The 71,506-nt window shown below is 40.5% G+C and overlaps 3 protein-coding genes across 4 annotated transcripts; 1 reads left to right on the forward strand and 2 right to left on the reverse strand.

Annotated features, from left to right (window-relative positions):
• Positions 1-12,626: 12,626 nt before the first annotated feature.
• On the reverse strand, positions 12,627-53,668 carry dhrs7c.L (dehydrogenase/reductase (SDR family) member 7C L homeolog). Of its 2 annotated transcripts, none has more exons than XM_018235398.2 (7): positions 53,523-53,668; positions 30,206-30,364; positions 29,612-29,724; positions 27,451-27,661; positions 24,580-24,672; positions 18,564-18,719; positions 12,627-12,856 (listed from the first exon to the last, which is right to left on the reverse strand). In XM_018235398.2, the coding sequence occupies exons 2-7, from the start codon at positions 30,357-30,359 to the stop codon at positions 12,648-12,650; spliced, it is 936 nt and encodes a 311-aa protein (XP_018090887.1). In that variant the 5' UTR covers positions 30,360-30,364; positions 53,523-53,668; the 3' UTR covers positions 12,627-12,647. The 2 variants fall into 2 exon arrangements, with proteins under 2 accessions (XP_018090887.1, XP_018090886.1); XM_018235397.2 differs by lacking the exon at positions 53,523-53,668 and adding an exon at positions 32,717-32,859.
• Positions 13,854-18,554, reverse strand: LOC121397937. Its single transcript, XM_041576232.1, has 2 exons — positions 16,494-18,554; positions 13,854-16,415 (listed from the first exon to the last, which is right to left on the reverse strand). Exons 1-2 carry the CDS (start codon positions 16,529-16,531, stop codon positions 15,086-15,088), a joined length of 1,368 nt encoding a protein of 455 aa, XP_041432166.1. The 5' UTR covers positions 16,532-18,554; the 3' UTR covers positions 13,854-15,085.
• Positions 46,429-58,767, forward strand: bsk146.L (brain specific kinase 146 L homeolog). Its single transcript, NM_001091752.1, is given in 4 exon segments — positions 46,429-46,542; positions 55,075-55,313; positions 57,352-57,554; positions 57,974-58,767. Coding segments are annotated over 3 exon segments (1,095 nt in total). The 5' UTR covers positions 46,429-46,542; positions 55,075-55,174; the 3' UTR covers positions 58,727-58,767.
• The last annotated feature ends 12,739 nt before the right edge of the window (positions 58,768-71,506 follow it).

A 71,506-nucleotide genomic window follows, 5' to 3' on the forward strand; every position in this document is an offset into this window, starting at 1 on the left:
TGGTGGTTGTGAGCAAATTGCCACTTTGGAGGCTCAAGTTAGAGCACTACAGCAACAAATTGCAACATTGCGGTCGATTGACAATCTTGAAAGGAGTCTTTTGCTCACTGAGCAGGACCTAGCGGGGTCAGATAGTTTGGGGGGAACAGAACAGCAGCAGGATTTTGAGGCAGCTAGCTGGGTGACAGTTAGAAAATCTAAGGTGGGCAAAAGGAAAATGGGGGCTGATCCGGAGCTTATACATCTCAACAAATTTGCCAGATTGTGTGAAGATGATGGGAGTATGAACTCTGGATTGGCAATTATAGATGGGGCTGATCGCTCTAACAGCCGGAGACCAGTTTCTCTAGTAGTGGTGGGGAGGAGAGTAGAGTCAGGCCTAAGCAGATTGTGGTTGTAGGGGACTCAATTATTAGGAAAGTGGATAGGGTAATTTGTCGTCCGGATCGATACAACCGAACAGTTTTCTGTCTACCTGGTGCCAGGGTTCAGCATGTGGTTGATTGGATAGACAAATTATTGGGTGGGGCTGGGCATGACCCAGCTGTCTTGTGTATATCGGTACTAATGACAAAATAAATGGTAGATGGAAGACCTTAAAGCAGGGATCCCCAACCTTTTGAACCCGTGAGCAACATTCAGAACTAAAAGGAGTTGGGGAGCAACACTAGCAAATGTTCTTGAGGTGCCAAGTAAGTGCTGTGATTGGCCATTTGGTAGCCCTTATGTGGATTGTCAACCTACATTGAGGCTCTGGTTGGCAGTGCCACTGTTTTTTATGCACCAAAACTTACCTCCAAGCCTGGAATTCAAAAATAAGAAGCTGCTTTGAGCCCACTGGGAGCAACATCCAAGGGGTTGGGGAGCAACATGTTGCTCACGAGCTACTGGTTGGGGATCACTGCCTTAAAGAGTGATTTCAGGGATCTAGGCTCTAAGATCAAGGAAAGGTCTTCCAATGTCATCTTTTCTGAAATTTTGCCCGTGCCACGTGCAAGTTTAGGAAAACAGCGGGAGTTTAGGGAGCTAAATGCGTGGCTCAAGTCTTGGTGCAGGAAGGAAGGGTTTGGGTTCCTAGAGCACTGGGCTGATTTTTCCTTGGGGTACAACCTATACAGTCGTGATGGTTTGCACCTCAATGGAAGGGGGTCCACGGTGCTAGTGGAAAGAATGGCTAAGAGGTTGGAGGAGTGTTTAAACTAGGCAAGGGGGGGGTTGGGTGAGATAAAGAATTATGGGGAAGCTAGGGTAGATGGGGCAGTGGGTTAGGAAGGGGTCATGGGGGAGGAGTGAGGGGGGCATACAGTTTACCAGCTAAGGAGGTCCCTCTGTAACAAGGAAAACAGAATAATACTAACTTAACATATAATTCTCCACTAAGTAATGCAAATGTCAAAACTAAAAGTAGTAACCTCCGCTGTATGCTGGCAAATGCACAGAGTTTGTCAGGTGAAATGGGAGACCTAGAATTAATTGCATGCTCTAAAAATTATGATATAATTGGTATCACTGAGACCTGGTGGGATGAAACATGTGACTGGATTGTGAATTTAAATGGTTACACCCTTTTTAGGAGGGACAGAGGGATTAAAAAGGGTGGAGGAGTGTGTTTGTATGTAAAGCCTGAATTAAAGCCATGCGCTAAAGAAATAACCATAGCTGGCACTGGTGAGGGTGTAGAATCATTCTGGGTAGATATTTTAACTGGACAAAAGGTAACAAAAAGAATTATTGTTGTATGTTATAAACCACCTCGTATAAGTGTCGAGTATGAAGCCCAGCTACTCTTGCAGATACAAGCGGCTTCACAGCTGGGTCAAGTTGTTGCTATGTTGCTCAATTATCCAGACATTGATTGGGATAATGGGGTTGCTAAGACAGAAAAAGCTAGTAGGTTTGTAAATATGCTGAATGACAACTTTTTATTCCAGCTCGTTCAAGAACCTACTAGGAATCAGGTCCAGACTGAGAATTAAAATAGGCCCTGGCATTTCAGGTACACAGAGGCCCAATCAGCCCCCACCAGCCCACTAAATAGTGACTTTCTATGGCACCTTATAGCAGCCCCTCTGGCATTTGCTAGAACCCACAGATTGCCAGTCCGGGCCTGTTAGGAATAACTCTCTTTTGGACCTTGTAACAACTAATAATACTGAACTCATCTCTAACATTTGTGTGGGTGAGCATTTAGGGAATAGTGATCATAACATGGTCTCCTTTGAGATTCTGTTGCAGAAGCAATTCTATAAGGGAGTAACTAAAACACTAAATTTCAGACGTGCAAACTTTGACAGTATAAGGGCATCTCTGCAACATATTAAGTGGGAAATGCTTTTCACAGGGTTAAACACAGAACAAAATGGGAAGTCTTTAAAATTCTGCTTAATAAATATACATGTCATTATATTCCCCTTGTAAGCAAGGAACGTTGTTGCAAAGCAAAACCATTTTGGATCAATAGAAGCGTTGGTGTTGAGGTGGGTAAGAAAAGACCAATAAATCATGCAAAGAAGCTATAAGGCAAGCTAAAATTGATATAGAAAAGGATATTGCAGCAAGCAGTAAAAAAAAATCCAAAATTATTTTTTAAACATGTTAATAGTAAAAGAATGAAGCAGATAGGGGTGGGACCTTTAGTATCAGAGGGGAGTCAGCTGGTTGATGAAATCAAAATAAAAGCGCAGATTCTGAACTTATATTTTTCATCTGTCTACACAAATGAGGAACCAGTAAGTGAAGGTTTCCTTCTTAATAGTCCCAATTCTAGTAATACAACTAATGATGCATGGTTCGCACATGAGGAAATTCAAAAGAGACTAGAACATGTTAAGATAAACAAAGGTCTGGGGCCAGATGGTATTCAGCCCAGGGTACTTAGCGAGCTTAGCTCTGTGATTGCCAAACCTCTTTACTTAATTTTTCAGGATTCATTGAGATCTGGCTTAGTGCTGAGAGACTGGCGGATTGCTAATGTGGTGCCTCTATTCAAAAAAGGATCCCGTTCTCAGCCTCAAAACTATAGGCCAGTTAGTCTGACGTCAGTGGTAGGAAAGCTTTTTGAAGGGTTAATAAAGGATAAGATACTGGACTTCATAGCAAATCAAAATACTAACGGGCACATTTACTTAGCTTGAGTGAAGGAATAGAAGAAAAAATACTTCGAATTTCGAATGTTTTTTTTGGCTACTTCGACCATCGAATTGGCTACTTCGACCATCGAATTGGCTACTTCGACCTTTGACTTCGAATCGAAACATTCGAAGGTCCCCATAGGCTTTCTAATAAATTTTTGATCGAAGGAAAATCGTTCGATCGATAGATTAAAATCCTTCGAATCGACCCATAGTAAATGTGCCCCTATGAATTTGTGCCAGCATGGTTTTATGCATAATAGATCTTGCCAGACTAACTTAATTTCTTTTTATGAGAAGGTAAGTAGAGACCTCGATTCTGGGATGGCAGTGGATGTGATTTACTTAGACTTTGCTAAAGCATTTGATTCAGTGCCACACAGAAGGTTACTGGTTAAATTAAGGAATGTTGGCCTGGAACATAGTATTTGTACCTGGATAGAGAACACGCTAAAAGATAGACTACAAAGAGTGGTGGTAAATGGAACATTTTCTAATCGGACCAGTGTTGTTAGTGGAGTACCGCAAGGCTCTGTACTAGGTCCCTTGCTTTTCAACTTGTTTATTAATGACCTGGAGGTGAGCATTGAAAGTACAGTTTCTATTTTTGCAGATGATACTAAATTGTGCAGAACTATAGGTTCCATGCAGGATGCTGCCACTTTGCAGAGTGATTTGTCTAAATTGGAAAACTGGGCAGCAAACTGGAAAATGAGTTTCAATGCTGATAAATGCAAGGTTATGCACTTTGGCAAAAATAATATAAATGCAAGTTATACACTAAGGGGCAGATTCATTAAGGGTCGAATTTCGAAGTTAAAAATACTTCGAAATTCGACCCTCGAATTGAAATCCTTCGACTTCGAATATCGAAGTCGAAGGATTTAGCGCTAATCCTGCGATCGATCGAAGGATTTTTCGTTCGATCGAACGATTAAATCCTTCGAATCGAGCGATTCGAAGGATTTTAATCCAACGATCGAAGGAAAATCCTTCGATCAAAAAATCACAGGCAAGCCTATGGGGACCTTCCCCATAGGCTAACATTGACTTCGGTAGGTTTTACCTGCCGAAGTAGGGGGTCAAAGTTTTTTTTAAAGGGAAAGTACTTCGACTATCGAATGGTCGAATAGTCGAACGATTTTTCGTTCGATTCGTTCGATTTCGTTCGAATTCGAACGAATTTAACCAATTCGATGGTCGAAGTACCCAAAAAAAACTTCGAAATTCGAATTTTTTTCATTCGAATCCTTCACTCGAGCTTAGTGAATCGGCCCCTAAATGACAGTGTGTTGGGAGTTTCCTTAAATAAGAAGGATCTAGGGGTTTTTGTAGATAACAAGTTGTCTAATTCTGGGCAGTGTCATTCTGTGGCTGCTAAAGCAAATAAAGTTCTGTCTTGCATAAAAAAGGGCATTAACTCAAGGGATGAAAACATAATTATGTCTCTTTATAGGTCCCTGGTGAGGCCTCATCTGGAGTATGCAGTGCAGTTTTGGACTCCAGTCCTTAAGAGGGATATAAATGAGCTGGAGAGAGTGCAGAGACTAAGTGCAACTAAATTGGTTAGAGGGACGGAAGACTTAAATTATGAGGGTAGACTGTCAAGGTTGGGGTTGTTTTCTCTGGAAAAAAGGCGCTTGCGAGGGGACATGATTACACTTTACAAGTACATTAGAGGACATTATAGACAAATGGCAGGGGACCTTTTTACCCATAAAGTGGATCACCGTACCAGAGGCCCCCCCTTTAGACTAGAAGAAAAAAACTTTCATTTGAAGCAACGTAGGGGGTTCTTCACAGTCAGGACAGTGAGGTTGTGGAATGCACTGCCGGGTGATGTTGTGATGGCTGATTCAGTTAATGCCTTTAAGAATGGCTTGGATGATTTTTTTGGACAGACATAATATCAAAGGCTATTGTGATACTAAGCTCTATAGTTAGTATAGGTATGGGTATATAGAATTTAATTAAAAGTAGGGAGGGGTGTGTGTATGGATGCTGGGTTTTCATTTGGAGGGGTTGAACTTGATGGACTTTGTCTTTTTTCAACCCAATTTAACTATGTAACTATGTAACTACTTATGTGACCTTGCGGGGCAATGTTTCTAGAAGCAGGTTGCAGTAGAATAGGTGGGATAGGACAGGGGCATGGAGTGAGTGAGGGGGTAATTGTACAGTACAATCAGGGTCAGACTGAAGCAATGGGGACCAGTTGGGACTTCCACATGAAGGGCCCTCCAGGCAGTCATGGGGGACCCCCTCCTGGCTAACCTCAGCACGCCTGCGTGAACGCCTGTGCATAGCACGGGCGTGAGCTGGTGCAGTGCGCCTGCACGAATGCCATCATGCCGCACGCCTGTGTTGAGGCGCAGCGGGACAAGTTTTTTAACCTGTCCCCCCCAAACGGGGGACAGGTCTGGGCCGGTGGGGCCCAAGAGGACTGGGCCCATCGGGTTTTTTCCCGGTGTCCCGCCGGCCCAGTCCGACACCGAGTACAATACACTATTCTATATCAGATATGCCAAAAATAAATGTTGGGTTCCTTGTACTACAGTGCCAACAATTTGCTGTCATGCCACACACTTGTGGTGAGAGCGTGAGCCAGTTTTAAAGAGCAAAGTGCACCAGGGCAGAGTACACCAATGAAAGACTAGCTTCTTTATATCCCCTCCATGTGCAAGTTTTTACTAGTGGCTACATAAACCGAGTTTCCTGTTTTGATGCATTTAACATACTCTGTTTTAATGTGGGTTTTTGCAATAGTTATTTCAGTTTTAAAAAGAAATGTCAAAACCCCAGGTGGGTTTAGATAGCATGGAGCCTGACAGAGGTGCTTTCGTTTAATGTCACCTGTTCGGTTATGTTGTACAGGAAGTGGATAAAGGTTAACAAACTAATGCAAGTATTTCCCTGTTCTTACTGGTCAAAGCCAATAATAATAATAGGATTATGAGCGAAGTCCTGCTATATCTAATCAAGGGCCGCTTACAGCCCACGGGGCTTGACAAAATACCAGTAAATGTACATAGGTTCATATTAACTGAAAAAGCTCATTTTACTGTTGCTATATAAAAACACATAGAAAGGTTACTTGGGGACTCATCTTTGTCACAGTGAGTGTCAATAGCTTGTGTATTAAAATGTAACTGCTTTCTGCATTTAGCTTGTGGTTTTGCCTTCTGTGACATTGGTTTTACTGGGATTCACACTTTCCCTGATGCATTGAGTGATATTTTCAGGTCTATGACCTCTATTTTTTTCCTGCTTGTTGACTATGACTCCCTTGTGCCATCAATGCTACAAAACACAGAATATTTTTCTGTTTCTACCGCTGCATATTTTAATGTAAGTCAACAATAGGTCAATAAAGAAAATGACGTACCCAAGCTTCATTCCTGACCTTGAGATTGTCTCTTGCAATCCCGAATATGATCCTGATCCACAGTTTGCACAGGGTTGCTGTAGGGTTAGCGAAATGCCAGGATTAAAAGGATGTATGCAGTAGGGATGCAACGAATCCAGGATTCAGTTTGGCCTTTTTCAGCAGGATTTGACCAAATCCAACTGCCTGGCCGAACCGAATCCAAATCCAAAATATCACACAAACAAGGTCAAAATTTTCTTAGCCATGTAATGTGCATGCAGTTCTCTTTCCACCCTTGTTTCCCTAATTTACATATACAAATTAGGCTTCAGATTCGGCCGAATCCTAAAATAGTGCATCCCTAGTGTGCAGGCAGGATTGTTGGCGAGCGTAGTAAATTCCAGGTTCACGGGAAGCAGTGAAGGAAGGCCTAATATGTGTGAATGTCATTAGGCTTGTTTGTATTACGGAAGCTTATTATTGAAGCTTAATACTAATGAAATAGAAACTGACAATATGTCTAGCCCCATGTCAAAATTAAATATAAAAAAACTGTTTGCTCTTTTGAGAAATGGATTTCAGTGCAGAATTCTGCTGGAGCAACACTATTAACAGATGCGTTTTGAAAAAAACATTTTTCCCATGACAGTATTCTTTTAATGATACCTCGGGGCCGATTCACTAGGGGGCCGTTTCACTAATTTCGAGTGAAGGATTTGAAGGTAAAAAACTTCGAATTTCGAAGTTTTTTTTGGGCTACTTCGACCATCGAATGGGCTACTTCGACCATCGAATGGGCTACTTCGACCTTCGACTTCGAACCGAAGTATTCGAAGTAAAAATCGTTCGACTATTCGACCATTCGATAGTCGAAGTACTGTCTCTTTAAAAAAAACTTCGACCCCCTAGTTCGCCATCTAAAAGCTACCGAAGTCAATGTTAGCCTATGGGGAAGTTCCCCATAGGCTTACCTAACTTTTTTTGATCGAAGGATATTCCTTCGATTTTTGGATTACCCTCAATATTCGACTAGGAATTAAAATCCTTCGACTTCGAATATCGAAGTCGAAGGATTTAGCGCAGATAGTAATAATTCCTTCGATCGAACGATAAAATCCTTTGAATCGAAGGATTTTAATTCAACGATCGAAGGAATATCCTTCTATCAAAAAAAGTTAGCCAAGCCAAGGGGACCTTCCCTATAGGCTAACATTGACTTCGGTAGCTTTTAGATGGCGAACTAGGGGGTCGAAGTTTTTTTTAAAGAGACAGTACTTCGACTATCGAACGGTCGAATAGTCAAACGATTTTTACTACGAATCCTTCGATTCGAAGTCGTAGTCGTAGGTCGAAGTAGCCCATTCGATGGTCGAAGTAGCCCAAAAAAAACTTCGAAATTCAAAGTTTTTTACCTTCGAATCCTTCACTCGAAGTTAGTGAATCGGCCCCTTCATGTTTCTATCAGTGCTAAGCCAGGCCAGCCAAGCCCCCTAGACAACCTGGCAGGTCGCAGTGCCCAATAGGCACACGTATGCATCAAAAGGACACATGCTTGTACGAAAAGGACGCACACATGCGTAACAAGAACTCACAAGCTGGCGAGAAGGCTGGACTAGGGATCCCAGCTTTGCGCCCTAGGCCCTAATTTCGGCCCTATAATGCTCTGTTCTGAACCCAGTTTCCTAAACCCTACAGCACATCTTCATGCAGCGTCAGACTGGAGCATTGCGGGCCCACCATGGCTGTGACACAAAGGCCCCTCCTGGCAGCCCACTTCCACCACCGTGAATGCGTTCACTGCACACACTTAGAGGCTGCTTTATCAAATATGTGTAATTTTATAGATTTTTTCCTACTTTGAGCAGATTTATCAAAATGTGAGTTTAGAGGTTAATAAATAAAAACTCACCCACATTCCTATGTGATTTTTAGAACCGTATTTATCAAATTGTGAGCTCTAACTTTCACCCATTGATAAATACAGTTCTAGAAATCCTATAGGAATTAATGGAATGTGGGTGAGTTTTTATTTATTAACCTCTTAACTCACATTATGATAAATTCGCCCCTTAAAAACACTCACAAAAAAATTGGAATCTTTGCTTTTTTTATTAAAAAAAACTGTATACAAAATACTTGATAAAATAAAATTGTAGTAAAAAACTCTATAATTAGAAAACTCCAACTAACTCCCATTGACTTCGACATGAACTCGGCAGCTTTTAGATGCAAAATTTTTCAAGTTTTCTGTGCTTCACCTTAGTATGGGAGTGATATTCTGAGACAATTTGCAATTGGTTTTCATATTTTATTATTTGTGTTTTTAGAATTATTTAGCTTTTTATTCAGCAGCTCTACAGTTTGCAATTTCAGCCATCCGGTTGCTAGGGTGAAATTATCCTAGCATACATGCACTGATTTGAATAAGAGACTGTAATGAGTAATAAAAAGTAGCAATAACAAATACATTTGTAGCCTTACAGAGCATTTTTTTTTTAGATGGGGTCAGTGACCCTCATTTGAAAGCTGGAAAGAGTCAGAAGAAAAAGACAAATAATTCAAAAACAATAAAAAAGAAATAACGAAGACCAAGGGGCTGATTCACTATGGGTCGAATATCGAGGGTTAATTAACCCTCGATATTCGACTAGGAATTGAAATCCTTCGACTTCGAATATCGAAGTCGAAGGATTTAGCGCAAATGCTACAATCGTACGATCAAAGGATTATTCCTTCGATCGAACGATTAAATCCTTCGAATCGAAGGATTTAAATCCAACGATCGAAGGAATATCCTTCGATCAAAAAAACTTAGGAAAGCCTATGGGGACCTTCCCCATAGGCTAACATTGACTTCGGTAGCTTTTAGCTGCCGAAGTAGGGGGTCGAAGTTTTTTTTTAAAGAGACAGTACTTCGACTATCGAATGGTCGAATAGTCGAACGATTTTTACTTTGAATCTTTCGATTCGTAGTCGTAGTCGAAGGTCGAAGTAGCCCATTCGATGGTCGAAGTAGCCCAAAAAATACTTCGAAATTCGAAGTTTTTTTACTTCGAATCCTTCACTCGAATTTAGTGAATCGGCCCCCAATGAAAAGTTACTTAGAATTGGCCATTCTATAACATACTAAAAGTTAACTAAAAAGTGAACCACCCCTTTAACTCGACCCCCACACCATAAGCCAATGCCGATATGTGAATGCGCAGTTGAAGCAGATTCCTGACTTACGACGGCACGCTTTGTGGCGGCGAAGAGACCCAAAGATTACACGAAGCTCCGCAAGATGACGACTGGGAGCTTAGCTGCTGCTCTGCACTTAAAGGGATACTGTCATGGGAAAATTTGTTTTTTTTAAAAAAATGCATCAGTTAATAGTGCTGCTCCAGCAGAATTCTGCACTGAAATCCATTTATCAAAAGAGCAAACAGATTTTTTTTATATTGAATTTTGAAATCTGACATGGGGCTAGACATATTGTCAATTTCCCAGCTGCCCTTGGTCCAACAGCTTACCCAGACAAAACTGTTATGTTGTATTCTGTGTGAATAAATTGCCTGACTATTACTAAAGGTTTTCCTTTACTGAGTTTTGTCTTACACAAGGTCAAAAATGGTACTACTAAAAATACCATCAGGTGGCAATAGTTTCAGGGTAACCCAGCATCAATAATTTACAACAAGATGGATACAACAGCACTTAGACCCAACCCCATTCCTTGCACTTCCGCAGAGTTGTGCTAAGTACCTATAATCCATCTGCTGGAAGTGAATGAGCCCTGATATATTGTCCCTATATTAGAAATAACAGTTAACCTATGGAACATTGCTGAATGACTCTTAAACCTCCAGTAAGTATTTTATTCAATTTACACACGTGCCCTCTGGTGGAAGTAAAGAATATCACCCATTTAAAGGTTTCCTAATGACTGGTATTAGCTGCTACTATTTAATTAGCATCAATTCCATATAGTGTGTTTGATGGCACTAAGGGCCCTTACTCACGGGCGTTTGAAGCTGCGCTCCCCTGCGTTACAATTTTATGCGTTCAGCCACAGGGGAACGCAGGAGTAGACGCGATGAATTCTTTTCAGTGCGGCTGTACTCACACAGACGCATGTAAGCGCCGAAAGCAGGTTGGGATGCAGCATGTTGCATTTTTCCTGCGTTCAGCTCTTTCATGCGTCTGTGTGAGTTCAGCCGCACTGAAAAGAATTCATCGCGTCTACTCATGCGTTCCCCTGCGGCTGAACGCATAAAACCGTAAGCTTCAAACGCCCGTGACTAGGGGCCCTTAAAAATGCCAAACATTTGCACCTGTCCCTTCATGACAAACTGCCTCTTATGACTACTAATTGCGCACAACAGACACCACAGACCTTTCTTATAAAGCTTACTTAGTTTTAACCTTTCCTTCTCCTTTATATTAAGTGGAACATTTACATTTATTTTAGGATGACTGTCACTTGCACTTGATCCTTTATGTCTTCTTCTTTGTCCCAGTTCATTTTAGTACTGCCCAGAGACAATTTCTATTATGAACATGGTCACACCTTCATTTGGCACAGGGAATTCCTTGGAAAAACCATAAGCTGTGGTGCTTGCTCCCTGCCAGGATCTTGAGCTATATAACACTGTATGATTAAAGGGTTAAAAGCATACACCTTTTTTTTAACAGTTAACAGTTTTTAACATTAGTTTAATGATTAGAGTGTATCATATTTTTTGCAAATTATTTTAATTACTAAATGTGTATGGTTTTGGTTCTTTCTTACACTAAACAGGGCAAAATCTGAAATAGAAAATAAAGTCACATCCTACTTCCTGGTTTGTACAATCACAATAAATCACTAGTCCACTGAGAAGCCCTCTGTATGTATGTATGTATGTATGTATATATATATATATATATATATATATATATATATATATATATATATATATATATATATATATATATATATATATATATATATATATATATATATATATATTAGACTCCTTCATCTCTCCTTTTGCTTAATCTGTCCTTATTCTCTCTTGACTTCTCTTACTTCTTTCTAAATCTAGAACTTGTTTTCTGCCTATGTTGTATCTTTGTCCTATACTTACCTATTCTCTTTCTTACTTATCACCTTCTTTTCCCAGTGACTAAATGATGCCATAATAGAGACACGTGACTTTGCTTCTGTTTAACCACTGACCAAACAGACAAGTAAAGGTGGCTATACACAGGCTTTTAAAAGTTATTGACCTATATATGGGACCCTCTTCATGACCTGCTCTATTTTGCATGTTTGAAAACCACATCAGGAGAGGACCCCATCGATACACCCTTGCCTGGCAGGTCTCTGAATGTCTGCAGTATCACCTGATCATTGAACGGGGTCCAAACAATTGGATCAACCTTATTTAACCTAACAAGTGGGATACCAAATCGGACAAAGATCTGTAGATGTATAGGTGGCCATAGAAACACATTTTTATACAATATTCGGTGCATGTATGGTGGGAGACGAGCCGACCGATATCGGCAGAAGACTTGGATATCAGTCGGCTCATCTACCTGGCTGCCCGGAAAAGTTTGATCGGGTGCTTTGAAGGCACCCAAACATCGCCCATCATTAGTCCTAAATCGTCAGATACAAGTAAAATTCTATTGTTTCTATCTGTATATGTGACGATCAGCTCTACACGTGCGTATTGAAACAAACAATCTAGGAAATATCATAATTGTAACGTCTATGGCCACCTTAAAACCTGCTTATATTGCCTAACAGAGCTCTATGATGCAGCTAGCTCTTATTGCTGCACCACATAGGTATTATGGTGCTTCCTTTACTTGTCTCCCACAATTGCACATAGAATATTTTGCATTTACCCAGCAATAAGCAAGCCATTCTCTAACTGTCCCTGACTATCATATACTTGGAGTGAATACAAGCAAGCATCTGCCAAATGTATTGGTTTTTTTTTCTGCCTTTCTAATCTAGTCTCTCCATTGGTATGGACTAGTTTTCCTGCAGGTCTAAACTTTTTAAAGCCAATAATTACAAGTATGCTATGAACTGACCTCCCTGCACAAGTTCATATTCTGCTTCAAGCCAACTAAATATACATTTTCATTTGCCATTCGGAAAGATGTTGTTTATTTTATTTTTCTTCTTCCACAACGTGCTTTTCTTTCACCCCAGTAGCAACAACAGCAAAAAACAGTTCAGGCAGAAAGGTCCGGATGTAAACAGCAGCTCTGGGGATAGGATTTGCCATAAACACCTCTTGTTTCTTCCTGCTTACAGTACTTAGAACCTCTTCTGCTACTTCCACAGGGTGGACTCCATAGGACAGTTTCCTGAAAAAGACTTTAAAGTACATAGGTGTGTCAAAAATTCTGTTACTTATAATATATGTTCATAGTATATATCCAGAGCTTATTTGTTATTTATAACTTCCTTTTCAAAAGGTACAGTACAGCCATATAGCATTTTGTGTGCCCAGAACATTTCTTCTCTGTATATTTGTATTTATACATATGGGAGGAAGGTGCCATATTGTTTCCCTTAGACAGTACAGTATAAGGATATAGCTTATTGTGTTTCCCAGAGCATTCCTTCTCTGTATATTTGTGTTTATACATTTCATTATGGAAAAATTGTAAATAAAAATAATCACATTTATTCCTGGACGTCCAAAACAGCAAATAGGAAGGTTCCTGCTTGAACTATAAGAAAAAAAGCAACCAAACTCTAACATTTTAAAAGCAAATTAGAAAATAAATACTGTACAGGTATGGGACCTGTTATCCAGAATGCTTGGGGCCTGGGGTTTTCCGGATAACGGATCTTTCCGTAATTTGGGTCTTCATGCCTTAAGTCTACTAGAAATTAATTTAAACATTAAATAAACCCAAATAGGCTGGTTTTGCTTCCAATAAGGAATAACTATATCTTAGTTGGGATCAAGTACAAGCTACTGTTTTATTATTACAGAGAAAAAGGAAATCATTTTTAAAAATTTGGATTATTTGGTTAAAATGGAGTCTATGGGAGACAGCCATTCCGTAATTCGGAGCTTTCTGGATATCGGGTTTCCGGATAAGGGATCCTATACCTGTACAACAAAAATGGATCTGACCTCTAGATTGTAGTTTGCAAATACTGCCAAGAGAAATGTTTCCCAAGGGGTCATTAGCACCTGCTGCTTACAAAGTAGTCATTTAATTGGCGGGTAAACTCTGGCTAAAAACTGAGTGATCCACTTTCTAGGAGTAGACTTTTAGAATGATTTTCCTTTGAGCGGAGGAATTACTTGGTAGGTCCTGGCAGCACCAATTCATAGACATGAGACAGTGACACCAAGTAAAATTTCAAGCAGGTCTGCGCCTGTGTTTTATTTGTAACAAGACTTCACTGAGAAAAAGCAGTACTTATTCCATCCACAACCAGTACAGCAGAAAATCTGCTCAACCAAGCCAAAAACATATTAAGCTCATCAAATACTTAGCGTAATGAGCATTTGCCATTAGACAGGGCAAATCCAAAAAAGTAACAGGAGTTGCAACAGTCATCTCTGTATCTTTCGGCTCTTTTAGGCTAGTGACGCGCTGCATATTTTAGCTGAAGAGAAAGAATAATAGGCGTGAAATCAGCCTGTCAGTAAACACACGGTCGAAATTGGTGATAACATGTACACTTTCGTGTTTACACTGGTGGAGAAAATGTACGCATTACACAAGCCGTAAGCATCGCTCCTAGGTCTGAGAGTTTAAAGTCATCAAACACCCCTATTAAGAGGAGAGCCAGCTGAACTTAATGAACCCAGATAATAGCTAAGAAGCATAGTCTTGCCCAAGGAATTGTAAATAAGTTCTATTCCCAGTAAAACCAGCCCCGATTAAGAGTAAGAAGAAGACTTGAGTAGGATGTTACAGCCTTGGTCACTTTCTGTCCCAGTTTTAGAGAAGCAAATGTCAAGATCCTTTTTGGGGACTCTCCCCCAACTAAATATTTCTTGTGCCAAACCTATATTAGGCACCAATGTAGAGTCTTGTAACTTGACTTATTTTGTTAAAACTAGTCATCAGGCCTAGAGTTTTTCAAAATTTGAAACGTTCTTCTACATCAGATTCTTTCTTTTGTTGGTTATATATTCGATTCTTAACCAAGTATATCCAAAACTGTTGTTAGTTGGAATGACAGTGGTTGATCTTGTCCATGTGAAGAAGATTGCTGTGATTAGTGTCTTCAGAAATGAAATGAGCTGAGATCTATTTGAAGACCAAAAGATCTTCTAACTAGAGAAAGATCTGAATAGCCGGCAACACTCTCTCTGAAATGAGCATTATGTTCAATATCGTTATGTGAGTAGAGCAGCAGAAAAGGACAGAAATAAAAGATTATGGCATTAGTAGTAGCTGAGCATATATAAGACTGGATGCACTGACTTCTTATTGCTAAAGCTCATCACATTTTTTATCCTGGTCTGTTTAGGAATTCCAAATGGGAAACTGCTTGTAAGATTTATTGCCAAATGTTGTCCATGTACTATTCTTTGATAAACTTAAAAAGTAGTGCCACTCTCTAATATTGCAACTACATGCTGGGCTGGGCTCTTTTCGATGATTTAAAGCAAGAAAGTCTAGGCAAACCATCCTTTATCCCCTGTCTTCTTATGAAAATGCTCTGGCCTCCACGCCAGGAAGAAGGCCTCATAGAAAGCCTCCCGGGTTGATAGTAATGAAAATATCTGTCATATTTGTTTTCTCTGTTAATATTCTGGAGATATCCAAACCATTTTCTGTTTTTACCCATGAGGAAGAACCTCTCTCCTATTGAAGTCTTTTTAATGATCTCATCTAACTTTGCTCCAAAGAGAAGGCTACCTGTGAATGGCAGGTTGCATAAGTCTTCTATTAAAGCACCTTTAAATGAGCAAGCTCTAAGCCAAAGTCCTCTTCTAGCCACTACTGAGAGGACCATGTGCTGGGCAGTAAGCCTGACTAGGTCAAGTGAGGCTTCTGAGAGGAACTCTGTAGCCAGTTTTAGCTCATCCATTGCATCTAATATTCTTCTTTGCTTCGCACCAGTAACTACTGCATATTCAAGGTGTTTTAGCCATATTTTCATTGCCCTTGAAACAGAGGCCATGGCTGTAGCAGGTCTGAAATAAGCTAAACCTGCCTGATATGTTTTTTTCAAGGCTGAGTCCATCATGCGGTCCATAGTATTTTTAAAAGATATATTGCCTTCAACCAGAAGTACAGTTTTTATAACAATTTTCAGTATCGCTTCATCAACCTTGGGGACTTCCCAAGCCAGTATCTTCATTTTGTCAAAGGGATACATACGTGTGAATTTTGGAGAGATAAACATACTCTTTTCAGGCCTATTCCATTCTGTGAAGATCAAATCCTTTACAACTTGAGGAAAAGGAAATGCTTGAGCCTTTTGAAGCTTTTTACCAAACATCTTATATGCTTTTTCATTTGACAGCATTTGAGGGTTGAACTTTAAAGCTTTCCTTACTGCCTTTACCAAGAAATCAATAAGCTTTAAGTCAAAGCCTGGTGCCGGTGCTTGGTTCTCATTCAAGTCGTCTGAAACATTCCCAGTATCACCGATATCCTCCTCTTCAGGAGATGAGTATGATGGAAGTAGACATTTAAGAAGTACCTTAAGTTTGCAGGAGAAGGAAACCAATATTCTTGAGAGCACCTCTTTTATCCAAAATAAAAAGTCTTCTATATGGTCAATTGTTGTGGACTGTGCTTGGTTAGAAATAAGGACACTCTTCAAGCAATCCTTATTCATCTTCTTCTGTCCCATCCTCTGCTCTCCTAGCTTTTCACAAGCATGGCAAGACTTCCAAATTACATTAGCCTTCTCTTGCACATTACAAGTGGACTCTTCAAAAGCAGGGTTACTGAAAAGAGAGGTAAAAAGCCATAAGACACCAGGAGTGGTATCTCATGCTTTTTTTTATGTAACCATTTTAGCTCACCCTTGGCCTCTAGGTGCAACACATGCAGGGCTCACCATGGTCACACGATACCAAATCCCTGCAAGGACAAAAAAACATAGCCCTTATTATATAACCTAATTTACAGGTCCGATGGTGGAAAAAAAGTAAAGAAGTAAAAGGACAAGTTCTTGCATCCTTTTGCCATAGGACCAAGAAGCAAGTAAGCCAAAGAGAGACACCACCAGATTGAGAAGGATTAAATCAGCAAAGGCACATGCAACTCAATTCCCTGAACAACAAAAAAGCATGGCTCTCTTTTGTCCACATAGCTGAGATGAGGCTAAATTATTCTGCGGCCAAGAGACATAAAGCAAAAAACTTCTCTTGTCCAGGACCGGTTGAGCTAAAAAGAAGCCAGAACAGACAATATAAGGGTAACAATATAGGGTGTACTGGGTGGCAGCCTGTCCTTGAGTTGAGTTATGGAAAAAATCCAATGAAGTCTGCTGATCTCATGGTTAAAGAAAGTAGGATCATTCAGAACAATATCCTTAAGCTTTTTCTTTCAGAGTTGACACATCGCAGTTCCCTGCTCTCTTTATCACACATAGTTCTCAGGAACAAATAAAAATATTTCCTATTGATGAATGTATCCCTTAGATGTCTGTTTGTAGAAGGAAAGCAACGAGTGATTATCTTACCTAAACTTACTCTCATTTGAAAATATTTAGCCTAGAGTAAAGCCGTGGCTCTACAATTATTGATGAATAGTCATCACATGCTTTTGAGACAATGAAACCTCTTGCCTGAAAGGCACTTAGATATGTTTGACCCACAGTGCTTCAGGGACTCTGCAAAATGCAGTCTACCTACCTAGTGACCATACATGGTAGATGAACCTATAGATTAAAGTACCTCAGCTGCTCTCTACAACGCTACAGTCAAATATTCAATTGGATCCCATAATTATGTTATGAGGAGTAAAACTGCAAGGTTTCAGGAACCAAGCCCAGCAACTTGTTCAATATTTATGCACCGCAGCTTGGATTCTTATTGCTGCCAGATGGAAACTCTCTTAAGGACAAGAATACTTTTCTAAGAATAAGTGAGCAATTTAGATACCAGACAGAGGGCAATCTAATAATAAAACCTGAAATCTGTGCAAAGAGATTCAGTGTCTGAGTCATTTTAAATGAGCTCTTTGGTAATAGAGAAATCTAGAGATATAGTTATCGTATTTTCTTAATCCCTGTGCATGTGACTAATGCTTCCACCTAAAAATATATAGATGGGGCATGTGGGTGTATCATTTGAATTTCTTTATGTTTGGAGAATGAGAAAGGTTGTGTGGGAGATCTGGTTAGCAAAGCATTGGTGACTCAGACAAAAAGCATTCATTTAGCAAATACCTGTGAATTTATTGCATACTCAATAGCAACATGCTCTCATATGTATCACTAGGGAAAATACACACTGTTACAGCATGTGTTTGTGTTTTATTCACTTCCTTTATACAAACAGCAAAATATACAGTATATCAAATTTATAAAAAAAAAAACCATATCTGCCTTACATTATTTATCTGAACTGCCATATTGTTTACATCAATAGTACAGTATTAGGGTGTAGATTCCACTTAAATGCATCAATGCAGATTTACAGGCAGGGAGCAGTGATGGGCGAATTTGTCCCGCTTTGCCGAAAAATTTTTGAATTTCCAGTGAAATTCGTGAAACGGCATTCGAATAACGTTGACACGTAACAGTTTTGACGCAAGCGACTATTTCGACATGCGTCCAAATATTTTTCATGCTGGTGAATTTTTGGCACAGTTTCGCGTATTTATTCGCTGGCGGCGAAACGTGGAAACTCGATGCGAATTTGCGCCTGACAATGTAGCAGTTTCTGTTGATGTATAAACTCAAATAGGCAGATGGCATCTCTTTACACTTTCATCTATATGTATGAGTACAGTTATACAGAGAATTTATCTGTCCATACACAAATGGTTGTGAGAGCGGGCTTAGGAAGCCTTTCCAACTGCACCTAGAATTGTGAATGCCTCACTACATACACAGGTAAATACTGGAGAAAAGCATCTGTACTTACATTTCCAGATGGAGGCCTCCCAGTTTCCTGGTTGGGGCTGAACATGATAGGAGCGGATAAATGTAGGGCTAACTGTGCTCACAGAGACATCAAACTCTTCCACTTCAGCCCGGAGGCAATCAAAGAAACCCTGAATGGCATGCTTGGAGGCGGCATCTGTCAGAATAGAAATGCAAGAAAGCAGGCAATGTTTACTAAGCAATGCATTTGCAAACAGATTAATACTAAACAATCATTCTACCTGAATGTGCAGGCCTGGATTTACAAATCGTACTCGTCATCCCCTTCACATGTGCACTCATGCACAAGTCCTATCTCATGGGGTATGGAGCTCTGTTCATGGGAGATTTAAATAGCTAGCAAATATCCTGTATGTTTCCATTGCTCAGAACCCATTCAAATGTGGCTGAGTGGCATGCCTCCTCTGAAATTTTGCCGCCCTAGGTAGGGTTGCCACCTTTCTGCCGCTCGCGCTCTGGGGAGGGGGCAGGGTGGTGACATCACAGGGTCACGGCAGTAATGTAACAGGGTGGGTCAGTGACATTATAGGACGTGGATATGATATGGCGATCAGAGATTGGCTGATCGCCATGTCACTCAAGAGGGATCCTACCCGGTTTTCCAAATAAGGGCAGACTTTCTTGACCTGGGCAGCCCTTCTGAAAACTAGGCTGTTCGGGGCAAAACCAGAAGGGTGGCAACCCCAGCTCTAGGCCTTCCCACAAATTCAAACCTGTGAATGTGTCAAATTGTATTAACAAATCAGTGTAGGCGCAAAACTCCCATACTACTCATATTGAGACCTGTTATAACTGAATTAGTGAAGAAAAAAGCTTAGAAGAAAGCAGAGGCTTACACAGTGGTGTACCGACACTGCACCGGGCCTATTTGCAAAATAATCTTGGAAGGGACCTAGTGCACACTGAAACCAAAGATCCCATGTATGCACCCATCTGGCCAGTTAACAAGAGCAGAAAGTTTTAGTTACTATTGTGGCTATAGAGGAAGCTGACCCCATAGTCCAGGCTCTCCTGTTCCCCAGTAGGGATGTAGCGAACGTCGGAAAAAAAGTTCGCGAACATATTCGCGAACTTGCGCAAAAACGCGAGCGGTTCGCGAACGGTTCGCGAACCCCATAGACTTCAATGGGAAGGCGAACTTTAACATCTAGAAAAGACATTTCTGGCCAGAAAAATGATTTTAAAGTTGTTTAAAGGGTGCAACGACCTGGACAGTGGCATGCCAGAGGGGGATCAAGGGCAAAAATGTATCTGAAAAATCTGCCTGTGTGTGCTTGGAAGAGATAGTGTAGGGGGAGAGCTGTTAGTGATTTCAGGGACAGATGATAGTAAGTTTGCTGGCTAGTAATCTGCTTGATACTGCTCTGTATTGGAGGGACAGAAGTCTGCAGGGATTTGAGGGACATTTTAGCTTAGGTAGCTTTGCTGGCTAGTAATCTACTGTTCTCTTTAAACAACTGCCATACGTTGACCTTGTAGGCATTGTTTGCCCAGTTTTTTTGGACGCAGCCACTGAAGCACAGTTGCCATAAAAAATATGCCATATAAATGCTGAAAATAGTCATTTTTCGCCATACGTTGACCTTGTAGACATTGTTTGCCCAGTTTTTTTGGTTGCAGCCACTGAAGCACAGTTGCCAGAAAAAATATGCCATATAAATGCTGAAAATAGTCATTTTTTGCCATACGTTGACCTTGTAGGCATTGTTTGCCCAGTTTTTTTGGTCGCAGCCACTGAAGCACAGTTGCCAGAAAAAATATGCCATATAAATGCTGAAAATAGTCATTTTTTGCCATATACGTTGAGTCAACGTATGGCAAAAAATTACTATTTTCAGCATTTATATGGCATATTTTTTCTGGCCTCTGTGCTTCAGTGGCTGCGGCCAAAAAAACTGGGCAAACAATGCCTACAAGGTCAACGTATACACTACTACAGCGGTGGATACGGATTACGTAAAATATATGAATGCTGCTTGAAAAAAAGTAACTCAAGTGGTTTTTCTAGAGACGATAATATTATCAATATTTAGACAAAATGTGAACAAGCTCACACAGCTAGATGGCGGGTTGAAGAAAACACTGTGCAAATAATGCCTACAAGGTCAACGTATACACTACTACAGCGGTGGATACGGATTACGTAAAATATATTATGGCTGCTTGAAAAAAGTCACTCCGGTGTTTTTTCTGGAGACGGTAATATTATGGATATTTAGACAGAATGTGAACAAGGTCACACAGCTAGATGGCGGGTTGAAGAAAACAGTGTGCAAATAATGCCTACAGGGCAAATAATGCCTAAAAGGTCAACTTATACACTACTACAGCGGTAGTAAAATAAAAAAAGTAAAATAAAAAAAAAATGAATATTAAAAAAAAAAATTAAAGTTGGTGCTGCTGAACTACTAGGAGCAGCAGATTAGCACACCAGTCCCACTCCCCAACACTGCTAGACTAATAGCACTGGGCTCTTATAGTAGTAGTAGTAGTAGTAGTAAAACAACAAAAAAATAAATAAAAGCAGTCCTTACAAGGACTACTGTTATTGCAGCAGTCAGCAGATGAGATCAGAAGCAGGACAGCTGCCCACTGCAGCTACATACAGAGCACTGCAGTAGAAGGTAGATTACTAGCCAGCAAAGCTACCTAAGCTTAAATGTCCCTCAAACCCCTGCAGACTTCTGTCCCTCCAATAACAGAGCAGTATCAAAACGATTACTAGCCAGCAAACTTTCAACTGTCCCTGAAATCACTAACAGGCAGCAGCTCTCTCCCTACACTATCTCTTCAGCACACACAGGCAGAGTGAAAAAACGCTGCAGGGCTTCGGTTTTTATAGGGAAGGGGAGTGGTCCAGGGGAGAGCTTCCTGATTGGCTGCCATGTACCTGCTGGTCTGGGGTGAGAGGGCAAAAAAAAGCGCCAATAATGGCGAACCCAAAATGGCGAACGTCGCGCAACGTTCGCGAACTTCCGGCGAGCGCGAACACCCGATGTTCGCGCGAACAAGTTCGCCGGCGAACAGTTCGCGACATCTCTATTCCCCAGCCCCCACCCCGCGGGGTTTACTTTCTCTATAGTTATCCACTGGGCTTAGAAAACATAATTCATACCTATTGTCGGTCTGTATAATGTAAACAAAGGTGCTTTAAGGACAAGCTGTAACAAAGGTATGTGGTTCAAAACATTAACCCCTGCCCCCCTCCCAAAATGAATTAGTTTGTCTTGAAAAATCCTGCTCTACCTGTGATCACAGCTAGAGAATGCAGTGATCGGCAGCCTTCAACATCTTGGGTGTGTCATTACCTTAAGTGATCGAGAAAACAAATGTTTTTTTAAATTTCCGTTCAAAAGACTTTCAGCCTCAGTTCTTTCATTCATAACAAAATTCACTTTACAGGTTCTACCTATAGGTACCTACAGTGCACAACTTTTTATGTATAATGGAATCTTGCTTTGAACAAAATAAGCAGTGTGATAATAATCTTTACAATCAAAGTGAAGATTTTTTTGTTGAAGTTTAGCCAAATTAGTAAAATTGTATTGTAATGGTATTTGAAGAACTTCCACCAGATTATCTAAAGGTGGTATCAACTTTTCATCTTCTCATAGGAGGCAATAGGATTTTCAGGAATGAGATTGCAGACAAGTTTCAGTAATAACTTCAACCATTTTGCCAACTTTAGTTCTTTCTAAATAATCCCCCCCAAAAAAACAATTGTGAGAAACACTTCCCCTTTAAGTATTGTTATATTTCCACTAGGTGGCACAATTGGAAAGTAACATTCTACAGTTCTAACAACTCCAGACTGTTAAATTATGCACTGTGCAAAAAAAAAAAAAAAAGCAGCCAAATATGTGGCGCAATCTTTTGTGGGGCCCAGTAATATCTAGTTACTCCACTGGTTACAGGCAAACAATAAAATATCAACCTAATACCAAAAACAAAACCTAATACCAAATCCTCCACAAAAGATTTGTCCAAATACTGAATACGAATTTGCATTCAAATTTGACTGGTGGAATAATCAACAAGACTGTGGTCTTGTTGGATGCTGCCAACATCGCGCCAACTACTTATGGTGATGCCAGCACTTTGCAGCGTGTTCACCACCAATTTCAAAGTAAAATTCACAAAACAAAGTCTGAAAATGGGAGAGCCATTCTTTTTCTTGGTCCCAACGAGGAAGGTCGAAACCAAGTGAGTGTAACAGTGCATAATATTTTAATGCACACAAAACTTTTTTGGGGGGTGTCACTGGCATTTTAAATCCAGTGTTTTATAACACATAAAAATAGTTAATCCGGTTCTGTAAGGGGTTTCATTCTGAGCTTATTTTGAAGCCCCGTGTGCTTTTCTATGTGCAACACAAGAAGCTCATAGGTCCAATCCCTTTACATAAACAGTGCAAAGAAATCTTTCTTTCCTTTTGGGACATGTAATTACAGACACATTTTTTTGGCCAACCAGACTTATTTCCACTCCACTTTTAGGAGTTTAGTCATTCTGGGACCTTTACAAAAACCGCTCAGGTAAACAATTCTGGAATCTGAGCTAAATGTTTCTTTGGCTTTCCTTGACTAACTGGACCGCCCCGGGCAGAAGGCTAAAGCATAAAATGCTCCACTGGGAGAAATCTGCTAAATATGATCCAATTAACCACTTAGCCTCTCACAAAATCTGATCCTCATATGCTCCTGGCTAGTTTAAAAAACAAGACTCTCTACTTTGCTCTGTGCAGTAGTGAACAAGCCCAGGATCTAATGATGCAGACATAATTTTCACAAAATCAACCCATAAAAACACAGATAGGATGCCAAAAAAAACCCCAATTTCATTTTTATCCAGCACTGTCCTAGGTATATCCCATCTCCTAGATGATAAGTGCATACACAAAAGGCTGTGTGTGTACCACTTGTCTATTAGTGTCGTACCCCCACCTCTTTTAAAAACATTTTTATATACAGGTACATATATAGAATATACATTCCAGAAGACAGTAACACTTAAATGAGTGAAAGTCATGTATGATAATTTTAACACATCGACAAAAACAATTGTTTTACAAGTATCAAACTAACTGCACTTATATGACCAGCAAACACATATAGAGCAATGGTTGAGTGATACTCAGCCTGCGGCCTTGTGCCTTTATATGGTCACAGAACCCCTCAGGGACTTCTAATATCCTTATAATTTACAGTAGGGTGTACATTATCCCTTATAATACAAGTGATACTCGGTGTTCCCTGTATAACTCAGCCTGCGGCCTTGTGTCTTTATATGGTCACAGAACCCCTCAGTGACTTCTAATATCCTTATAATTTACAGTAGGGGGTACATTATCCCTTATAATACAAGTGATACTCGGTGTTCCCTGTATAACTCAGCCTGCGGCCTTGTGCCTTTATATGGTCACAGAACCCCTCAGTGACTTCTAATATCCTTATACTTTACAGTAGGGGGTATATTATCCCTTAAAATACATGAGGGATACTCAGTTCCCTTTATAACTCAGCCTGCAGCCTTTCCCTTCAATGATGCTGGAATTCTGGTTCAATGTTGAGGTTCACAGCAGGATGAAAATGCAGCTCCGTGAAAATCATTGGTTCTGTTTGTTGGTGTAATTATTATTCTGTTTTTTTAAAACTGATTACCGGGATCTGACAGAGAATTGTTCCATGAAGTGGAAACATTTGGGTAGAGCTTTGTGTCCATGTTACAGGCTTTTGAGTACTGAGTCAGTTGAGACTGTGCAGCCAATTGTCCACAAACCTCCAGTTCTTGCTGGGCCCCAGTGATCGCATGAGAGTCACCACTTGAAAACATTTTCCAGTAAATGGGGTACTCAGCTTTATTGCTCCGAATGTTTACAAAGTTCCCTTTTAACCTGTAACTAATGCTTTGCTTTAGGTCTCATATCTTAGAAATAAATTCCATTAAAATGCAATTTTCAATTCTCTCCTGTGCTTTTCAGTGATAGCAGTACTTACACGCTGCCCGAAATGGCACTCCTATTTTGCCTTGAATGGTATTCACCAGAACTATTTGTCCCGTTCGCCTTGAAATCATGTGCGGAAGAATGGCTGTGAAAATAAAGAGGAAGTGTGCATTAGCCTTGCAGTTTATATCTGATGGGAAAGGTAAGATAATGTTATTGTCTGGATATAAGCAAAACAGGGGATACATTAGGAGCATGACTAAAGCTGGCCATAGATGCAAAGATTTGCTCGTACGAATCTCCGTTTCCTACGATTTTCGGGCCGTGTGGAGTGTCCTGACATTTTTCGTGCCATGCCGATCGGTCATTCAGACGATTGGACAGGTTAGAAAATTTCTGTCGGCTACTGATAATATCTCTACATGTATTGCCGATCTGACGATATCAGTGGGAGACTGTCACTAGCTTTAGTCGGACACAACTTTCTTACGATTTCTGTCAGGGGCAGAACATCGTCTGATCTGTTCTTTTACTACTTTATTTGGACCGATATGAAGGTAAATCTGTATGTCTATGGCCAGCTTAATTGCCCTAGGGTACGAAACGCGTAGGGCCTATGAAGATGTGTAACTTTTAACTTCTACTAATAAATATAGTTTTTGACTTTATTTTTTGGCTCTGTGGATTCCTTTGAGTGCCGATTAGCCCTGATTTTTTTCTATTTTCATATACTGGTTTGCTGCTCCCTGAAGGTGAGGGTCTGGGGCTGGTGCACCTGGACCGCTGGGTGTATTTTGTGAGCTATTTATATTGATATTCTGTAGCATCTTTTCTTTTTCTGCTACAGTAGGGGCAAACAGTAGCAGCAGTGATTTTGAAACTGTGTTGATGGAACCATAGGGGATGGGGTGAGGAACCATTCTTGGCACTATGGCTGAATGGCTTTTCCTATAAGATCTTAGAGGATCCTGATCAAGGGTTGGAAATATGGAGCAGCAGAAGATGGTTCTGCTTGATGTGTGAAAGGCCAGGGCAGGCCCGGATTTGCGGGCCCAGCCACACGAGCTATATCTTTAATTCCGGAGTACTAGCTGTTCGGCGCTAGTGCTCCGGTAAGAAGACAGGATGCAACCCTTGAGAGGGAGGGGGCGATGGAGGACGCCGGCCTCGAGGCGCCCTCAGGGCAAATCCGGCCCTGGGCCGGGTCAATATTGTTCAATGACATATGCTGGACTTGCCACACCAAACACTTTTCTTGTGTTCTGCCAACATGTATTAAAATTTGTAATTAGGGGCAAAAACTCTAGGGAACCATGGACCCCTGCCCCCCTCAGTTCCGACACCTATGTTTAAACATCAAGGTGGTTTGAACTGAAAAACTCCAACAACCACTGTCCTAGGGGTTTCCCATATTACTCGGATGAAAGTAATGCAATATCTTAATTAGAAATTAACCTAAATCCAGGATTTGGTTTAGAATATGCCTGAATCTCAGAAATTTCTGCCAGATTTGGACAAATTCTCAGTGGTCAGTCGAAACTGAATCTGAAAATTCATGTGACACAATCCTGGGGAATGCGGTTGAAATTTGAATATGCTTATTAATGTTTGAATTTGATATCGTAATCCAAAAATGTGGTGCATCCCAGATTCTCAAAGTGCCCACTTCTGGGTTTCTTCAGGGGTTATATATACATCTACTCTATTCCATAACAATGCGCTTGTACTGACAATTCTACTTCTTGGGTAGTAACCCTACTGAGCCACCTCATTTTTTCTTTGGGAACCACGAATCCCTAAGATGGCCAAACAATTCCAGCTTTGGTCGGGCAATTGGGTAGATTTTGATGTTACTGTCTGTCCCTTCAGACCAATAATAATCATGCAGTCCTAAATCTGATTAAATGGATGTTATGTTCATTTCTAAGTACAATATCATGGAGCAGTGTACTTCTATGAAAAACCACTGTATATTTACTTTCAGCCTGTTATTTTGCAAACGTTTGTTGAGAAGAATTTCTGGCAGAGAATCAGACCCGCTCAGATCCATCTGACACAAAATTATACAACAGTACATTAAATTAATGAAAAAAGCAATCCCTCCATCATTACTGTATACAGTACTGTTTTTTTTTTTATTTTGGGTTCCATTAAAATGTCCTATTTTTCCATAAATCATTTTCAGATGCAAATGCTTTTTTTGGGTAAATTCCCATTTGCATTTGTTTAAAAATGATGGGGGGGGGCAAAAGACAATGAATGGAGTGTAGTGTCCTCAAGGCTAATTAAACGAGAACTTCTAAATGTGATAATACTACTTAAGACACGTTTTACTTAGTCCTATGACACATGGGTATTTTTCAGATGCCAAAAAATGCCCCTATTAGATTAATTAGTGACAACTCTTCTTTCTCTATCAAATGATAGAGCCTGTCCTGCATAAACCCTAAACTAAGTCCTTACTAAGCCTATCCTTAAATCTACATTGGCTTTTTCTCTAACAGCCCAGGAAGCCTATGGGGATATATTGATTATAAGGGTGTAAAAATGGTATCCCCAAACTCTGTTGTAGCGGCATAAATATATAGTGAACAGTGGAACCCTGACTGGTATGCAATTAAGTTATTTTTTTAACTTTGTACTACTAGTGATGGGCAAATTTGGGGCATTTCGCTTCGCCAAAAAATCAGCGAATTTCACGTGAAATTTGCGAAACGGTGTAAAATTTGCGAAACGGCTCGTCCATTTTTTTTGACGCCGACAAATTTTTGCCACGGTTTCGTGAATTTATTCGCTGACGGTGAATCGCAGGAATTCGCAGCAAATTTGCTCCTGGCGAATAAATATGCCCATCACTATGTACTACCTGTATTGCATTAAAATATGTCTCAGAAACTAGCTCACCCATAAAGGACTTACTTACCTTTAACTAAAGTAATGGGACCAAAATAATTGGCATCCATTATCTTCTTATCCAGCTCCAACGATACACTTTGCAGAGGCCCTTTCATTTTCATGCTGGCGTTGTTAATTAATACATCCACGCAGCCATAGCAATCCTGGATCTCCTTGCCCATGGCCTCCATGTTGTTTATGTCACTGATATCCAGAAGAACAAGTTTGGGAGTAAATGTCTGGGGGGAAAATAAGTCACATTGTTAGAACTGGTTATAGTTTGAGTTTGTGGCACAGGCTATAATGAAGTGAATCAGCTACACAGAAAAGGACTAACATGGAAAATGTAAACATAATAAAAAAAAAGTAATCTGCACTCTGGACAATAGTATGAGATATTAAAGGGGTTGGTGACCTTTGAGTTAACTTTTAGTATAATGTAGAGAGTGATATTCTGAGACAATTTGCAATTGGTTTTCATTTTTTATTATTTGTGAATTATTTAGCTTTTTATTTAGCAGCTCTCCAGTTTTCAATTTCAGTAATCTGGTTGCTAGGGTCCAAATGACCCTAGTAGACATGCACTGATTTCAATAAGAGACTAGAAAGAGACTGGAAAGTTGAGCAATACAATTGTAGCCTTACAGAACGTTTGTTTTTTAAGATGGGGTCAGTCATCCCCATTTGAACGTTGGAGAGATTCATTAGAAGAAGGCAAAACATTCAAAAACTATAAAAAATAAATAATGAAGACAAATTGAAAAGTTGCTTAGAATCAGCCACTCTAACAATCTGAAAGTTAACGTAAAGATGAACCACCCCTTTAGGGTGGTGGCAGACATGGCTACTGGGGGAGATTAGTCATCCGGCGACAAATCGCCTCTTCTTTGGGCGACAAATCTCCCCTACATGCCTTTCCGTCGGCTAGAATGTAAATTGCCAGCAGGATGGAACGCTTTGGCTTTCCGAACTCGTCCGAAGTTTCCTCGTGAGGAAGCCGACGGTAAGGCATTTAGGGGATATTAATGGCCCAAAGAAGAGGCGATTTGTCGATTGGCTTCTAATTTCCCCCAGTAGCCTCGTCTGCCACCACCCTTAAAGGGGAAGGAAACCTAGTTGGCGCAAAAACCCTCCCCCCTCCCGTGTGTTGCCCACCCTCCCTCCTCCCCCTGGCCTACCCGTCCCACTGGGCAAATGCCCCTAACTTGTTACTTACCCTTCTGCGCAGGTCCAGTCCAGGGAGTTCACAGACGACATCTTCTTCCACGCGATCTTCTTCCTGCTTTGACCGGCGCATGCGCAGTAGGAGCATTTCGCCGGTACGATCTACTGCGCATGCGCCAAAAGTACTTCGTGACTTTTGACGCATGCGCAGTAGATCCGTACCGGCGACATGCTCCTACTGCGCATGCGCCAAAACGCCATTCAAAGCAGGAAGAGGGTGGGCAACACACAGGAGGGGGGGGGGTTTGTGCCAACTAGGTTTCCTTCCTTCCGGCTCTTCCCCACTAGGGGCATAAATTTAGGAGACACTTGAAAAATTCAAGAGGGTTGACAGGCCTAAAGAAACGGGTTGACTGCAATACTTAGATAGCAGTTTATAGGGAATGGGAGTATGTAACTCCAGCAGTAGGTGGGACAAGAACAGTCTGCTGGCAGCTTACAGGGAGTACTTAAAGCATGTAAATCAAGCAATGGGCTGGTCTAGAATACTCACTATTCCCAGGTAGACAGCACCACATATCCAGTCATATTCCTTAAAAAGCCTTTATTGGCAAAAGGGCTTTAATAAGACAGAAATACAGCAACGTTTCAGGCCGACAACAGCCTTTCCTCAAGGACTAGAATACTCACACCTGGGTGAGGGGTAAAGGAATTCTGTAACTCAAGCATTAAACCTCATTACAATACCCAAATGCGAACTTCTGATGAGAGTGGACTGAAGAAAAACAGAAATCCAAAGAGCTTGTGGGTCTCAAGCATACATTAATCAACAGCCCCCTCTTGGTCCTCGCATTGGTACAACAAGGGCTGATCTCAGAGCAGATCCACTTGTGGTTGTTGATTATTCACATTTTACAGGGAGTGAGCTCAGTAGAATGTTCGAAATAGTAACAGAGACATATACACTCTATTTGCCTGAGATCATCACAATCATTGCTGGTATAACTTTCCCTTTAAGTACATACCACACTAGGATCTGCCACACTGATTAACGCATCATGCAGCGCTTCTAATTTCTCCCATGTTTTACCGCAGAGAACCAGTCTTGCTCCGGCAGAGTGGAATACTCTGGAACATTCTGAGGGAACAAGAAGCACAATACTTTTTTTTCAATGCTCAAATATTTTATATTTTTTTCATCTGTTGGGGTATAATAATAATAATAATAATAATTATAATAAATTCTGTTTTTTACAACTGCATTGATTTTAGACATGTTTGAGTAGTGGTGGCTGCCACATTACCATTAAAAAAAAATAGCTCATAGTACAAATTAATCCAGGGATTAGTCCGATTGACATTTTGGAGTCAGGAAGGAATTTTTTCCCCCTCTGAGGCAAATTGGAGAGGCTTCAGATGGGTTTTTTTTGCCTTCCTCTGGATCAACTGGCAGTTAGGCAGATATAATAATAAAAAAAAAAGGTTGAACTTGATGGACGTGTGTCTTTTTTTCAACCTTACTTACTACGTTACTATGTTACTATGTTACTATATTACCTGCACCTGTTTACTTTGCAACTTTGTAACAAAAATCAACTCCATTCGGAAAAACAATTTACCTTTCCCTAATCCAGAAACAGCGTCAGTGATCACAACAACTTTGTTTTTAAGTGCCGATCTGGACATTAATCTCACAACTTCCCTGTATATATAGATGATTCCGCTGATTCCCAAGATAAGAAGGGGTACAATGAGGAACGTTAGGAGACCCATTTTACCTGAAATAAATGAAACAAAACATAAAGGTTTAACTTTTTCGTTATTTTGCCAATTGGATGTACATTCCGCTAGCTGCACACTGGCCGTGGACTATGGAAATAGTGTCGTTAGACAGACTTTTGTACAATATATGGCTTTTAATCATATAGATTGTTACATGTCACCTCCCATCTCCAGATGCTCTCAATTTTACCAAAGCTGGAGGGCTGCAGATTGACCACCCCCTTTAACTTGATCCTGCACTGTACAGGGGCGCAATGAAGTGAGTTGAGAACCTCGTTTCAGGCAGTAGCGCCCCAATTGTTACCAGAGGCGGCAAAAATTCCACTCCTAGTAACTGTAAGAGATGAATTTATGTTTTTCAAACCGGAAATTCTGCTCTTCTAGCATAGGGACCACAATTGCACTGTCTGCGCTAGTGTCCTGGACCCCCACCGGCGCAAAAAGTTGAGCACATGGGGAAGGGGGCGAAATCAGCAATCGGTCTCAGGCAGCGGAGGGACAAGGATCGCCCCTGGCTCTGTGCCATGTCATACTATGGTTCATTTACTGATGGTAGGGCAGGGTGTTGCAATCAGCATTGTTTGCCCCAGTTCCCCCTATTAAACGGGTAGTTCACTTTTAAGTTAACTTTTGGTATGTTATAGAATGGCCAATTCTAAGCAACATTTCAGTTGATCTTCATTATTCATTTTTATAGTTTTTTAATGATTTGCCTTCTTCTGACACTTGCCAGCTTTCTAATGGGGTCACTGACCCCATCTAAAAAATGACCTGTAAGGTTCGAAATGTATGGTTATGTCTACTTTTTATTGCTCATCTTTCTATTAAGACCCTCCCAAATACCTATCCCTTATACCCTGCCCGGGTCAAAACTTCCTGCCCAGTTTTCCAAATAAGGATTCCCCATCGGCCAATCGCCGATCTCTGCATCAAAACCCTGGCCCTCGACTGCACAGCCCCATCCCTATACGTCATGGTCCGCCCCCTGCCAGGTCTTTACTGGGGGAAAAGGTGGCAACCATAGGTGCCCACCACATGTCCCCTATAGTCATGGGCGGGTCAGGGTTTCCTGACCCTAACCTGCCCTGCAACGACCCGCACCCGCCCGCACTTGCTTCCGGGGGTCCTTTTTTAGAGCAGACGCGAGAGTATAAAATAGGAACCCGGAAGTCAGATGCCGGCATTTGAAAGTGGCGGGCAGGGAGAGCAGGAGAAGAGCTCAACCCGCACCCACCCGCGAGGAGCACTGCAAGGTCGACTGAACCCGGCCCACGAGTATCGGGTTAGCCCGCGCATCACTAGTCCCCTAATTTGCACATCTCTTTCACACTCTGGTGGGCATTAGGGACATGGCTGCCTGCTGCATTAAGTGCAGAATGAAGCATGACTCCAGAACTAAATATTTGTTGTGAGTGACCCCTCCTGAATGTTTATCTAGAATCCCTGCCAGAAAGCAAGACAGAAACACTATTGGCTCACGAGAAAGGAAGTATAGACAGTAATTTGAGTACAGGTATTTAACCTGATATCCAGAATGCTCGGGACCTGGGGTTTTCCGGATAATGGATCTTTCTAAAATTTGGATCTTCATACATTATGTCTCCTAGGAACTTATGTAAACAATAAATAAACTCAATAGGCTGGTTTTACTTCCAATAAGGATTAATTATATCTTAGTTTGGATTAAGTACAAGATACTGTTTTATTATTACAGAGAAAAAGGAAATCATTTTTAAAAATGTAGATTGTTTTGGATGAAATGGGAGACAGCCATTCCGTTATTCGGAGCTTTCTGGATAACAGGTTTCCAGATAACAGATCCCATACATGTACCATGAAATCACGTCTGGACTGGGACTCAAAATAGGCCCTGGCATTTCAGGTATACAGAGGCCCACAAAGCCTCCACCAGCCCATTAAATAATGGTAGTCAATATGGCAACTTAATTTTCAGAACTTTTTCCCTTAAATAGTGACATAAGCAAACATGGTTCAAACAGAGTAGAAAACTTATTTTCCTAAATATTCTGCACAGGAGGAAGCTACTACTTAACTCTTACAGATTAGAACAAAGGAAAACTATCTTTTTGCAATGACAAAAACAGCTCTTGAATTTAAAATAATGCAAGCAAAAGTTATGGGTTTAAGCAAATCTTTTTTGATCATTAGACATTTCTTTTTTTGAAAAATTTTGTGGCTAAAAAGTTAAGGACATTTGACCAAAAGTTAAGGACATTTGAAAATGAGTGTATTTAGTACAAAACTGAGAAAACATGGTTCCTCAGATAGAAACATGGCATCCTATCACTTTATATTAAACATTATAGAAAGATTTGGAAGTTACTTACTAGTGATTTTGGCAGATAAAGGATTTTCTTGAGAGAAAAGCCGATTAAAGGGACATACATTCAATCCTCGTTCTACCCCTTGGATGTTCTCAGCTTTGACCACTTAAGTCAAAACAGCTATTCTTAGGCTTCAGCTGTGAGAAGCTTTAAATTTAGCTGTCTGGCAGGATCCAGCCGGACACGTGACCCCACAGGCTGATTAGGTTTCCATTGACTTTGTGAAGGCCGGTATCAATCTCTGCTTAGAATCAGAACCTATAGTGCAAGAGCCTTCAGGCATTCAGTTGTTTTACAGTAATAGCTACAGGCTTATGATATGGCAGGAAAGCATAATGATAGATAGATGATGGATAATAGATAGGCAGACAAATGATATATATACAGACAGATAGATGATATATAGATTATAGGCGCATAGATATAAATATAGACAGGTATAGATTAGGGATGGGTGAATTTATTCACCAGGCGTGAATTTGCGACGAATTTCCGCGTTTCGCCGCCAGGGCGAATAAATTCGCAAAACTGTAGCTAAAATTCGTCGGCGAAAAATCCACTGCGTCAAAATGATTCAGACGCCCATTGACTTTAATGCATGTGGCCAATATAGGCGTGCGTATAACAATTGTCACGGGCATTGAAATTTATGTGCGTTAAAATATGCATTTCGCTAATTTTTCACCATTTGTGAATTTCTTGGGAATCACTAGTATAGATAACGATAGATACATGATATATAGATTTATTGATAGATTGATTGATAGACAGGTAGATGACAGATAAAAATACAGATAAGACAGGTGGATAACTATAAATATAGATAGACAGTTATAAATATAGGTATAGGCAGAAAGATGATGATAGATAGATAGATAGATAGATAGATAGATAGATAGATAGATAGATAGATAGATAGATAGATAGATAGATAGATCAATTGACAGATGATATATAGATTATAGTTTGATTGATAGATAAATGACAGACAGATAAAAATATAAATAGACAGGCGGTATATATAAATATAGACAGACAGACAGGTATAAATATAGGTTTAGACAGATAGATGATAGATAGATAAACATAGGCAGATGATAGATGATCCATAGATGATAGATAAATTATATATATATATATACAAGCAGATAGATATATGTATAGAGACAGGTATAAATATAGATATAGACAGATAGAAGATACATGGACACATAGATTTTGCCTTTATATGGTCACAAAACCCCTCTAATTGTGTGACTTCTAATATCCTTATAATTTAAAGAAGGGGGTACATTATGCCTTATAATACATGGGTTCCCATAGTGATGGAACACCACAAAGATTATGTATGTGGTTTACTGTAGGTGCCACATTATTTTAAAAATAGATCCAGATTAATTATCTATAAAATACGGCATATATGCTTGTTTCTAGTTGCTGTGTTTATGCTTTATCTTTGATTGTATCTACCATAAAGTACAATAGGCTCAGTCATTGAACAGCAATTAGTTTAGCCTATTGTAAGTTGGGAAAATATAACAAAGATCTGATCAGTTGTTATGAGTAAACTCTATGGTTTGATTTAGCACATATTGTGAGTATGATTGCTATATACTCCTAAAATCCTTTTTGATACATAAAGGGCAATGTCAGCTTCATGCGATCAGCTCTCCCACTGGCAACAAACCATTTGAATATGCCTTGTAATGAAGAAGAATGGAAACCATAAGGAAACAGATCCATAAATGCACTCTAGGGCAAACGTCATGCCTCAATTCATTGGAGAACTTCTGTCTTCCTCAGCTGTACTGCGATAGGCTAAAAACTTAAATTTGTGCCTTGTTCATTGAAACTTTTTTGATTAAAATAGTCTTTTTTTTATTGAAATGAGAATTATTTTTATAATCCAATTTTCTTTTTATTAAGCGTTCAGAATCCCGCACAGAAACACGTCTTTCTTTTTATCTTATTTCAAAGACTTTTTGCCAGAACTGTTCCATATCCACAGAACACACTGCTCAGAATAAAAAGGAAAATAGTATGTATTTAAATTGTCCTCGGCTCTGCAGGCACAATTTGTGTGGGAGAAGAAAAATCCCAATTATTGTAAATATAATTTATATCATTAACATTATAAAGCTCTGTTGCCAGTTTTAAATGCCAGAATTAAGTTCCTTTAATGTTGCCTTTGGCTGTAATATCATCAGGCAGTTTGGTCTGTTAAAGGGTCAGGGCACACAGGCAGATTTGGGGGGATTAGTCGTCGTGACAAATCTCCTCTTCTTCGGGGGCGACTAATCACCCTGCTTTCCGAAGTCACCCAAAGTTTCCTCATGAGGCGACTTTGGAAAAGTGCAATCCCGTCGGCGATTTACATTTTAGCCGGCGGGAAGGCAGGAGAGGCAGTTCAAGGAGATTAATCGCCCCAAAGAAGAGGAGATTTGTCGCCCCGAAGAAGAGATTTGTCGCCCCGAAGAAGAGGTTTGTCGCCGGGCAACTAATCCCCCAGAATAAGCCTCGCAGTGTAACTATGGTTGCATATTTTTTCACCTTAGGGGCAGTTTCTTCAAACCACTCCTCTATCAGATCAGGGGTTGTTGAATTTTAAATTAACTTTTAATATGACGTAGAGTGTGATGTTCTGAGACAATTTGCAATCGGTTTTCATTTTTTATTATTTTTAGTTTTTGAGTTATTTCGCTTTTTATTCAGCAGCTCTCCAGTTTGCAATGTCAGCAATTTAGTTGCTAGGATCCAAGTTACCCTAGCAACTATACTTTGATTTGAGACAGGAATATGAATAGGAGAGGGCCTGAATAGAAAAAAAGAATAATAAAAAGTAGCAATAACAATAGATTTGTTGCCTTACAGAGAATTTGTTTTTAGAAGTGGTCAGTGACCCCCCCCCCCCGTTTGAAAGCTGGAAAGAGTCAGAAGAAAAAAAAAAGCAAACAATTGAAAAATATATAAATAATTAAAAAGTTGCTTACAAATGGCCATTCAAACATACTAATTACCTTAAAGGGGAACCACCCCTTTAAGAGAGAAAATCTAGTCTTGTGTTGCTTCTTATAAATGATAGGATGTTACACTGACTGGCGCAAAACTAAGGTCCACACCAACCTCCTTTTTCCATTTAGCTTTCTGATCTGCACATTGAGGCAATCAGCCAACTAAGTGGACCAAGGATATCTGGCTAGCCAAACAACAACAACAAACAGCCATCATAACCTCTCAGAAGTTCTCTCAAATAGACAGTTGGACTCGAAGGTCAATTATGGAACTTTTCAAGCCCTTACCTTACTTTTCATTTTAATTTGGGGCATTAACCATGACTAAAGCTGACCACAGATGGGCCACTAAAAGCTGCCAAATGAGCCCCTCCAAAAGGAGACAGCCAGGAAGTGGTCCATTTGTGGGGCCCTCAGTAGGGCCTGTCCAATATCTGGAGTACAGGTCTCCATACAGTATGATCTAATTTTTGACTCCAGGACAGTGGTTGGATAAATCAAATTTAACTGCGTGTCAGTGGCAAAATGAAGCAGAGATCTACTTATTTGTCGATTCCACCCAACAAGTGAATTCACCATTTATGGCTGGTTTAACTTGCCTTTTTGGGACCAAGGCTTCCCTTTGTATCTTGTTCTCCCACAACAGAAACCTAACCCTTGCACTGACTTCACTAAATTCATTGGTCTCTTTCCACGTTTAACCGCAAGCGAATTAATTCATGAAACTCCGGCGAAAATTCACCAGGTCAAAAAAAGAAATTGACATGCATCAGAATTGTCGCGCATCAAAATTATTCGGACGCCCCATGGAACAAATAGTCGCTCGCATTAAAATTGATGTGCGTCAAAATTATTTTGACACCCATTGACTTCAATACGCTTCAAAAATGTATCGCCGTTTTGCGAATTTCGCTGTAAATTGCCATTTTTTTGTCGAAGCAAGACTGTACAGATTCACCAATCACTACTCACAGGGAGAACAAAGCCAAAGCTTTGTATTTGGTGATGAATGGGGTATTCGTCCCAACTTGTTCACTATTTATTGGTAATCTCTAGGAATTTCTTTATCTATTCCTTTTTCTACAGTTACTGCAATCTAATTCTTCTCCTTAAACGTTTCCTGGAGTATATTCACTTCTATCAGATTCTGTCAGCATCCCCAAGGCAGGTTCTCCATATCTGTTGTTTATCTACCTCAAATTAAAGCCACTAAGAGCATGCAACTGCAATTTTGGATGCATTTTTGTCTATTCTGTGCTGTGATTTTTAGATTCAAATAATGAATGTTCTTTGGATGTGTTTCCCTGGTAAACGTAAGATTATGATAATTTATAATAAGAAAATATTCCACACTCTCCAGACCACATTCCGGATAGAAGTTTGTTTATGTTCATCAATAAAGTAATGGGAATTATAGAAGACTATTGTATCTTTATACAGCACGTATGGTAGGGACAAGAGCTGCAATAGTGCAAGATGAAATCAGTTAGTCAGGAAAATGACAGGAGCCCATTGATAACCTTAGGAACCTGTTGCACCTTAAAAAAACACTTTGTAATGTTAAGCTATGAGTGGAATTTCTGGAATGGGTAGTGCAGAAGATCTCCAACGCAGCTCATTCCAGGATGCTCTTCTGAATATATTTGTTGAATATGTATTTTAAAATATTGCAAAGCTTGATTACTTTAAACTCACATCAGTCATGCCATAAGTTTGATTTTTTTGTACAAATTTAGAGCACTGATTTGCTCTTTATAATCATTTATGTGTAGAATAAGCAACAATCCAAAATTCTAACATTGTAACATTAACAACTTAAATCATCACAACCCCCTCTGGGCCCCCGCAACCCCCCTCCTGGCACCTGGCACTGCTGCACGTACCTGTTTTCTCAGTCGGGTCCGGGAGGGGGAAGATCAGGAGGCAGTGCCGGCAGGAGTTTAGGCAACGGGTGGGTGCGGGTCTGGGTTGGCGCGGCCCACTGGATTTTTACCTGGTGTCTTGCCAGCCCGGCCTGACCCTGCAGCTGTTATATGAGGGTAATTTGGAAACTTCACAAAACTTTTGATGCTGAAATCTACAGGGTCCTAGATCCTAGTGTATCCTAAAGACCCAAGGGGGCAAAGTGCCAAAAATAGTCACCCTGCCCTGGACTTTCTGGATGCCTTGACTTGCCATAAGACCCTACGCTCTAAAGTGAAGCTGTGTATTCTAACGATGTGCGGGTCAGGAAAAACTCAACCCACCCTGACCCTAAACTGCAAAACCTCAACCCATACGTGACCCTAACCTGCAAAACTTCAACTCGCACCCAACCCATGTTGCCGTTATAGGACCCGCACCGGACCCGCATCTTCTCATTCTGTGCACTACTTCTGTGTGTGCCTCTGGTAATGGTTCCAAGACAGGGAATCTTCAGGAGCAGTGGAGGAGTGTACTTGCCCAGTCTGACCCATGTCCAACCCTAACCTGCAATGATTGGCTAGATTTCAATCCAAACCTACCCAACAAATGGTCAACACGTGGGTCACCATAGGTTTCAGGCCAACCTGCAAATCACTAGTATGTTCCCTTATGGTTACAGCAGCACCTGCATTTGGCAGCACTGTATTCATGAGAAGCTCCTGGGAGGGGGCACCTAGGTGTCCACTCACTAATGCCTTAACTTACATGTTCTTCACAGGCACTCGTGGGTGCAAAAAGTAAGAAAGTCCTGTAATTACCACTTACTTTATGGCAGTTGGTAGAAACAGGACTGCCTTGCACTCACTGGCCCTGAACCTTGTACCTATCCAATCCAGCACTAGGTGCACAGAGCAGCCAGACCCTGAACGCAAGAGCTTTAAAGATGAACATCCATTCCAGTTAATATTTGCCCAACATTCTGTGCATTTATGGCCAGCTTACAGGAGCTGAGTATATACTTATATGACTTATACTCTGCTGGGCACGTTTGCATGGTTTGCTATGAGCAAGTCACACTTGTTCTTTTATAAATACTCCCACTCAACACAAAAATAGCTTCAGCACAGTACATGTTGTGGCAATTAAAGAACTGAAAAGTACAAAAGATCTGTACTTTAATCACTGTTAGGAAAATGTTCAGCATATGCAGAGTTTAGCAGATTTTTCCTCAATACAGTGTATCTGTTTTTGAGCAGTGGGTCAGTGGCATAGAGATCCCCACTCCATACTATATCTAAAGGGACAAGAGAAACACCAATCATTGACCGTGATATAGACTGAATAAAGCCAGTCCATGAAAACTGAACATAAGAAAGTGAGTTATCCCCAACAATTTTTATAATAGCAGACATTCACCATCAATAAATATATATTCACACTCTGTAAGAAATAATACAAAATCATTGTATACAAATGTTATGTCAAGGTGACCCATATTCACTTACAAGTTAAGTTACAGTCACATCATTCCCACCATAGGAAATAGAGTTCTCTCTAGGGATGGGCGAATTTTTTCGCCTTGTTTCGCCCATAGACTTGTCTAGCGCCGTGCGTCATAAAAAAAAAAAAGACAACATTTTTTTGACGCCTATAGACTTTAATGGGCGTCGGCGATATTTCGCCGGCGGCAAATTTTTGGAGAAACCAAACGGGTCAAATTCGCCAATCCCTGGTTCTCTCAACAAAAAAGAATTGTGTGTTGCCCATTTAAAAATACATGGTACCTGTTTTTTTGTTTGTTAGTTTTCCCTTATACAAGTAGGTGAATCTATACTTATAATATATCCCACAATATGTAGCACGATAACTATAGTGCCAGTTCCATGTATAATATCAACATAACTCATGGTAGTATGGATATAGTGCTAATTTCATATATAATACCCCCAGAACACATGATAAGATCAATAGAATTTCAGTTTAATGTATAATAATTCCAGAACACATAGCATTATAAATACAGTTTATATAAATACAGTGTATATAAAATTCTGTGATGCTGGGCTCAGTCTCCACAAGTCTATTTATTCCAGCCAAAAACTGGAAAAAAAAAACCTTGAATTTTTTGAGCTATATTAATCCCAGAGGATGGAAAAAGTCCAAATCCGAAAAATCCGGTAACTCATATAGTACCTGCCAAGGTTGTACTGCATATAAGTCAGTATATAGTCATACTGTATAAGTCGCTGTCCTATTTGGAAGTTTCTGTGGTCTGTGCTGGATTTAGACTGAAAATACAACTATTTTGGACTTTTTGGACAAAAGTTCCTAAAATTTGGATTTTTTGGGAAAAAATTAGAAAAAAATCAAGCAATACAGAAATTTTTTCTTAGTGTTTGTCCACGATCCAAATCAAATCATGATTCTTTTTAATAATAAGGTCCAATCGTGGATTCAAGTTTGGTTGGACTTTTTTCATTAAAAAAGTCAGATAAATTCCGACTTTGATAATTAAGGCCCTAAAATCCGTCTATGCCTGTGGGGCCCACTCAGCCCCCCTGCCTTGCCAGTGATTAGACCCTGGGTCTCCATAGCCAGGATGTAGATTCATTATCCAATAAAGGCTTCATTTGTTAAATAAAGGTTTTCTATGATGCACCCCAGTGCCACTGAAATAATAAAAATGTGCAGAACCCACAAAAAAAAAAAATCACAGTCAGTATTCCTTAGCTGCACTGCATTGCAGAGTGTCAATAGCAACACAGGTAATGAAAATCAATCTTTTCCTTGAATTTCTATTACATATTCAGGGCCATAAAACATTGTAACGCAGGGGGAGGTCGGGGGAGTGTACGACTGGGTCAGTGAGCAATACCAGGGCTCTACTAGGAATAAAAATAGAGAACTGGCCACATATTTTGTCTGTGGGTGAATTTCATACATTTTATTATTGTTATTATATTAGAGCCTGTCGTATAGTGCAGGGAATTTCGCTAACGAAGGAATTTCCTCTGACCTTAAGGTGCCTTTTTACTGACAGAGAAAAATCAATGAGAAAAGGGAGGAGGGGTGATTGCTAAAAGGTTCAGCTTCAGCAAATCCTTTATTCGTGTAACGTATATAAGAAATAGCTTTTTAGACAAAATTTCATGAAGGTAAAGATAATCTTGTCATTTCTATTTGTATTTTAACCAAGCCCAGCTTGTAAAGTAAACTCCAGCCAATTGGAACTGTCTCAACCAAAGCCATAAGGAAAGGAAAGCATCATTGTATTGCCTTCAACCAGTAAAAGAGGTACACAGATTGCCCTTTATGTGAACTGTATGCAGGTCCACCATTAGAAATCATGGGGCCCTGTACAGTAACATTTTCTGGGCCCCCTGGTCCCTGCCCACACCTGCCTGGCCCCCAATCTCTACCCCAGATCCTGCCCACATCACAGTAAAAAGTCCATACATACATCAGTGGTGGTCAGTAGGGATGTAGCGAACTGTTCGCCGGCGAACTAGTTCGCGCGAACTTCGACTGTTCGCGTCCGCCGCAAGTTCGCGAACGTCGCGCGACGTTCGCCAATAGGCGTTCGCGTCAAAATCGGTCGCCCATTCGACCATTCGATCGCTAAAATCGAACGATTTTCGTTCGATTCGAACGAAAATCGTTCGATCGAACGATTAAAATCCTTCGATCGTTCGAATCGAACGATTTTCGGATGATCGAAGTTCGCGAACAGTTCGCGAACAGTTCGCAAATTTTGCCGGTGTTCGCGAACGGCGTTCGCGAACACATCGGCGGCGGTTCGCTACATCCCTAGTGGTCAGGCCCCCCTATAAGTGAAAAAAATAAATCATTGGTGTTTAGGGCCCCCTTTCATTGGCGCCAGAGCCCCCCCATAAAAGTTTTTAAAAAAACATTAGTGATCAGGGCCCCATATAAAATTAAAAAAAAACATTGTTGGTCTGGGTCCACCCCTTTGGTGCCATGGGTTTAATGAAAGAAAAAACCCATTGGGGTTCAGTGGAATTTACCGTAGGTTCTTCTTCCTTGTCCTTGGATGATGGCAGATTCTTCGGTTTTGTTCGGCTCCTTTCAGCTTCGGGTCTTTTCGCTGCTTCAGATCTTTCTGCCCCGTTTTGGGTCTTTCTGCCGCTTCCAGGCCCGGATTTGTGGCAAGGCCCAGCCACAGCCACTTGCTGAGGAACACTGGTGCTCCTCGGAATCCTGCATCTGAGGCTGGGCAGAGACCAGCAACAGCAATAGCCCGGGGGCTCCAACAAGCCAAAACAATCTGACTGGAACATGCACAAGATCTAGGGTTGCCACCTGGCCAGTATTTTACTGGCCTGACCGGTAAAAGTGATGCTTGACCCCAATGTTATTAATAGGGAAAAAATCTAAATATATAGAAAGGCCGGTATTTTTTTCCATAAAAGGTGGCAACCCTAGCGAGATCCTGCTGCAAAGTGCGTGGCAGCGAATCCAAGTGGCAGCAGCAGCAACAAGCAGCCGTCCCACACACACATACAACAGCGGCCTTAGACTGTGTAGCAAGGGGACTGGCCTGGAGTATGTACTGATCTCCAATATCCAAAGTGGGTATTTGCTCCTGTCGGCAGGGAGATAGATAGAATGCTGGGGGCACTGCTGCTGGTGTGGGCGAAGGGCGTTAGGGGCAACAGCCATCAAAATCCGGCCCTGGCTGCTTCGGGTCTTTCCACTGCCTCCAATTTGGGTCTTTCCACTGCCGCCGTTTCTGGTCTTTCCGCCGCATCTTCCTTCGTCGCTTCGTTTCTTAAGGGAGTACTGTACTGGCACGTCACTACTTCTATTGCACCTTCAGCCCTAAAGAAATATGCGAGAGCGGCGCGTCACTATTTACCACGTGTCTATTGTAAACACCTTCAGCACACAGGCAGCAGTATAGACCAAGTGGCAGATCATTTCACTAATGTGCCCAAATATTACTACTACGGCTACCTGATTCCTGATCGCGCTGTAATGTCTACGTCATACCAAAGGTTAATTCAAAGGGGTGGTTCACCTTTACCATAACGTTTAGCATGTTATAGAATGGCTAATTCTAATCAACTTTTCAAATGGCCTTCATTTTTTTAATAGTTTTTGAATTATTTGCCTTCTTCTTCTGACTCTTTCCAGCTTTCAAATGGGGGTCACTGACCCCATCTAAAAAACAAATGCTCTGTAAGGCTATATATGTACTTTTTTCACTCATCTTTCTATTCAGGCCTCTCCTGTTCATATTCCAGTCTCTCACTCAAATCAATGCATGGTTGCTAGGGTAAGTGAACCCTAGCAACCAGATTGCAGAAATTGCAAACTGGAGAGCTGGTGAATAAAAAGCTAAAAAATGAAAACCAATTGCAAATTGTCTCTGAATATTACTCTCCACATCATACTAAAAGTTCATTTAAAGGTAAACTTACTGTTGCAGGTGTATAGACAAGGGTTTAACCCTACAATTTCCAGCAGCAACCATTGGCAGTAGAATGGGTTGTAATAAGGAACCAGGAGACTTTCAACATGACACCATCACTTGTGAAATTTGTGTCCTGGTGGTTTTTTTTTAAAAAATCTTTGAGAATTAGATCCCATTTAACATTGCATGAATGGAAACGGACAGGTGCAGGAGCCATCTGCTGCATTTAGGGTGCTGTTAACAACCTGATAATTATAAACAAATAAAACACAAAGTGATAATAAGGTGTTCCTGAATGATTTCCACCAGAGCTACATTAAGAGATAGCAGAAAAGTATCACTGGAAATTCGCATGAAAATAGCACCTGGACTTTGGAATGTACGCTATTAAATGTTATAACTAGTGATGGGCGAATTTCTCCTGTTTCGGTTTGCTGCAAAATTCGTGAATTTCCCGCAAAATTCGCAAAAAAATTGTGAAATTCAAATGTTTTTACGAAAAAAACGTGAAATTCTGCCGTTTTCACACAAAAATCGTGAAATTTGAAGGATTTCACTAAAAAATCATGAAATGTGAAGGCTTTCACTTAAAAATCGTGAAAATCAGACATTTTCACGAAAAAATTTATTTGCCGGCGTCGAAATGCCGAAATTCGCCGTGAATTTGTGCCAGGCGAGTTTATTCGCCCATCACTAGTTATAACTGGATACATTTCACTCTACTGAAATCCTAAGACTCTAGCTGCTGGTATAAAAGGCACAATCATTGAACCTTATGTCAAATGCTAAATATTCCTTTACAAAAGAGCCGGGCAATCACCTCGCTCTCTCCCCCCATGTGTACACTCACACACTGTGACATCTCGGGGTGGCAGAGGGTAACAACTGCCATAGTGGGGTCACAAGGGCCAAATTAGTGATGAAGAACTTTCTGTGTGTTGTTAGCCTTAGGCTGAAGGGTTGTAAATTAGGGCTGGAACTAGGGGTAGGCAGAACAGGCATGTGCTCCGGGTGCAATGGTAGGCTAGTTTAATCTGCTTGCTTTTCTGAGACACTCAGGGGTCTGTTTACAAACTTGCAACCCCCCCCCCCTCCCCCCCACAATGTTCACCTGCTGGCCAATCCTGATTCACAGGACTGGAATTAGAGGAAACAAAAGAGACACATAGCGCTCTAGGCATGTGCATGTTTCAGCACAGATACAGGGGCCAATCTATACCTTATACCTTCCCTGTGGAGGGCTGCCATTAGAAATCACGGGCCCCGTACAACAAAGTTTTCAGGGCCCCCTGGGCACCGCCCACCCCGGGCCCCCAAGCCCTGCCCCAGTTCCCACCCACTCCACATAACAATTAAAAGACCCCACAGACATCAGCGCTAAAAAAGATAACCCCCCCCACACAAGTTATTAAAAGCTATTGGGGATCAGGGCCCCCCTATAAGTTAAAAAAAACATTGGTGCCAGGGCCCGCCTTACAAGTTAAAAATAAATTGAGGCCCCAAAGAATATTTTTTAAAAAAACATTGGCGCCAGGGCCCCCCTTACACCGGGCCCGGTACACTTGTACCCCTGTGCCCCCCTGAAGGCGGCCCTGCCTGTGGGCAGTATAGACTGATACTCTATGAGGGGCTATACATTTATATAGGCACCTTTCTATTGTTCAGTTGGTAACAACAGGAAGTGTAAAGACAAAGCTTTATAACAAAAATGTTACCATAAATTGCCTAAAAATGGTTTCCACCTCCCCAGGCACTATGCTCCTCCAAGTAGGCCGGCCCAGTTTGGGAATCCTGATTTAGACCGTTTTGGGCAAGCTTTGTCGCATATACAGTATGTATGTATATTTTTATTTATGTAGCGCTACTAAATTAATAGAACAAGCAGGGGCCATAGCAACAATAAATGCAAATAAATACAAAGTACAGTTACTTTAAAGGGGTGGTTCACCTTAAGTTATCTTTTAGTATGTTATAGACTGTCTAATTCTAAGCAACTTTTAAATTGGTCTTCATTATTTATTTTTTATTGTTTTTGAATTATACTCCTTCTTCTTCTGACTCTTTCCAACTTTCAAAAGGGGGTCACTGACCCCATCAGTGTCGGACTGGCCCACCGGGAGACCAGGAAAACTCCCGGTGGGCCCAGGTGTCAGTGGGCTTCTTGCTTCTAACCATGTGGCCTATTTCATTGTCATTCCCTATTTCTTTATAGGTACAAAAAGGTAATGGAAGAATAGAGTTTAGTATGTAGAGATAAGAGACTAGAAAAATAAAGAGGTTGAGTGAGGAGAGGAAGTATAATAGTTTGGAAAGTGGGCCCTGAGGCTAAGGTTTTCTGGTGGGCCCCTGGCATCCCAGTCCGACACTGGACCCCATCTAAAATTTCTATAAGGCTACACATGTTATTACCCACCTTTCTATTCAGGTCCTCTCCTATTTATATTCATGTCTCTTATGCAAATGAATGCATGGTTGCTAGGGTAATTTGGACCCTAACAACCAGATAACAGAAACTGCAAACTGGAGAGCTGCAGAATAAAAAGCTAAATAACTCAAAAACCGCAAGCAATAAAAAATGAAAACCAATTGCAAATTGTCTCAGAATTTCACTCTCTACATAATTCTAAAAGTTCCGTTAAAGATAAAAACATAAAGGAAGGAAATCCCTGCCCTGTAGAGATTACAATCTAAATTGTAATTTTTTCATAAACCCCTTCCTCAGAGGAGCTTACAATCTAATTCCCATTCCACTCACACTCACACACACACGCATTATCACATACGGATCAGGTTTATCAGGAACCAATGAACCTGCAGTTGAATTGCTGTGTGATGCAACAACTGCATACGGATTCTCCTGTAACTGACTGATCTGTCACCATGCCAACCCCATTGCAGGAATGGACGCTTCCCTGTATACAGTAACAAACTCTATATCAAAGATGAGATGAACAAGTAAGAATCTCTCTCTCCTGTGGTTGGGTTATGGTTGTATTTTAATAAACATCCAGATCATTTTGCAGTTAAACATTTTTTTAAATTGAATATATAAAAAAAAAACAAAAAATGAATTTAAAGGCAACATTTTTATAATGGTTTATAATTCCAGGTTCTAAAAAATAGACTCTATAAATAAAGATTTAATAGGATATAATTTAATATCTCTGAAATAAAAATGAAATCCCATATCCGGGGCTTTAATTCCGCTTTATCGACGGTAGGCAGCTTCCAAATGTAAGGATTAAGGGGGGAGGCCAGCAGCAAATAGGAGAGAGAGATGGGAGGACCCATTGTATCCTCAGCAGCTGAGTCTGTTTATGCACGGAATCTACTGCAGAGACTGCAGGGCTGAGACAACAATGACACAGGCAGTTATAGTGAAACAAAGGCACGGGCACTATTAGATCTCTCCAGTGCTGCCCACTACAGACTGACTGGCATGGAAAGGGGAGCCCTGTAATAAACGGCACCCAGGCAAGGTGAGTACTGCATGCACTCTGCATATTTATATTTATTCTAAGGGATGTGACAAGTCCACAGGAATGTAAACAGAGAAATAACCCAGTCTCATCATCACTATGTTCTCAGGGCTAAAAACAATTCTGTGCCCCCTTATCTCAATATCATATAACTCAGCAATGCATAGTGGTGCCATACTGTATTAGGAACATGGGTATTACTCAATCTAACCATCTACCTGCGTACCTTTATTATTATCCTTATTTATAGCCCTGCCACATTTCATTTCCTCTATCATCTACTTCTCTGTATCTAGATATATCAAATCTATCTAAATGTTTGTTTTTTTTCTTTCTGTCTATCTCTATCTGTGCATACCCCTTGATATGCCAATATTCATTAACATTTCTTCTTTCCAGATCTATCAGTCTTCAGCTGTCTATACCCATTTACTGTATGTTTATCAAGGTCAATATATCTGTTTACATTATTTTTTACCCATGGAAAAAAAAAAACATTTTCAAGAATCTATTAAAAATAAATAAATTATATATATATATATATATATATATATATATATATATATATATATGTTGATGAAGGGTCAGCACAAAAACATTGGATAAGATGCTGTACCAATAAAAGAGCATATATTTACAAATCACATTAAGTGTGCTGACTAGTGATGGGCGAATTTGGGGCATTTCCCTTTGCTAAAAAATTCGCAAACTTCTGCCAAATTCGCAAAACAGCGAAAAATTCGCAAAACGGCACCTAGTTTTTGATGCTAGGGTCCAAATTTTCGTGGCGGTTTCACAAATTTATTCGCCATAGGCGAATTGCGGGAATTCGCGCCTACAGAATAAATTCGCCCATCACTAGTGCTGACCCTTCATCAACATATACTACAACTATTGGTCGTGCACCTCTGGTAACTTTAAAGTTTGAGTGGGGGCACTTTTAAGACAATTATATTTACATCTTCCACTATAAAGAACCATCTACACTGACCTACAGAATTGTTTCTGGGCTTATTTTTTTATCAATCAGTCTATCTGTCTATGCATCATCTATTGATCTGTGATAAATGTTTTTGGCTTCACAGAAGGTTATTTATCCAAGCTGCCTTTCATTTAAAGCATGAGGGGCACTTCTACATATGATCCCCAATAGGTGGTTGGTACACATGAGCAGAAACCACAGCATGATTTGTTGAAATGAAGACGTTGGAAGCACAGTAGGCCCTTTAGAAAAGACTTAAACCAGTCTCTTAGTTTGGAAGCTAAATATTGAGCAGAGCATTAAAGCACATAACCCCCCCCCCCCAACATGAATACCACCTGCAATAAGGGATTCTCCTGCAAAAATCCAATATAAAACACCAAAGATCAGTGACCTTGTACTGTTTCTTAATACCAATGTCGCAGTTTGAGAGATCATGGGATACAGAAAGCAGAGGAAATTCTATCAGTAGCATATATCTCTGTATATAGGTCTTGATGGGGATTGCAACTGCTGAGACAAGCAATATGACAGCTCCTACTCATATGTATGAATACAAATATACTATAGCAGATTAGTAGTCAGCACGACTTCAACTCCCTTCTTTGGCTGGGTGCACGTCCTCCAATGGCCACTTTCCACTGGCAATACTGGCAAAGAAATTAGTCCAGCACCCACAGTTTTGGATAAAACGGCCTTTATTGGACCAAGGACATTACAGCACTGTAATGCCCTTGGTACAATAAAGGCCGTTTTATCCAAAAATATGGGTGCTGGACTAATTTCTTTGCCTGAATACAAATATACTGCAGTGTGTGAATATACACATCTAGAGCAGAAATGGAAAAATTAAATAAGCTTTAACCTCATAATAAGCCTGTGGCACATGGGGCACTTTGAGCAGTGTGGTGTGGTTTGTACTGTTAGAGAATAGATGTTCTGTGGTGATAATAACAAAAGCCCTTATAGTGTGATTTCTTGAGGAATACATTGGATATGAAGCATTCCAAATTAGAATTAAGACAGATACATGTATGATAGGCTTTCTCCATGCCTGAAGGTTTTCTCCAGGGGACACAATTACAAAGCACATAAATCATGCTCAACAAGATAGAGAAGAATCCATGCAGCCCCTAATAATAACCCTTGATAGTAACCCCCCCCCCCCATGTACATCATGGGAATATATGGACAGCCTTGAAGCACTGAGAGATAAAGGTAGACTCACCTAGTGCATGTATTAGGATTACTTGACAGTAATGAGAACTGACTGTAGACTGTAAACAGTTACCACCTAACTTTTTAATTCCCCAATGTTGGACTGGAGAGTTCAAGGGCCACCAAGGTGACCACAAGGGCATGCCACCACCCCCACTTCTGTTGGTATTGAGTTTTTTCCCAGTGTTCTTCTGGCCTATTCCAACTCTGGTTCAAACCCCATTTGGAGGTCCATCTCTTGGTCAGGCCTTCCCTATTCCCTACAGGCCTTCATAACAAGGTTACAGAAATAGGAAAACATTGATGTATCAGTTATTCAGCCATAGTTTCAAGAATATCTAGCACAGCAGATAGCTCTTCACCCCAGATCTCCTACTTGACCTTCAACCATCAGGCTTCAGGTGTATTTAGGAGATCAAATAGAACATTCTCACCATTGTTCTAGCAGTACCAGGCCTCCTGTGGCCAAGGCACATCGAACACTTCATACTGTATGAATAAGATGGGGTTTAATCTGAAACCCTCACTGAAATTGGGTCCTAAAGAATAAGTGGCTCAGCCTTTTAGGCTATTTTGTTCCTGACAATGAATTATAAGAAGCAAAGGTGTACTGTATTTTTATTTACCGCACTTTTGGCTGACATAACTTGGATGGTCTTCGAGATAAGAAACGTTGAAGGAATAAAGAACAAAGGCACTAAGCTTTTACAGAAATGAATATATTAAAACTGTATCTCACTAACCCAGGTGTGTTTACATTTATGGAAAGTATTAATCTGATGAGGACAATGGCATGCTGACAATATCCCTTTAAAACACAATTTTTGTAACCTTTATTATGAATTATTTAATAAGTGTAATGTATTTTAGTGCTCTGCTTGCTAGACAAAGAGGTTATCTAAGGCTACTTAGTTCAGTATTCCCTGGAGTAGACATAATTAAAAATGTATATTTTAAAAACAAAGAAGCTTTCAAAATAATATGCTAGGCAACCATTCATGAAATTACTTTTTTATAGGCACTGAACAAATATATTATTATCATTAGGAGTCCATCAATCTGCCTGTATGTTGTTGAAGAGTGGGAGGAAACCAAAGTACCCAGATGAAACACACTCAGATATGGGAAGAACATGCAAACGCTGTTCCATAAGTGCCCTGGTTGGGATTGAACTAAGGACCCCAGTGCTATTTTGCCACACTCATCTGTAGGGACATTTTTCAAGAGAATTAATCCAGTAGTAAGTGAAGAGTACATTTCAAAGGGGGTGGTATATTGTGGGAGAGAACTGTTCTATACGTACATATATATAGTATGAGGGGCAGAACTAGGTTTAGACAGGGAAGGAAAGTGCATAGGGCTTTAGTGGGTGCTCATCAAAAGGCATTGAGCACAAGCTGCAGGAAGGCCGTGCAAACTGAGCTGAGCTGTGGCAGTAGGTTTGTACACTACAGTATGATGGTATAGTTTATTGTGTGCCCAGAACATTCCTTCTCTGTATATTTGTGTTTATTCATATGGGTTGGAGCTGCCATATTGTTTCCTTTAGACAGTACAATATGAGGGTATTGCTTATTGTGTGCCCAGAACATTCCTTCTCTGTATATTTGTATTTATACATATGGGTTGGAGGTGCCATATTGTTTCCCTTAGACAGTACAATATGAGGGTATAGCTTATTGTGTGCCCAGAACATTCCTTCTCTGTATATTTGTATTTATACTTATGGGTTGGAGCTGCCATATTGTTTCCCTTAGACAGTACAGTATGAGTGTATAGCTCAGTGTATAGACAGTAAAGTATGAGGGTGTGGTGTTTATACAAATGGCCTGTAAATGTCACTGGGCTCAAGACTTATACTGTGCATACTTTAATGGCCTGTAGATGTCACTGTGCTCAAGACTTATACTGTGCATACTTTCTATACAGCTTGTGGTATTAAAGTTAGTTACTGTTGTGTAATGGCTGCATGAGCCTGCTAATAAAGCACTGTTATACTCTACTCATCCTCAGCTACCAAAACATAACAGAGGGTATAATTTATTGTGTGCCCAGAACATTCCTTCTCTGTATATTTGTATTTATATATGTGGGTAGGAGCTGCCATATTGTTTCCCTTAGACAGTACAGTATGAGCGTATAGCTTACCCTCAAACTTAAAAAAGATTAATGATGATTGCCATATAAAATGTCAGTCGTTTTAATAAAACATTTCACCTTCAACTTTGAATGTTATAATTGCCATTTTTCCTTTGATGTTTCTAGTTATTAAAAAAAACACACAGGAGAAGCAGAATTTGAATATTTACAATCTTTGAACTCTAAGGTGTTTTCTCAGTTTTTTAGCCTGATAAATGAGACTCATTTGTTTCCCGTCCTTTCCTAATTATCTCTTAGGGATTATAAAACAGGCGGCAGTCTCCTAACGAGCCAGATGCTCGCCTGCAGATCACTAGTCGATACACATAGCAGCTTTATCGTTGCGTGTGCTCATTATTATTTTTGTGCTGATGAATACCACCCACTTGCTTGCCTTATTTGTTGTGTCTGCAAAGTCCAAAACCATACAGGGCAATCAAAACAAGATTAGCTGGGTTTCTTTGTTTTGGGTAATTCATTTGAAAATTAGAATTATATTTAAAATCATTCACACTCCCACAAAAATAACAAAGTCTACTATTCTACTGCAAATCCAATTGTGCAGGTTCTAATATTTCATGTTTATGATAACTGCAGAGACTATAGAGATTATAAGACTGATGTGATTCCTTCTGCAATGCAAGATTTTCTATTAACAATCAGCTACATGGATGTTTGTAGGAAAATCTTATGGGACAGTGCAGTGGCATTACTAGAGTGCACCGGGACCTGCAAAAAAATCTTCAGAGGGGCCCAGTGCACTCCAATCCCCATCCTCCCTCCCACTTTCCGCCTCTGCCAACTTCCCGCCTGGCCTCCACCCACTTCCCATCCAGACCACGCCCACTCCCCACCCAGACTCCACCCACTGCCCACCCCATGACGCCGCCTCAGGTAAGAGAGCGGCTGGGGAAGGGGGGCTGTTCTTGTTGGCTATAGAGGAAGCAGACCTATATCTATAGGAACAGCGATGGGAGGCAATATGGATCATGAATTTCAATTAAAAAGCAGCCGAACAAGGTTCTCGTGAATGGAAAAACCTCCTGCCATTTTTAGCAAAAACAAACATGAGAATGAAGTGAAAGCAAACTAATGTTTTGGGTTATTTTGATTAATGCTTCTTGCTACATCGGTAAGATTCTATAATATATAGAAGTGACATTCAGAGCATCCCAAAGCATTAAACTGTAACATATGTTCAGTAGAGGTGAACATACATTTGTTGATACAGGTATGGGACCTGTTATCCAGAATGCTCGGGACCTTGGGTTTTCCGGATAAGGGATCTTTCTGTAATTTGGATCTCTATACTGTAGGCCTATTAAAGAATCATTTAAATATTAATTCAACCCAATAAGTTGGTTCTGTGTTCAAAAAGGATTATGTCTTAGTTAGGATCAAGTACAAGGTACGGTTTTGTTATTACAGAGAAAAGGGAAATCATTTTTAAAAATTTGGATTATTTGGATAAAATGGAGTCTATGGGAGACAGTCTTTCCGTAATTCAGAGCTTTCTGGATAAAAGATCCCATATCAGTGTTGTAAAAAATAAAAATTTGAATTTAACTAGCCCTGTATTTACTTAAAAGGTTTTGTCCAGGCATATTTTAAATCTGATCCCCATTAGAACATAAAATGTGGACCAAATTCTATTTCCATATGTCAACATGTGCTCTATAGGCAAATTTTCACGTAGAAAAATCGTATTTTATTTAAATGGAGTCTATGGGACACCACCTTCCCATAATTATGGCTAACAGGTTTTTGGATAATGGATCCCATACTTGTACTCATACTTGTTAAAGGGGATGTAAAGGCAAAGAAATAAAATTCCTTTTTTACTTTCTTTAATTAAAAAGAAACCAATCTCCAATATACTGTATGCAGTGAAATTCCCCCTTCATTTTACTTGCTCTGACTGCTGTGGATAGAAAACTTCAGACGGCCGCTAACTGCTCTGTAGGGAAACTCCCTGCCTTACTTCCCAGCAGAACTCAAGCAGCTTTGTTTGTTTCCCTGTAAAGCAGTATACGGCTGTGTAGAGATTCATATTGGATTTTATTTTTGCCTTTACATGCCCTTTAATGTTTCCAACTCCAGTGGCAGAGACAAAGATCTTGGAGCCAGATTTAAACAGATAAAATGGGATTCTCATTGAAGTATTATTTTGCTGCAGGCACTAGCTCTGCAGAGTTGGAGAAAGTTTATATTAAACAATACAAAAAATATAAAATCCACATTAGATTACATGACAACACAGGGCCCAGTGCAGTCTGACAATTCTGATTATTAATCACTCTTGCTGTATCGGCGTCTGGCAGATATTATTTGACTTGTGCTGTTTTGATAATTTAAGATTAACCTCCCAACTGAAGCCCAGACCACACTGAGCATGTGCATGGTCTTGGTCTTGCAAAGATGTTTAACAAAGTTACAAGATGGTGACCTCCTGTGGCCAACTTTGAAAGCATAAATCATTTGTTTGATTAGGCTTGTGGTGCAGTAAGTTCATGTTTATGTTAAATACAGCATTTCTAGCGTTATTCTATATTAGACTTTACTTCCCCTTTAAGTATCCCACTGTTCGGCACGTGGGCCAAATGGATGGATTTCATACAATACAAATACATGGCATAGGCACCTTTTCACGAGACCAGAACAACAGGAAGTTAAGAGCAGTTGCAGAATATCTTCACTTCCTCATTGTCACAGCCAATTAGCTTTTTCGGGGGGAAGTCAGGGCCAAGGAGGAAGCTGGTTCTGCAAGACAAGTACAATATACAGTATATGAAGAGTTACAGACTATAGTTCCATACAATGGCAAATGGTGGGGCTGGCAGTAGGGTTGCCATCTGGCCGGTATTTTAACGGCCTGGCTGCTAAAAATGATGGTTGATCCCAATGTTATTAATAGGGAAAAAAGATAAATCTATAGGAATGGCAGTATTTTTTTTTTTCAGAAAAGGTGGCAACCCTAGCTGGCAGCAATGACACAGGTCAGAAACAGCCGAATCAGCAAGATCAGATACAGCTGAATCAGCGAGATCAGAAACAGGAACCAGTAAATCAGCAGGAAAGATAATATATATTTATATAATGCACCCAGCACTCGTGACACTAGACTGCTGAGCATGTCCATTTGAAAGACCAGTAGGTATTCATGATAAAAAGATATGGGTTGAGACCATTCTCCCTGACTCCTCTACAAAAGGGGTCCCCAACCTTTTTTACTCGTGAGCCACATTTAAATGTAAAAAGAGTTGGGGGAGCAACACAAGCATAAAAAAGTTAATGGGGGTGAGAAATAAGGGCTGTGATTTGTTAGCCCCTATATGGACTGGCAGCCTACAGGGAGCACAAAGCCTGGGATTCTAAAATAAATCTCTGCATGTTGCTTTTGAGCCACCGGTTGGGGATCACTGCTCTACAGCAACCCTCCCCTGAATCAACCCGATTGTACTTATACAAGTCACATAACGTGCATGGCAGTCAGTAAGCTGCCATAATGTCTGGACAGTCAGATGAAGGAAGGCTGTACATCTGTAATCAGCAGTGACATCTCAGAATATCACTCTCTACCCCATACTAAAAGTTAATTTAAAGGTGAACAACCCCTTCAACGGACTTAACCCTATTTACTAGTGGGTTGTAGTGTAAAATAAAAAGACAAGTGAAACATGCAATCTTTTCTGTTTTAATAGGTCCAACTTTTACCTTCAAAGCAGGCCCGGACTGGCAATCTGTGGGTTCTGGCAAATGCCAGAGGGGCTGCTATAAGGTCCAGTATTTAGTGGGCTGGTGGGGCTGTTTGGGCCTCTATGTGGGCTGAGTGGGCCTCTGTGTACCTGAAATGCCAGGGCCTAATTTAATCCTCAGTCCGGACCTGCTTCAAAGTCACACCCTGACCTGCAACCTGCATTTGTATCTGCTTTGACCTACTATATATCCCTGCAAACTATCACCACACTATTATTTTCTGAAAATGCAGGAGACTGACGCTTATATCGTGACTTGAAGGTATTTGTGCTCCCTATAGGAACAGTTAAGTTACAAATCCTGTTTATAACCAGTGATGTTCAAACCCAGGAATCCAGAGTCATGGCTTTATAGGCTTGTAACCCACTCTATGCCCATATTGAATGCTCTGAGTCTGAATTTCTAAGCAAGGCCGTATTTTTTTTTTATTTTAACAGATTCCCAATATTCTAATGAAAGTCAAACATATCCAGTGAGCGAATCCTCCCACGTAAGGCCGTTGCTATGAGTTTTTCCCCACTGCTGTCAAGAGGAGCAATGGAAATGCTGGATGAGCTGCAGCAGCTGACTGCAAAAACGATGGAAAAAGTAGATGTTGCGAAACAATACGACACCATCCGGGAGCTGGGGAAAGGGACCTATGGAAGAGTTGATCTTGCTATTCACAAAGTGAGAGGTAATGATCGAAAGTCAAGGCAGGGGTTCAGCCCACAAGCGCAGTCAATATTGGCCATTTACAGGTCTGCTAATAATCATAGAACATTGGGAGATGTATGCATCAAATGGAATATTATATAACTTTAGTCATGAAGGATGCAAAACACTGCTGCCTCCAGAATAAAACCTTCATCTAAATTCTCAAGAGAACAGATTAAGCCCAATTAGTTCCCAGTTTTGAAGTCTGCTTTCTACAAGCCATACATAACTGAATGCTCATATTTATTACATTGGGAGGATTGGGAAGAACTAAAAAGCACATTAAAAACCTTTTAGTTCCCATTGTTGACAGAATTTTTATTCTTGGGTTTACATTCTCTGTTTTTTTTTATCCTCCACTCTTTCAGTTTTATTTTTTAAATTGGTACGTTGTATCAAAAATTATTTAGAAATGATTAAACCTGATGGTAGTTATTGGGCAGAAATGTTTCTACTGGTCTGGCCACCGGGGGGCACTGATACTCAGGAGTAGTATGGCAGCTCTGACTTGTGTACAGATCAATAAGGCTGCAGTGTGCAGAATAACCTATGCCTGCGTTTAAATTATAGCAAAGATAAACTGCCTAAAAGTTGTTGGCTGGTTAGCATGCAGTCCTTTAGTAGATTACATTTTCCTCAATGTGAGAATATTTCTGAAAACCAAAGAAAAATTAATAAAGCACAAACCATGAAAGGAAAAAAATGTGACCCGCAAGATCATTCATCTTGTTGTCTGTATAAAGCTGTTTCCCAGAAGATCATTCTAGCCCAAAACAAATCATTTCCTCTGTGAATATTTAGGAATAAATCATATGCTGCCCTGTTGGAGATAATTAAAACTGTTTTTGAAATGTATATAGTTACAGATCCTGAAATTGAGACAAAAATGTATATTAATATATATATATATATTTATAATACACAAGAGCCATGAACAGCGCCGGATTTCAATGTGCGGCACCCCTAGGCCGCGCGGTCCGACCAGGAGGCCGCGCGGTCCTAGCGCCCACCTCACCTCCCCTTCCCAGCGCGCTGGCGTTTTTTCGCCGGCGCAGCTGCTGTAATTGAATGGGGACGCACGCGTCCCCATAGTGCGGCTGGGCGGCATGCCGCCCCTATTTTTTTGCCGCCCTAGGCCCGGGCCTATGCGGCCTTGCCGCAAATCCGGGCCTGGCCATGAATAGCCTGTAAATTATATCCTTATAATACACAAAAGCCATGAATATCTTGTAAATGATATCCTTATAAACGGTGAGTTCTGATTTCATCAGTTATGAACGGTGAGTTCTGATGTCATTTCTGTCACATGACTCACTGAAATTTGTGTATTACAATAAATAAAGTACCCCCAGTTGTAAAATATGAGGATATTAGAAGTTACCTCGGAGTTCCATAACCTGCATAAAAACACTCGGCCTTCGGCCTCGTGTTTTTATAATGGTCATGAATCTCCTTGGTAACTTATAATATCCTTATATTTTACAAGAGGGGGTACTTTATTCACTATATAATACACAAAAGCCATGAATATCTTGTAAATGATATCCTTAGAAACGGTGACTAGTGATCTAATTTCTGTCACGTGACTCACTGAAACTTGTGTATTATAATAAATTATAAGGATATTAGAAGTTACCTTGGAGTTTCATGACCTGTATAAAAACACTCGGCGTTTGGCCTCATGTTTTTATATGGTCATGAAACTCCAAGGTAACTTATAATATCCTTATAATTAAGAGGGGGTACTTTATTCACTATATAAGTGGTGCTTAGTGATGTTATTAGTTGTTAACTCGTGTATTATAATAAATAAAGTACCCCTTGTTGCAAAATATGAGGCTATTAGAAGTCACCTTGGAGTTCCATGATCTTCGGCCTTGTGGTTTTTATAACTTTATAAATAATTATATTTTTTCACAAATGAAAATAAGTTCATCCGATAATAACTTACATGATGAATGTGAACTTACATGATATTTAATAGTTTCTAAATCCGGATTGTTTTTTCCCCCCTGAAGGTACAAAGATGGCCCTGAAATTTCTCAGAAAGAAAACTACGAAGCAGAAGAGCTTTCTTCAAGAATATTGCATTTCCCGCTATCTGTCCGCATGTCCGTATATCATTGGCATGTATGATATTGCTTTTGAAACTGAGGAATATTACGTCTTTGCCCAAGAATACGCTGTTGCTGGGGATCTCTTTGATATTATTCCACCTCAGGTATCTTAAATTATCTGTAAAGAATTCTATCCAAGCATCAATTAAAAGTGACCAGACATGGGCCAATCCTGTCTGGTATGTGACTGATAAGCCTGTACAGCTGCAGCTCCCCTTTATTTTCTTATCTGCCAATGGCTGACATGGTGTGTCAGCAGATGAAATTTTCAGACATGTCCGATCAACAAACCCACCTTTATCCATGGCACATAGCTGGGTCAACTGATCCATTTTGTGCAATTTTATTGGCATGTGTGTGGCCAAAAGAGTCTGTTGACTGAAGTGGGACTCATGGGGAGGCGAGGGGGGGGGGCAATGTGCCCAGCTGGCTTGGCCTGGCACTGCAAGGATGGTTAACTTTAACTATTACAGTATTTGACTGCATTTCACTGCTCCAAACTCTTTTTCTTAATATTTTCCAGGTTGGCCTTTCTGAGCACACCACTAAGCGCTGTATCTATCAAGTTGCATTGGCGCTGGATTACTTACACAACCGCAAACTAGTGCATCGTGACATCAAACCAGAAAATATCCTAATTTTTGACAAAGAATGCCGGAAAGTCAAACTCTCGGATTTCGGCATGACCAGAATCGCTGGGACCACAGAGAAACGCGTTAGTGGCACCATACCATACACGGCCCCAGAGCTATGTGAAATGTCAAAGCATAGCGGTTTCTTGGTGAATCACAGCATTGATGTCTGGGCTTTTGGGGTCTTGCTTTTCTGCATGATGACCGGTAACTTCCCTTGGGAAAAAGCTCTTCATTTAGACTCTTTCTACTACGAGTTTTTGCAATGGCAACGATATAAAAGCGCCGCTATACCTTCGCAGTGGCGACGGTTTTCTCCTCATGCTCTTAAAATGTTTAGCAAATTGCTCTCCATTGAGCCAGAGAAAAGATGCGCCATTAAGGATGTTTTCTGGTATTTTGGCAAGACGTGGTTGGTGAATAAAGACGATTCTCCCACATCCGACGCAAAGACCAACGGCAACGTCTTTGTTCAAATAAAACCACCAAGTCTTCCGTTCAGTGGCGGGGAAGCTCTAAGCAGCAATAAAACAGATACGAGTCCAAGTTTGTCTTTCTCATCCTGCAGCAGCTACGAGGATGTACCGAAAGAAAACAATGCTAATGCCATGCTGGGCTCTACGCCAATTGAAATCTGCGTATGAATTCCTAATAAATCTGCTGCACATTTTAACCAGCAAAAAAAGCTAAATCGTTGTCTTTCAATCGGTGGGGGGATTTTATTCAGATTGTTAAAAATAGGTACATTTAAAAGTCTTGAATTATGTACAGAGCAAACATCAGCCATGTCAATTTTCCACCTACTCATAGTGATGAGCCAAGAAATCCCTGTGAAAATCTGCTTACAGAGCACATGTTGACATATGGAAGAATTTTTGTAGCTTTTGGCCCGCATTTTAAAGGGATACTGTCATGGGAAATATTTTTTTTTTCAAAATGAATCAGTTAATAGTGCTGCTCCAGCAGAATTCTGCACTGAAATCCATTTCTCAAAAGAGCAAACAGATTTTTTTATATTCAATTTTGAAATCTGACATGGGGCTAGACATATTGTCAATTTCCCAGCTGCCCCAAGTCATGTGACTTGTGCTTTGATAAACTTCAATCACTCTTAACTGCTGTACTGCAAGTTGGAGTGAAATCACCCCCCTCCCTTTTCCCCCCAGCAGCCAAACAAAAGAACAATGGGAAGGTAACCAGATAGCAGCTCCCTAACACAAGATAACAGCTGCCTGGTAGATCTAATTACAACACTCAATAGTAAAAACCCATGTCCCACTGAGACACATTCAGTTACATTGAGAAGGAAAAACAGCAGCCTGCCAGAAAGCATTTCTCTCCTAAAGTGCAGGCACAAGTCACATGACCAGGGGCAGCTGGGAAATTGACAAAATGTCTAGCCCCATGTCAGATTTCAGATTGAATATAAAAAAAAATCTGTTTGCTCTTTTGAGAAATGGATTTCAGTGCAGAATTCTGCTGGAGTAGCACTATTAACTGATGCATTTTGAAAAAAAACATGTTTTCCGATGACAGTTCCCATGGGAATCAGATTTATCACATGCCTGGACAATGTTTAACCTTTTAAGTAAATACAGGCCTAGTTTATTTCAAATTTTTATTTTTTACAATACAGATGGGATCCATTATCAAGAAACTAGTTATCCAGAAAGCTCTGAATTACAGAAAGGCCGTCTCCCATAGACTCCATTACATCCAAATAATCCAAATTTTTAAAAACTATTTCCTTTTTCTCTGTGATAATAAAACAGTACCTTGTACTTGATCCAAACGAAGATATAATTAATCCTTAATCATTACTGTTTATTTAATGTTTGAATAATTTTCTAGTAGACTTCATTTATGAAGATCCAATTTATGGAAAGATTAGTTATCCAGAAAACCCAAGGTCCAGAGCATTCTGCAGAACAGGTCTCATACCTGTATATATGTGTATTTATACTGGGATACATTGCATTCGTAATTTTTGGATTCAGCCAAATATTCTTCAGACGAATACCGAATTTGAACCCTAATCTGAATATTCAAATTTTAGAAAAATGGATTTTAAAAATGACATAACAAAAATATTGGTAAAATGGGAGTAAGATTTGGATGTCTCCTGGGTTCTCTTCCAACAACCCTTAGGATGGATTCTCCCTTATTCTACAAATGTTTCTAGGATTTTACTCTACCCTTAACGGAATTTTGGGTTTGGTGCATCCCTCTTTTATACATATAGTAGCAACTTAATCGTTATGTTCATTTCTTGTTTTATTTCTTATTTTTAATACCTTGAATAAAATCCCCCTCTGCCAGTGGAGCTATGTCACAAGCAACCATTGCAAACATGAGCCAAGTATTTATGAAAATAAATGTAATTTTTGTGTAAATGATCAGACACAGTCATTTACTTTATGCTCATCTCATCGTGTCTGCGTCATTACCTCATATTTATTGATCTCGCCCAGTTTCTATATTTAAACTTCGTTATATAAATATGCGTTCATTTTTTATTTAAAGTTTATTTAAATGAAAAGGCCAGTCGGTTCTTAGCGAGACAACAGCAACGTGCTGACTGTTCAACTGTTACCATACCGTTTTTTTGTGGCGAAAAATTTTTTTTGTTCCTTTGCCAAATAGCTGTATATTAATAAATAATTTTAACCACAATGTTTGAAGCCTTTTGTTCATTTGATTCATTTACCATTTTAAATCTCGAGTTTTTTTTGAGTTTTAAAAATAAAATTGGAAAACCACAATTGGTGGTAAAAAATGTAGATTGTTTGTAAATGAGCCCCTTTGTCACACAATTTTATTTAATTTCCTACAGTGATGGGGCATATTTATATCAAGGTTTTGAATTGAATTTGACTATTAAATAGTAATTTTAAACAGTAATTAGGCAGATCAATATATCACATTCCTGCACTTATTGAATTTATTCCAAGATTCTATTGGGCAAACTTGACTTCCAAACCAGAATTAGCAAATAAATCTATTTTATTTATTCAAATAAAGGAGACTTTTGATTAATTCTCTCTGTAGTCAGCAGCAATCTAAATGCAAGCACAAACAGAGGGATGAAATTAGCCAGTCTGATCAATTATTTGTCAAACTTGCAAACATCTGCCTCTGTAGCCAGGTCCAAACTTGCCTATTTCTGGTCTCTTTCACTTATCTAATTATAACTGTTTGCAATCCTACATATAACCAAAGGCCCTTGTAACTCTCCTCCTGGCCAGCTATGGGGGAGGCAGCTGCTTAGGGTGCAAGGGTGAGGGGCACAATTCCAATGGAGGGAGTACATGAACAACTGGTGAGGGTATGTACAAGAGTGATGGCTGGGCTTGCAAGTGGCAAAGGGGAGTGAGAGTGGGGTTGATTAGAGCAGAGAGAAGAGGAGGAAATGTGAGAGAAGAGGAGTGAGCAGAAGTCACAGGCCAAGTAGTATGCCTTAGGTGCAAGACTACTTGGCCTGTGTCTGCACCTGGCAAGGCATACTATAATTATACAGCATTGGACTGGGAGGCCTGCAGCCTCAGGGGCCCCCCACACCATCCCCCAGGCCCCCCAGCCCCCATTCCTCTGCCAAGCCAGCCCATCCCAGCCACAACTCCCCCCCCCCGTGCATGCGTGTGTACCTTTTCTTGCAACTCACGCCCGGAGTCAGGGAGGGGGGTGAGCAGCGGCACTGAAGGGAGCAGGTCTGGGCTGCGGGGCCCAAAAGAACCAGGGCCAAGTGGGTTTTATCCCAGTGTCCTGCCGGCCCAGCCCGACCCTGTAAATATATATAAGTATATAATCCCAAAGGCCATGTACTTTGTGCCGTGCACCCTGCTCTCTCATTGGAATGAAATTCGAGTTGGAGCCAGCCACTAATGGCAATGGTAACTGAGGCAAGTCTGAAACTGCTAAATAAAAACCTTCTTAAAAAGTAAGGGGAAGACAGAGTAATAGGAAATGTTTTCATTAGCAAAGGCTTGTGGCCCTGTAAGTCTGTCAGGATATTGGGCTGTTGCGTGACACTTAGCTCCAGCTCTTTGGATAGCTGAAGATTGATTCTGGAAGAGATGTTAGATTGGTCTTTCGTATGTTGTTTATCTATTGCAGCTGGTGCTCATAAGAAACCTCTGCAGTTTCACAAATCCATTTGCCAGCTATTAGTTAGAGGATTCTCTTTTCTGCATGATATATTTTTTTTATTTATTTATTTATTTATTTATTTTTCTGCATGATATACTTAGTGCTGGCTTTGAAGATGCACTTAAACTACACGAAGATAGAGTGCATTCGCTCATCCCTACCCATAATCCCTTAATATCAGCAATTAAAGGGGACAAGACAGTACAGCGCTTCTCTAAGCAGGCCAATGCGTCCTCTGAATTTACTGCCTACAAAAATACTGTAGCACCATGCCATCATCTACCTTTTTAAGTCTATATCGGAGGCTAAAGGTGGCTATACACATGCCTATAAAAGCTGCTGACAGACCGAGTCGGCAGCTTATTGGCCCATGTATGGGCCAGATGTTGATCGGACGGGAATAAAAATCCCGTCAGATCGCGGCTGCATCTGTTCGTTGATGCGTTCCCGCAATCCGTCCGCCCATTAGCCATCGTTAGGATCCGATCGTTGGGCCCTGGGGCCACTATCGGATCAGCCCGATATTGCCCAAGGTGGGCATATCGGGGAGCAATCCGCTCATTTGGCGGATCTCTCCGTGTATGGCCACCTTTAGACTCACACATTGGCTAAAGAGTAAGATTTGAAAATCCCCACAACCTTGCTCCCCATAATGTAATTGCAGAAGGCAGGAATGGAGCAATAAGATGTTGTGCTCATGATGGGGCCAAGGCCTGGCTGGAATCTGTATAGAAGTCAGAGGGGCTTCTGTAAGATGCAATAGACAGTCAGTATTTATTGGACCCATGGAGGGCTGTTTCGGACTCACTGTGCTTTAAGAGTCAGGACCTATTTTCCCAGTCTAGATATGGATGGGGTTACTGGTCTGCTGCCCCCATAATTACGTACGCTACTGAGACCAGGGGTGCCTCACTTACAGCAACCCTACACAATGGAGTGGGGGAAATAGTGGGTGATTTGGCTGTTTTAATGGCAGTGCTCGCACAGTGGAAAGGTTTGTGGTGCCTCAACATTCCGTGCATCCGCAGAGCCCTTTGTTCTGCCATTGTTCTGAGGAACACATTTACATTGAGCATAATGAGTGCCACAGACAGCTCTGAATTATATCCACTGCTTGTCGAACATCCTCTTGCCCGGTGCTTTGTGCTACCCAGCTCGGCTTGCAAATTAATTGACCTGATTTGAAAGGCAAAGGTATACAATGACACCAATAAAATTCTCTTTTTTTCTATTTTTTTTTTCTTTTGACGTGCTTAAACAATCCTTCATTGCATCTGTCCCTTAGCTGAGCCATGCTCCATTCTGTAGCCCTAGTGATACGATTTTATTGCAGTGCCCAGTTGAAACCTACATATAACTGTAAATGGGAAGAGAGACAAAGTTCTGTGTCCATAATAAGCCATATCGTCATATTGTCCTGCCTATTTAAGGGAAAGTAAGACCATAAACATCGGAATTTAAGTGCTTGTGTCCTATCATACACATGGCAGACAGCTGCATGAAACTACAGTTGCACAACAGAATGAAGAGAATGAAGCAGAATGAAGGTTATTCTGGATAATAATGTATTAATAATGCTTGTAAAGTGTTAGCTGTGTGGTCTAACTATGCTCTGCACACAGTCTGATAAGGTACAGTGAAGCAAATATATTTCATATACAGTGTTTAACCATATTTACCAAGGAGGGTACCTAATGTCACCAAGCTGGGGGCAAGGGAAGTTTTAAAAGTCTTATTATCAACCAATCATTTTTAGTTGTTAGAGCTTTTAAATGATTTTTAATTTGAGGTATCTGCTAATTACACTCCTTAGGACTCTTTTAGTCCAGTACAGTAAGTCAAGGGCATTGTAGCCTGCCTACTAAACTGGAATGCAGGCACTGGAAGGCTCTATTTTAGTGTACAATCAAGATAACATCCCTATTATTCAAAATAGTAGGGAAGGGCGGCTCACCAGTATATAAGTTGGGTTTGGGTGCCAAGCCCAAAGGTTCAGCCTAGGGGAGCAGAGCACTATAGAAACAAAAATTAGACTTGCACTGAATGCTGTTTTTCATAGTGTATGTCCAATGTTTGTTTCTATTTTATAATGTGGTTGAACAGGTTAGGCAGTAGCAATTTTTCTCCTGGACCTGAAATATAGACCTGTGGTGTCCTCTTTTAGTTCTAATTTCAGCTAAAATAAAAAATAATTGTCCCTGATGAGAAATTGGGGTCCTGGCTCCTCTCCTTGCAGAAACATCAGTCCCAAATACAAACCCAACAACCATCCCTTTAGGGCAGGGACACACGGGCAGATTCAGGGAGATTTAGTCGCCTGGCGACTAATCGCCTCTTCTGCGGGGCGACAATTTCCCCTGCCTTCCATCTGCTATAATGAGAAGACACCAGTGTAATGGGACTCGCGGCGCTTTGATTTCCGAGGTCTCCCAAAGTTGCCTCACGAGGAAACTTCCGGCGACTTCAGAAATCAAAGCGCAGCGAGTGCATTGGCACAGGTGATTTTTCATTTTAGCAGGCGGAAAGCAGGGTCACCTCAAATTACGGGTTCGGGGCACGACATCCAAGCCAATTGCCGAACTTGGTGAGTGCGATAAAAAGCTGATTTTATCTATACCACATTATTTTGAATGGATTGAGTCCAAAGGTGTCGGACCTGGGGTCTCTACAACCAGGTCATTTCTCCCATCAGGTGAGCTGCAGTTCTACTATATTTTGCAGTTATAATCGTAATGCTCGGAGATTTATAGTTCTGCGCTAACACTTATATAACGAGTTTTACATAGTTTAGGGATTAGGGCTCTTACTGACGAGCGGTTGAAGCTGCGCTCCCCTGTGTTCCATTTTTCTGCGTTCAGCCGCAGGGGAGCGCAGGAATAGACGCATTAAGCTTTTTTCAATGGGGCTGTACTCACACAGGCGCGTGTAGGTGTCGAACGCAGGTTAAGACGCAACATGCTGCATTTTTCCTGCGTTCGGCGCCTACACGCGCCTGTGTGAGTACAGCCCCATTGAAAAAAGTTTAATGCATCTATTCCAGCGCTCCCCTGCGGCTGAACGCAGAAAAATGGAACGCTGGGGAGCGCAGTTTCAACCGCTCGTCAGTAAGAGCCCTTAGAGCCAGCTGTGTACATTCTGACTCTTTCCAGCTTTCAAATGGGGGGGGGGTCTGATCCCATCTAATTATAAATCAATTCATGGTTGTTAGGGTAATTTGGACCCTAGCAACCAGATGGCTGAAATTGAAAACTGGAGAGCTGCTGAATAGAAAACGTAACTCAAAAACCACAAATAATGAAAATCAATTGCAAATTGTCTCAGAATAACACTCTCTAGTCTAGATCATACTAAAAGTTAACTCAAAGGCAAACAACCATTTAAACTAGGCTATAGTTTATAAGGATGGTATCTACTCTAAGCAGAGAGAAGTTTTAGTTCATTCTGGTTGTGTAGCAAAGGATTCTGTGTAATTAGCAATTGAATTGTATGCATGTATTTCTTTATAAATGAATATATTAGATAAGTGAAAAATAACAAACTCATTATTTATCTGGTTTCTTGTCCTTTAACAGATCCAAGGATATTTCATACCACACCTAAGCTTTATCCATTTATCTTTTTGACAAGTCCAACCCCTTTTTAGGCTTAAACTGGGGGATGTAGAGGAAATATAGGTATCTAGCGAGTACTATTTAACGCTTTCTAAGGAATGAGTCAATATTTGCAAAGAACGGTTATCATTTGCAGCAAATTTATATCTATAAGCTTTAGTCATTATTACTGAATGCACTTTGTACTTCCTCTCACCTGTCGCTAAAGCAATATTTGTGTGTGTTTGCTTTGGAGCAGAAGGATAAGAGGTCCTTGTATCCAAGCTGAAAGTAAGGTTGCATCTTGCATGAACAACTTTGAATTGGGAGCACAAGGGGCCAAGAGCCTTATGCCTTTCTGTTTAATTTGTGCAGTTCCCTGACCTGTATGCGTCACTGGTTTGTTATACTGCACAGTACCCTTTGCCTTTTTGGATCAATGGGAAATATAGATAAGAGAAGCCGGAATTAAGGTTTAATCCTATATTGAAGAGATGTGTTATCCTGAGTCTGCATGTATGCGGTTTGTAAAGGGAACTTGCTTGCAAGAGGGTATGACCCAGAACCCAGCACATGTCTCGATACTCAGAGTTCCCTGTATAACTCTTATATAGAGTAGGAGGTACAGTATCCCTTATAATACGAGTGATGTCTTTATATGGTCACAGAACCCCTCAATGACTTCTTATATACTTATAATTTACAGCAGGGGGTACATTATCCCTTATAATACATGAGTGATACTCAGAGTTCCCTGTATAACTCAGCCTGCAACCTTGTGCCTTTATATGGTCACATAACCCTTCAGTGACTTCTAATATCCTTATAATTTACAGTAGGGGGTACATTATCCCTTATAATACATGAGTGATACTCAGAGTTTCCTGTATAACTCAGCCTGCAGCCTTGTGCCTTTATATGGTCACATAACCCTTCAGTGACTTCTAATATCCTTATAATTTACAGTAGGGGGCACATTATCCCTTATAATACACGAGTGATACTCAGAGTTCCCTGTATAACTCAGCATGCAACCTTGTGCCTTTATATAATCACAGAGCCCCTCAGTGACTTCTAATATCCTTATAATTTACAGTAGGGGGCACATTATCCCTTATAATACATGAGTGATACTCAGAGTTCCCTGTATAACTCAGCATGCAACCTTGTGCCTTAATATAATCACAGAGCCCCTCAGTGACTTCTAATATCCTTACCATTTAGAGTAGGGGGTTCATTATCCCTTATAAAACATGAGTGATACTAAGAGTTCCCTGTATAACTCAGCCTGTAGCCTTGTGCCTTTATATGGTCACAGGCAGCACCTTTGGTCAAAATGCCCTATGTGCCATAGGGCAGAATAGATGGTCCATCTATTGTATGTAGATTTGTACTTGAAATGCCAGGGCCTATATGGTATTTCCATTCGTACACAGCTGGGAGTGTAGTATGACATTGCTCCTCATCATGTAACTTGTTAGTCAGCTTGTAATCTCTCTCTCTCTCTCTCTCTCTCTCTCTCTCTCTCTCTGTGAATATCTTGTAAATTATATCCTTATAAACGGTGAGTTCTGATGTCATCAGTTATAAACGGTGAGTTCTGATGTCATTTCTGTCACATGACTCACTGAAATTTGTGTATTATAATAAATAAAGTACCCCCAGTTGCAAAATATGAGGATATTAGAAGTTACCTTGGAGTTCCATGACCTGTATAAAAACACTCGGCCTTCGGCCTCGTGTTTTTATATGGTCATGAAACTCCTCGGTAACTTATAATATCCTTATATTTTACAAGAGGGGGTACTTTATTCACTATATATATATATATATATATATATATATATATATATATATATATTACTGACAAGGGACAGGACATGAGATCAGTGACAGTTAGTGAGCAATGAGGGAAATACCTCTTTAAAGGAGAACTAAACCCTAAAAACGAATAGGGCTAAAAATGGCATATTTTATATACTGGGCTTATTGCACCAGCCTAAAGTTTCAGCTTCTCAATAGCAGCAATGATCCAGGACTTCAAACTTGTCACAGGGGGTCACCAACTTGGAAAGTGTCTGTGACACTCACATGCTCAGTGGGCTCTGAACAGCTGTTGAGACGCTAAGCTTAGGGGTCGTCACTAATTATCCAGCAGAAAATGAGGTTGGCCGTAATATAAACTGATACTACAAGGCTGAATTCTGATGCTAGTTGCACTCGTTTCTGTGCTGCCATGTAGTAATTATCCATATTAATTACTAATTACTCATACTGTGACATTTATATTCTATGTGTCCCTAAGCTCAGTGACAGCAGCACAGAACATGTGCAGTGAATCAGCAGAAATGAAGATGGGGAGCTACTGGGGCATCTTTGGTTGCCTGGGGCTGGTACAGAAGTCCAAAACATAATGTACAACATTTCTAGCTACTTCTTTTGTTTAATTTTCCTTGAACTTTAATCTGATTAGCATCCTGGAATCTCTTGCTCTTTCTTTCCCAGTGAAGCGAATGGTTTTTGATCACTGCTGATAACATACAAAGTAGTGCTTCACTTCTCTGTAATACCAAATTAAATTGGGCACTCATCACTTGTCCAACAGTGAATTTGTGCCAGTAAGGGAGCTTCTAAGATGATTCTCATTATCCAGCTGCTGCCTTGTATATTCCCCCCGTCCCCATCAAAATCCCCACACGCCAATACAAGAACACAAGACTCTACTCCCTAATGCTAGTAATTCTTTAAGCTCCTTAAATAAAAAGGTATGAGAGATCACGGCTCTCTAATCTAATTAGCACAAGTGATTTCATGTACTCATGAGCTAATCACCAAAGTATTAGTTTTTTTTAGTATTGTTGACCTTTTACTGGCATGGCTTGTGTTTCTGTGGGACATTTCCCATGATATCACTGACCTGTAAGCTTCTTGTGGAGGATAGCTAGTAATGTGTCTAATGACTAATAGGGATGTAGCGAACGTCGGAAAAAAAGTTCGCGAACATATTCGCGAACTTGCGCAAAAATGCGAGCGGTTCGCGAACGGTTCGCGAACCCCATAGACTTCAATGGGAAGGCGAACTTTAACATCTAGAAAAGACATTTCTGGCCAGAAAAATGATTTTAAAGTTGTTTAAAGGGTGCAACGACCTGGACAGTGGCATGCCAGAGGGGGATCAAGGGCAAAAATGTATCTGAAAAATCTGCCTGTGTGTGCTTGGAAGAGATAGTGTAGGGGGAGAGCTGTTAGTGATTTCAGGGACAGATGATAGTAAGCTTGCTGGCTAGTAATCTGCTTGATACTGCTCTGTATTGGAGGGACAGAAGTCTGCAGGGATTTGAGGGACATTTTAGCTTAGGTAGCTTTGCTGGCTAGTAATCTACTGTTCTCTTTAAACAACTGCCATACGTTGACCTTGTAGGCATTGTTTGCCCAGTTTTTTTGGACGCAGCCACTGAAGCACAGTTGCCAGAAAAAATATGCCATATAAATGCTGAAAATAGTAATTTTTCGCCATACGTTGACCTTGTAGACATTGTTTGCCCAGTTTTTTTGGACGCAGCCACTGAAGCACAGTTGCCAGAAAAATTATGCCATATAAATGCTGAAAATATAAATTTTTTTGGTTGCAGCCACTGAAGCACAGAGGCCAGAAAAATTATGCCATATAAATGCAGAAAATATGCATTTTTTTGGTCGCAGCCACTGAAGCACAGTTGCCAGAATAATAATAATAAAACAGTGTGCAAATAATGCCTACAAGGTCAACGTATACACTACTACAGCGGTGGATACGGATTACGTAAAATATATGAATGCTGCTTGAAAAAAAGTAACTCAAGTGGTTTTTCTAGAGACGATAATATTATCAATATTTAGACAAAATGTGAACAAGCTCACACAGCTCGATGGCGGGTTGAAGAAAACACTGTGCAAATAATGCCTACAAGGCCAACGTATACACTACTACAGCGGTGGATACGGATTACGTAAAATATATGAATGCTGCTTGAAAAAAGTGACTCCGGTGTTTTTTCTGGAGACGGTAATATTATGGATATTTAGACAGAATGGGAACAAGGTCACACAGCTCGATGGCGGGTTGAAGAAAACAGTGTGCAAATAATGCCTACAAGGCCAACGTATACACTACTACAGCGGTGGATACGGATTACGTAAAATATATGAATGCTGCTTGAAAAAAGTGACTCCGGTGTTTTTTCTGGAGACGGTAATATTATGGATATTTAGACAGAATGGGAACAAGGTCACACAGCTCGATGGCGGGTTGAAGAAAACAGTGTGCAAATAATGCCTACAAGGCCAACGTATACACTACTACAGCGGTGGATACGGATTACGTAAAATATATGAATGCTGCTTGAAAAAAGTGACTCCGGTGTTTTTTCTGGAGACGGTAATATTATGGATATTTAGACAGAATGGGAACAAGGTCACACAGCTCGATGGCGGGTTGAAGAAAACAGTGTGCAAATAATGCCTACAAGGCCAACGTATACACTACTACAGCGGTGGATACGGATTACGTAAAATATATTATGGCTGCTTGAAAAAAGTGACTCCGGTGTTTTTTCTGGAGACGGTAATATTATGGATATTTAGACAGAATGTGAACAAGGTCACACAGCTCGATGGCGGGTTGAAGAAAACAGTGTGCAAATAATGCCTACAGGGCAAATAATGCCTAAAAGGTCAACTTATACACTACTACAGCGGTAGTAAAATAAAAAAAAGTAAAATAAAAAAAAAAGAATATTAAAAAAAAAAATTAAAGTTGGTGCTGCTGAACTACTAGGAGCAGCAGATTAGCACACCAGTCCCACTCCCCAACACTGCTAGACTAATAGCACTGGGCTCTTATAGTAGTAGTAGTAGTAGTAGTAGTAAAACAACAAAAAAATAAATAAAAGCAGTCCTTACAAGGACTACTGTTATTGCAGCAGTCAGCAGATGAGATCAGAAGCAGGACAGCTGCCCACTGCAGCTACATACAGAGCACTGCAGTAGAAGGTAGATTACTAGCCAGCAAAGCTACCTAAGCTTAAATGTCCCTCAAACCCCTGCAGACTTCTGTCCCTCCAATAACAGAGCAGTATCAAAACGATTACTAGCCAGCAAACTTTCAACTGTCCCTGAAATCACTAACAGGCAGCAGCTCTCTCCCTACACTATCTCTTCAGCACACACAGGCAGAGTGAAAAAACGCTGCAGGGCTTCGGTTTTTATAGGGAAGGGGAGTGGTCCAGGGGAGAGCTTCCTGATTGGCTGCCATGTACCTGCTGGTCTGGGGTGAGAGGGCAAAAAAAAGCGCCAACAATGGCGAACCCAAAATGGCGAACGTCGCGCGACGTTCGCGAACTTCCGGCGAGCGCGAACACCCGATGTTCGCGCGAACAAGTTCGCCGGCGAACAGTTCGCGACATCTCTAATGACTAATGAGGGAATCATTTCAGCACAGGCTGCACTGACTTAGATGCTAAGCTTTTTGCTGCAGAGGTCTGATGATATCACACAGGTATCATAACAATGATTTCACTGTGAATAAATATCCCCAATTTTTATTTGATTGTTTGATTGTTAATCAAACAGATGGTTTATTAACCCACAGAAACTTGTATAAGGTATTCCCTGAATAAGCAACTGTAAGGCAATTTGATAGCATAGTGA

Source organism: Xenopus laevis, chromosome 9_10L, assembly GCF_017654675.1.
Source record: "Xenopus laevis strain J_2021 chromosome 9_10L, Xenopus_laevis_v10.1, whole genome shotgun sequence".
Taxonomy (NCBI): domain Eukaryota; kingdom Metazoa; phylum Chordata; class Amphibia; order Anura; family Pipidae; genus Xenopus; species Xenopus laevis.

What these genes read in the sequence shown, in the direction of transcription:
- LOC121397937 (XM_041576232.1), bottom strand. Translation starts at nt 16,531, where the DNA reads ATGGTGAGCCCTGCATGTGTTGCACCTAGAGGCCAAGG. An exon ending in GTTGCACCTAGAGGCCAAGG is followed by an intron (nt 16,416 to 16,493) that starts GTGAGCTAAAAT and finishes CTCTCTTTTCAG; the next exon opens with TAACCCTGCTTTTGAAGAGT.
- dhrs7c.L (XM_018235398.2), bottom strand. Translation starts at nt 30,359, where the DNA reads ATGGGTCTCCTAACGTTCCTCATTGTACCCCTTCTTATCTTGGGAATC. An exon ending in TGTTTCTGGATTAGGGAAAG is followed by an intron (nt 29,725 to 30,205) that starts GTAAATTGTTTT and finishes TTGTTCCCTCAG; the next exon opens with AATGTTCCAGAGTATTCCAC. An exon ending in AGTGCCATTTCGGGCAGCGT is followed by an intron (nt 18,720 to 24,579) that starts GTAAGTACTGCT and finishes CTATTCTGACAG; the next exon opens with ATGCCGCCTCCAAGCATGCC.